Source organism: Loxodonta africana, chromosome 5 (assembly GCF_030014295.1).
Source record: "Loxodonta africana isolate mLoxAfr1 chromosome 5, mLoxAfr1.hap2, whole genome shotgun sequence".
Lineage (NCBI taxonomy): Eukaryota > Metazoa > Chordata > Mammalia > Proboscidea > Elephantidae > Loxodonta > Loxodonta africana.
This window is the reverse complement of record NC_087346.1, coordinates 104,452,223-104,523,921: the sequence shown is the minus strand read 5'-3', so window position 1 is coordinate 104,523,921 and position 71,699 is coordinate 104,452,223. Positions and strand designations below refer to the sequence as shown.

The 71,699-nt window shown below is 43.1% G+C and overlaps 1 protein-coding gene across 2 annotated transcripts; it reads left to right on the top strand.

Moving 5' to 3' along the window:
• Positions 1-12,681: 12,681 nt before the first annotated feature.
• PDGFRA (platelet derived growth factor receptor alpha) lies at positions 12,682-58,959 on the top strand. 2 transcript variants are annotated; one of them, XM_023555053.2, is made up of 22 exons: positions 12,682-12,737; positions 14,591-14,908; positions 20,380-20,640; positions 21,910-22,040; positions 24,414-24,585; positions 24,678-24,867; positions 27,369-27,484; positions 28,420-28,546; positions 31,155-31,348; positions 32,314-32,408; positions 32,629-32,761; positions 35,088-35,192; positions 35,761-35,871; positions 36,137-36,290; positions 38,671-38,837; positions 41,425-41,540; positions 41,937-42,059; positions 43,427-43,538; positions 44,478-44,577; positions 44,693-44,798; positions 46,672-46,913; positions 52,413-58,959. In XM_023555053.2, exons 1-22 carry the CDS (start codon positions 12,689-12,691, stop codon positions 52,558-52,560), a joined length of 3,270 nt encoding a protein of 1,089 aa, XP_023410821.2. In that variant the 5' UTR covers positions 12,682-12,688; the 3' UTR covers positions 52,561-58,959. The 2 variants fall into 2 exon arrangements, with proteins under 2 accessions (XP_023410821.2, XP_023410822.2); XM_023555054.2 differs by lacking the exons at positions 41,425-41,540; positions 41,937-42,059; positions 43,427-43,538; ... (2 more) ...; positions 46,672-46,913; positions 52,413-58,959 and adding an exon at positions 40,316-41,411.
• Positions 58,960-71,699: the final 12,740 nt, after the last annotated feature.

Below are 71,699 nucleotides of genomic sequence, written 5' to 3'. Positions count from 1 at the left end.
GCCCCAGGCGCCCTCCTTCCTAGCCCGACACCCCAAAAGTCTGGTCCTGTTAAACTCAGCACCCTCCCTGCCCACTGCCTTGTGCCCACCCTCCGGGTTAGGGAAGAGGTGACAGCTGTCCAAATTGCCATTCTCAACCGGGCTGCTTCAGCAACTCTGAGGGTGTGCGTGTTGATGGGGGAAGAGGGGTATAAAGATCACCCCTACTCTCCCAACAAAAGAATTCAAAATTAGAGAAAGCAGGGAGGTGAAAGCTCTCCCCTCCCCCGCGCTCGCTCGGAAGCCCCGCTCAGCCTAAGCCTGGTTCCTGGAGCGTCAGCGCCCCCTTTCCCTCGCGAGCAGGATGGTTCTCTCCCGTCTCAGTCTCTTGCCTAGCGCCTTAGGCGCAGGATTTGGGGCTCCGCTCTCAACCCTAGGGCTTTCGTAGGGTCTGACCTACTAAGGTAAGGGGGCACCGGTGGGGTCAAAACGCACCCACCCCCAGGACGCAGAGAAGGCAGGCTTGTTGTAGACGATCCCCAAATGTCCAAGCGTGTGCCTTTTTGTATTCGAGAAAGAAGACTGGGTCACCTCGCCCAGATAACCCCGAAAACAAAGGCATGACAAGATAAGTGGCTCCATGGGAGTAAAGGTCTTTCTGCCAGAGAGCTATCCAAATTCACACAGACCCTCGATTCTTTCTAACCCCTTTCAGACCCAGTCTTTTAACAAACCATCATCGTCATATGGGACTATAGAGTTTGCCTAATCCCATTAAAGGATTAGCAAGGACACCGCACTTTTCCCAAAAGATACCAGGTTCAAAACGACGCAACCGCTTGGAGACTCCATCTCTAGTTGCACCAGGAGTTTCTCCAGAAGGGACATTTCTAGATTCCAGATTTATATTCTTTCTGGCCATTAACTGCATTTTTATGTGTTCTTTTTCAAGAGAATACAAAACAGTAGAGCAGCGGAGGTTAACATCCCCCAATTCGGGAGGCAAACTCATTCTGGAAATGATGGTCAGTTTGTATTTTCACGAAACCTCTCTCCCTGCAGAGCATCAACACCTCCCCTATCCACCACCCCCACCCCATCTGGTCGGCTTCTCCCCGCCCCCCAGTTGTTGTTGAAGTCTGGGGGGTTGGGGCTGGACCCCCTGACTGTGTAAGAGCAAAAGCGAAGGCGCAGTGTGGAGGCTGGGACAGTCAGAGCGCCTAGAGTTCGAGGGAAACTTTTATTTTGAAGAGGCCAAGGAGGGGGGGGGCTTCATTTTCTGACAGCTATTTACTTAGAGCAAATGATTAGTTTTAGAAGGATAGACTATAACATTGAATCAATTACAAAACGCGGTTTTTGAGCCTATTACAGTTGGAGCTAGAGGGAGAGAAAACAGGAGGGAACTGCAGGAGAGGACTGGAGACCGTGGACACACTTTTTACTCCATGTGTAGGATTTTCATTGCGGATTGACATAGGAGGAGAAGGTAAGAGAGAAGAAAAATGATTTTTATTTCTAAGGGAAGCCCTTGATCAGACTGTGGGCTGGAAGAAGTGAAGTAACTTCTCTCGAACTTTGTGCGTTGAGAGGAAAAAAAAGGAGTTGAATTCCAGTTATGTGTCTAGAGAATAATTTATTCTGAATAAACCTTACTTGGGGAGAAGATAACCATAGAGTTAGAAAGTCTGGGGATTAAAAAAACACATTTTCCAGACCTATTTTTAAAAGCAGTGTTTTTCCAACAACCCTACGGCCTCTCAAAGAAATTGTTTAGGCTTACATTTTTGAGGTTTCTTTTGGGGGGTAGGGGTGGTTTTCGTGGATACTAGGACGAGCACCAAATCACCCTGGGGGTGAGGGCAGAGGTGTTTTGCCCTCTTCTTGGCAATGGGTCCTGGAGGGCGACAGATTTTTTAAATGAATATTTTCATTCCTCCCCCGCGGTTTGGCGGGACAGCACTGGAACCCGCGCTGTGGAGCGCGGCTGGGAAACGAAGGGAGCGAAGAGGCCGAGCGAGACGCCGGGAAGGGGCTTCGGGGGCCGGAGAGGCGTGAAGGGCTCAGCTGGAGGAGGGCGGACCTGGGATGCCGGCCGGGTGCACATGGCGCCGGCCGAGCGCGCGTAATTACTGGACGGCGCTGCGCCCAGAGACAGTCGGGTCCAGTCTCAGCACAGCTGCGGCGGCTGCAAGACGAGCAGAGGGGGCGCGGGCTTGGGCGAGGGTTTGGGGCGCTTCCCAGCCATTTGCCGGGTCAAAGAGGTGAGAGGGAGAGAGGGCGCCAGCCCCGCAGTGCGCTTGGGTTGCGGGGGCGGCAGCGGCGGCGGCGCGGACTTGCGGTCTGGAGTAATGACAAACACATTTGGCCTCGAGTGAAGAAGTCGTCGTCGCCTCGCATTCCAGCAACTGGGATTTGAGGAATTTAGAGCTGCGCTCCTAGAGGCTCTTGTTGTGCGCGGTGGTCTCCCGCCCCCACCCGTCCCTGCACGCTCCCCTCCTCCTTTGGAACCGATTCTGCAAAGCCTTGGGCTTTGCTGCTGGCCAGTCCCGGCCTCAGGAACGAGAGGGAGGTCGCCAAAAAGTGCTGGATTTCTTGTGGGGAAGGAAGTTAGGGACGTCTCGAAACGGAAAAACTTGTTTCCAGGTAAGACAGAAAGGTGGGAGGCGACCATTTCCTCTCCTTCCCTCGGGGCACCGGAGTCCTGGAGCGCCCCCCCCCCCAGCCCTCTGTGCTCCTCTCCGCGCCGGTTGCGTGGCACTCGCCGCCTGCGCGCGCCCTGCGCTGCTTCATACTCTTCAAGTGCCCTTCTTTCTTAGTCCCCTCTTTGCGCTTGCGTCCCCGCCTGCTTCGGAGCCTCGCGCCCCTCCTTCCTCCGCCGTCTATCCCCTTGGAAGTTCACTTTTACGTGTGAGATTAACTTCTCCTGCAGCGCCAGGGGAGCGGGCGGCGTCCACTTGGCTCCGAAACAACTGGGCTCAGCGGCTCTGTGCGGAAAGTGTCTTGGCCACCTCGGAGCGAAATAGGAAGCGTGACCCGACTCTCTTCCGGCTGCCCGAGGCAGTCAGGAGCCCGAGAGGCCCAGCTAGGTGTGCAGAAGCTGCCGGTTGGCGTGGTTCTGAGTCTTGGCTGGGAAGAAAGTGCTGTGTTCGTCCATTGTCCATCTCTCCCGCAGCCAGAACGCGCGTCCCACACTTCGCGCCCCCAACCCCGGCAACACTTAAGGATTGGCAGAAAGAGTGCCTGGGAGAACTTGGCACTTACTTCTTCTCCAAGGGTGGGAGGCAAACGGGGCTAGGGAGAGACCGTGGATGGCCTCTATCAAGTCCAGGTCGCTCCGCGCCGGGCCCAGTCCCTTGGAAAAGTCCTGGGCTGGGCGGGATGGGAAATAGCTTTTTTGGCTTCGTGGCCGAATTGCTCAACGTTTTGGACCGACTCGCTTCACTGCGGTCGCTCCCTACCAGAACTAGGCAGCTTTTTGGAGTAGTGGAGGCATCTAGGGCAAATGGAGCACAACAGTCCTCAGCCGCACAGCGCGCGGACCAACACCCTTGCCTAGCGAGACCCGGGTCCGTCGGAGGGGAAGAAGGGGCACCCCGGCGCGCACACCTCACCCGCTGCTGCGTGGGGTCTTGTCTTTACACCCTTTCCCACTTAACTGACTTGTACCCTGGTGCTGTTGCATTGAGTCCCCTCCCCCTTCCTCTCCCCTCGGCCTCCATTCCACAATCCTTTCGGTGAGGAGCCCTTCCTGGCTTCTTCGACAGGCGAGAAATGGTGGAATTGGGGGTAGGGGGGAGCAGACTAGCCTCACTTTGACTCCCTGTTCAGTCGCTGCTTGGAGGCTTTGCACAGTCCTGTTCTTGGCTTGACCTAAGTGCAGCTAGATTTTAGGCTGGGGGGGGGGCGGGGAGGTGAGGGGGCGGGGAGGAAGATGGCAATCGGTCGCGGAGAATGCGCCTGCCGCTGACCCCCAGTGCCTCGGTCTCTTCGCCAGCTCTTAAGCTGATAGGGACCCGGTGCAGAACCGGGGCTCCTGGCTCACGGCCCGGGGACGCTTTCCTCCCAAGGCGCGGGCTGAGGAGGGGTGCAGGGGGAGGGACATAGGGCCGGGCTTTCCAGCTGCAAACGCGTCTGGCGCCGAGGCGGGCGGTTTTGCGCCTCCTGGGGACGGGACGTGGGCGGCGCGCCGCGCCCGGACGCGTCCTGGGGACGTGGTGACCAGAGCCTTCCTGCAGACCCTAGCGGGCGGGACTCCCTCCGGCCTCCTGGGAGCTGCGACCTGGTTACATATCACTGGTGGGAAACGATTCTGGGGGAAAAGCTAAAAACCTGCTCCGGGACCGAAAGGTGCGGCTCTTAGCGTCCCTAGCAGGGTCCGCGCGTGGCACCAGCCGTCGGGAAGGGGGTCTTGTTGGCTTGCCCTAAACATGAGGCACAAGGTCGCGAGACAACTGCTTCTCCGAATGCGGTCTAGTCCGGCTGTACGGGTGCTTGTCTTTTGCTGCAGTGGCTCGGCGGCGTTTCCTTTTGTTTTACAGTGAACTCCGAACCAACAATCGGCTGGAAAAGTAGATTGTAGGAGGGAGAGAGGCTGAAGGGAATCTAGGGCTTGAAGCGCTTCCTTCCCACTTTCCCACCGGAGACTCCCCTCACCCCCAGCGAAGGAGGAGAGAGAGACGCGGGCGGGCGCAGGACAGCGCGGCAAAGACAAGCGTCGGGCAAAGTGGCACCAGGGAAGGAGGCCGGGCTCTTAAAAGCCGAGGGGGGCGCAGTCTCCGATGGCCTCTGGCTTACCCGTGCGCCGCAGTTGCGGCCGTGCGTCTTTTGGGCCCATAGGAGGCGCTGGCGCGCGTTTGTAACCCTAAACCGCACCCGCGCCACCACCCCCCACCCCCAGCCCGGCCCCTCTCCTTCCACCCCGCCCAGCCCACTCTAAGGTCTCAGACGAAAACAATGCAAGAGCATCGAGCCTCTTGCCTGGGGTTGGACCGTCGCTGAAGTGTTGAGGCCAGGAAAGCAGCGGGCAGGGGCGCTGGGCCACGGAACAGGGAGCGGGCGTCGTTACCAACACTGGGCGCCGTAGGAGTGGAGGCGGCGGGAGGGGGAGCGACCCACGCCGTGTTGGTGTGAGTGTGGCGGGGCCCGAGACCGGGCGGTGTTGGGGCCGGGCGGTGCCGGGCGGAACCTCCCGGGCCAAAGTTTGCGAGCAATGGTCCCTGCTGCGCTGTCGGGGACCGGGAGCCTGAGCGGCGAGACAGCGAGCGGGGTGAGATTCGCGGGGCTGCTGCGCCCTCTAGCGGGCTCCTAGACGGCGGTCAGCTTTCAGCCCACCGCGGGCGGTCCTCGCCACCGCCTCTGGGTAGGAGCGCAGCGCTGGGACTAAAGGAGACCCAGAACGAATAACCTGGGTCACCTTTACCCCTTCTTCAGGCGTAAAATAGAGGCATTTCAGTCACCGTGTGGCCCCAGGAGGCATTGGGTAGGCGAGAGGGGGCTGAGGTCCCGGGGTTAGGGGATGAGGGTGGGGGTGTCATTAAAATTAAATGTGAAAGAAGAGCAGCAAGGTGGAGGGTAAAAGGATCTCGAACGGTCTTGGGGGGAAAAGTGTCGACTTTTGTTTTCAAGCCCTTCACTAATTCCCCTGCCGCGCAGGCAGCCGGTTGCTGTTTGTTTGTTTTACAACCCCGCGTTATTGTGCAACGGCAATAGTCGTTTCCAATGAGCCTGCGGTTCCTGGGCTACGCGATCGTGGCGTCCCCCGCCGGGCGGGTTTATGAGGGTTGACGATGGCGTGCGAACAGATTGGGCAGCGCGGTCCAGGTGGACTCCTGGCCGCACCCGCCTGTCTACCTACCCCAACTGTGTGTAATCTCCGATGTGGCGAGGTAAAACCCTGCACAACCGCACCTCCTCTCCAGTGGCTTTTCCTGCTGCATCTTTTAAGCCTCGGGATGGCAGCTGTTACTGCGTTGTTCTCCTGGCTGCCTTGGTGGACCCCCTTGGAGCGATGATGACCATGCCTCACTGAGAATGCGGCTTCCTCTCCCAATTCTGAAGCCCCAAAGATATTTAGACATTTTCGGTAGCGTTTTCCTATTCCTACTCCGAAGGCTTTGAACCGAGGTCACAAAACCTAAAAACATAAGCTAAGAAAGGAAGAGATTGGAAGTTAAGATTTGGGACGTTTTAGCACGAAGCGCGTTACAGCGAACCCCAGGTGCACGTCCTTGGACCAACACTTCCATCTTCTGGTCACATTCAGGAACTGCAACGACTTCCTGTGGGAGTCTGCTCCGCATGGGTTCTAAGCACGTAGTAGTGGCCTTGGGAGGATGCATTTTTTTCCCCTCAGATTGTCCCAAGTTTTTTTTCTTATGAAGCTGCAAAAATCATTGGACGGGACAACATGTGTTTTGTGGAATTTCGTGTAGCTTTCGCTCTACTTGTTAATCCTTTGCGTTTAGATAACGCACAAAGTGCTTTCTTACGACTTCTGATTCCCAGAGCTGACCTCTGCAGAAAGAATGCAGGTATTTGCATTTCTGTTTATGAACTAGGAGACTCAGTGTGTTTGTGTGTGTCGGGGGTGGGGTGGGGTGGGGGGCTTGGTCACTTTGAGACCAAAGCTGCTACTCTTAAGGTTGTCCCATGGGGAGTCACACAAGTTAGGTGGCGGTCAAAAGAAGTCTCACTTGTATCTCTTGTCGTTAAATATCTAGTGCAGAGAGGGGAGAAAGGTTTATAAGCTTAGATTGTCCCATAAAATGCTCCCCAGTAAAAATGCCCCACCCACTGGAATGTCTGATGGAGTTTAGGGAGATCAAAACAACAGAACAGGCCCTGGCTGGGTGCAGAGATCCTGGTAGACACACCTTCTAGGGAAAATAGGACGATGTGGCCTCTACAGAGGTCACACTTGGATCGCCTGGGCTGAAGGTTTGCGATTGAGTAGAACATTCTCTCTGTAGCAGAAAAAAGACAAGCTATGTAATTTTCACAGTTAGAATTAACTCAGGAGAGCTGAAATTAAGAACCTCGGAAATCTGAATCTTGAAGTCACCAGTGGCTTTTGGGGCTCTGAGATTCTGGTGGCCTTTAATCATGCCAGGGTGGGGTGAAATTCAATACTCAGCAGCTCTGCAGAGAGATGCAAGTGCAGTTGGTGATGGGAAGCTAGCTTTCTAACTTCCTGAAAATGCTGTGCCCTTAGTGCTTCTGGAAAGAGGGCCCTGGCTTTGCTTGCACTGGGTTTACTCTCGAGGAGCGTATGTTGTCTTTGGTTAAAGAGTCACACTCAGTGGCTCTTCACTTGTGTTTGCAGAGGGCAAGATGGCAACAAGTTAAAGAGAAAGAAGACTAGTGACTGCAAACATTTGTTTCACTGTGTGATGTCGTTAGCTGCACAGGAGTCGACTCCTGACTCCTGGTGACCCCATGCATAAGGGAAGGAATGCTGCCTGGTCTTGTGTCATCCCTGTGATTGGTTGCAGATCAGGCCATTGTGAGCCATAGGATTTTCACTGGCTACTTTTTGGAAGTAGATTGCCAGGCCTTTCTTCCTAGTCCACCTTAGTCAGGAAGCTCTACGGAAATCTGTTCAGCATCATAGCAACACACAAGCCTTACTGACAGACACGTGGTGGCTGCACTTGAAGTGCATTGGCTGGGAGTCAAACCGGGGTCTTCTGCATGAAAGCTGGGAATTCTACCACTGAACCAGCATTGCCCCCAGGCTGGCGGTAGCAAGGGTATAGGAGTGGACTGCTGTCTTGGGTCAGGAATCAGGGTTCAGAGCCACCTTAGGCAGGAGATGCAGGGCAAGTAGCTTGGCCCCTGGGGCCTCACCTTCCCAGTAAAGGGAAGTTGAAGTATCACCTCTGACATCCCTCTCGTCTAAAACATTTTAGGATTCTGTGAAAGCAATTCAATATTAAAATCAGTAACTGCAGTTTACAAAGCACTTTCAATTAAACTATATAATTTATTCCTTACGATAACCCAGCAAGGCAAGCAAACAAAAACCAAACCTGTCGCCGTTGAGTTGATTTTGGTTCACGGTGACCCCATGTGTTATACAGAGTTGAACTGCTCCATAGGGCTTTCTTGGCTGTTATCTTTACAGAAGCAGATTGCCAGGCATTTCTTCTTTGGCTTTGCTGGGTGGGTTTGAACTGCCAACCTTAGGTTAGTAGTCGAGAGCAAACTGTTTGCAACTCCCAGGAACCTTAAGACGAGCAAGCAAGTCAGGTATTATTAGTCCAGATTTATAGAAGAAGAAACCGAGGGTCAGGGAGATGGACTGTTTAAGTGTCAGACCTGGTGTTAGAACCTAGTCCAATGTGATTTTCATAATATCTGCCAAGAGAAGGATTGAGGAAAAGAGAATGGGGTGACAGCCATGAGTCCCCTGCCCGAGGGTGAACATGACAAGCGCCCTCTCTTCCCCATTTGTTTCTCTGATTTGTGGCAAATGCTTCTAGAATAGTGATTATAGAAGATCAGGAATGCAGTCCAACATAGAGTTGGCTTGAGAGAAATAACGATTTAAAAAAAAATTTTTTTTTGGAAAAAATATATGTAACAGAGCACTTGCCATTTCCACAATTTTTTTTTTTTTTTTTTACAAGTATAACACAGCTTTATTACCTTCATCATGTTGTGCAACCATTACTGGAAAAAGATTTTTCCGAAATCCATTGATCCTACCTGCGAAGTGGTTTGTCCGTGCCGGCTGTCACAGTGTTTCGGCCCTCTGAGTCTGTAGCCCCAATCGCTTATATTTGCGCATCTGACTTTTGGGTGAGCTCCAGGATAGGGTGGCTGATGAAGGATGAGAGTTTATTCCCAGGGTAGGAAAGCTCTAGAACTAGCAAGGTTGACTTTACCGCGGGGCCAGTAGGAGAGAGAGAGGCTGCCATCTCTCCCGTTGTTTTCTCATTACCTCCCCGTGGGGCAAACGCTCTGCACTTCTTCTCGAGGAAGTTGTCTGAGTTACAGATGAGTCATGACATGAAGCTTCACAAAAACGCTTGGCTTTACAGCCAGGGAACCCCTGTTATCAGGGCAGGGAGTTGGAAATCTTCAGCAAACACATGTTGGTTCTCAGCATTCGCATCATTATCGCTTGCACGGAGGCCCTGTTTTCATTGCCCACTTTGTATGTCGGTAAATAATCCTCACTGGCATCAGGTCCACCATATCTGGACGCACAGAAGGAAATCTGGTGGGGCCTGGGCAAGGCAGAACACTCCACAGAGCCTGTGCTGTAAAAGCAGTGAGCCCCTCTTTTAAGCTGGGGAATGCTTTAAAGATGCATCGTTGGCAAGTCCTGCTAACGTAACACAGGATATAAATGTGATAAAACCCAAGGCATTGGGCTGGCTCTGGAGCGCTCTTTTGAGGTTGGCTAAGTGGATTATCAGTGGGAGGCTGATATTTATGTGCACAAACACACGGCCCTTACTGCTAATTACAGTAAATCAGGCTGGCCCGCCAGCTCTGGGATGGAAACCCTGCATCCCCTGGGCACAGGCCAGGACCCTCAGAAGCTACCAGCCAGCCAGCACTGTGCAAATTACATTTGGGTTCACAGCACTGTGGTAAGCCTGAGAGGGGAAGCAGGCTCCCATTTGCATTAGGAAATAGCTGGGGGTGGGGGAGTGACAAGGTTGAAACATTGACCTTCTCTTGAGTGAAACCATATGGTGGAGTGGAAAGAGTGTGTCTGTTGTATCACACAGACCTTGTGTTAGAATCCTGCTCTGCCATCAGCTGTGTGACTTTGGGTAATTTGCTAAACCTCTCTGAGCCTCAACTGCCACTTGTTAAAATCCAATAATGTTTACGTACAGGGCATGCATGTGTTATACTTTGGTCAGTAAGTATTGGTTTCTCATTCTCTCTCCGAGACAAGAGAATATCACTTCTTTGTCCAAAATAAGCCCCCTGTTACCAGCATTCCACCTCTCTTTCTTCCCCCTCCATTTTCCCAAAGGAATTCAATGAGGCAGAAGTCTGACTCTTGCCAACAGTCCACCTTAAAACAAAAATCCATAACGAAGCACCACCAAAAACTACATTTAGGCTTTTATCTACTGGAGTGTCAACGACAACAACAACAACAACAGACATTGGGGAAAAAACAAAAACAAAAAAAACTAAGACTAAACACAGGTGTACATTGAATCTCTCTCTCTTTTTTTTTTTTTAGACTGTTTACTCAGAAATAGCGTATACCCAAAACCCAACCCATTGCTGTTGAGTCAATTCCGACTTATAGCGACCTTATGGGACATTGTAGAACTGCCCCATAGAGTTTCAAGGAGCGCCTGGCAGATTTGAACTGCCAACCTCTGACCTCTTGGTTAGCAGCCGTAGCACTTAACCACTATGCCACCAGGGTTTCTATAGTGTATACACAGTGTCTTAATTTCTTAGCGCTGCTATAACAGAAATACCACAAGTAGGTGGCTTTAACAAACAGACATTTATTTTCTCACAGTTTAGGAAGTAAACCTGAACCCAGCGCTGTCGAGTCTATTTCAACTCATAGCGACCCTATAGGACACAGTAGAACTGCCCCATAGAGTTTCCAAGGAGCGCCTGGCAGATTTGAACTGCCGACCCTTTGGTTAGCAGCCGTAGCGCTTAACCACTACGCCACCAAGGGTTTCCTCCTTAGGAGGCTGGAGGTCTGACTTCAGGGTGCCAGCTGCAGGAGAAGGCTCTGGGGGAAGGTCTTTGTCTCTTTCAGCTTCTCTGTTCCTTGGTTCGGTGGAGATCTCCTGTGGTGTGGCATCTATCTTCTCTGAATCTGTGCTTTTTCATATTTCAAAAGGCTTAAGACACGCCCTACACTAATTGTGTTTCGGTAGCATAACAAAGAACCCATTCCCAAATGGGTTTACAGCCACAGGTATAAACCAAAACCAAATCCATTGCCATTGAGTGGATCCTGACTCACAGTGACCTTACAGGTATAGGGGTTAGGATTTACAGCACATACTTTTGTGGGGGCACGATTCAATCTATAACACACAGTCCTAGTTTCCAAAGCCAGCGATGCAACATCTTAAGTCCCATCAACTCACTCCACTGCGTGAACTGAGGCTTTCTGAGGGCCCCGGGCCTACCAGGCCAAGGCTGAGATGGTGATTATGTGTTATCCTAAAGCTCGCACCCCTCCCGAGGCTCCTCAGCGTGACCTCTTCAATCCAAAAGGGTGCCCCAACATCTGCAAACCCGTTTACTGTTCCTTTTCATTGACCACTTTATCAAGGATGTCATGTGGGAAGTGGAAAGGGAGATGAATACAGGTGGGTGGGAGGTGTACCTGTACACGGAAAGAGAAAGAAAAGGGACCTTTTCAAGGGCTTACCGGAACAGACCCTGTAGTGGTCTTATTCCATGGGCAACATGGGCCCCTCTTGAATTTCTTCTTCTCCTTTAGTTTCTTTTCCCACTCCTTTCCTTCCTGCCTGCCCACTTCTTTGTCTGGTTGTGTTTGACTCAATTTCAATCTCTCTTGCCACTTCTTCATCCCTCAGACTTTGTTGTGGGAAATCAGAGCCTCGAGAACTTGGTTCCTTCAGGTGTTACTACCTCAGCAAGAAAATGTATCCTCAGTTTCCATAGAAGCTGCATTTGATCCTATCGTCTACTTCATCCCCCTTCTCCCCACCACAGGAATTTTGTAACACTTTTCTGTCCCATTTCCTCTCTTTCGCTTTCTTTATTGTTCTCCCTTTTATGCCTGTGCCTTGAGTTTTCCACGTCTCATTCAGCTTGGTTGTAAATTAGCACGTCCTGCGATAAACGGGGCAGTGTCACAAAAACCCCCAAAACAAACCTGTTGTTGTGGAGTCAATTCTGACTCATAGTGACCCCATGTGACAGAGTAGAGCTGCACCAGATGGTTTTGTGGGCTGCGATTTTTTTTTTTTTTAATGGCAGCAGATTGCCAGGCCGTTCTTCCATGGTGCCGTTGGGTGGGTTAGTAGTCCGCCACAAACTGCACCACCTGTATCACAGAGGCATCCTCTAAGTGACATTGGTTAGTGGGAAAAACTCCAGATCTGAATGGCCCTTAAACATTAAGCAGCTTTTTCAGTGGTTGTAGAGGATGACCTCTTTATGGAGTGAAACGCAATGCAAGTAACAACCCTTTTTGAGTGAAAACAGCTTTAGCTTGAAAGTTGAGGAAATACATAAGTTTATCTCTTCGTGTTTCTCATTCATAATTTAAATGGCCTAAAAAGAACAGTTCTCCTGTATTCTTAGACACATTCCAAGACGATAAACATGGATTTTCAGAATTTCAAAGCAATCACAAAGGGCTTTCAGCTTCAAATGATTCCTGCCATGATCTTGGCGCTCCATCATGTGATCTGATTCTTTCTTATTAGGCATCTCACTGTTTTTGTTTTTTTTAATTGTGGTAAATATGTAGGTAACAAAACTTTGGACATTTCGACAGTCTTCGCAGGTACAGTTTAGTGACATTGTGTTCATTATGTTTGTCGACCATCGCCCTTATCTGTTCCCAAACATCTTAATGTTTTAACCACGTATCTTAAACTGGGAAATTTCTTGGCTAAGATGATACTGTTCACATTTCCCATAGAGCAAAGCACAAAGAGAGTTAAGCTCACTGGTCGTTTTATTGGCTAACACTGATTCTGTTTGATTTTTTCAGTTTTCCAGAACCATGGGGAATCCCCAACGGGCACTCCTCGTCTTAGGCTGTCTCCTCACAGGTATGAATCCCAGTCCTCTCTTGAGTTCATTGTCAGGGAGTGGGAAGCCCTTGCTGTCTAAGTTCTGAGCTCTGTGTGTATTGTTACCTCTACTCTGTATAGCCAAAAAAACAAAAAAACCCAGTGCCGTCGAGTCGATTCCGACTCATAGCGACCCTATAGGACAGAGTAGAACTGCCCCATAGAGTTCCCAAGGAGCGCCTGGCGGATTCGAACTGCTGACCTTTTGGTTAGCAGCCATAGCACTTAACCACTATTCCACCAGGGTTTCCCTGCTCTGTATAGACAGTCCAAAAGAGAGAAGAGAAACAGAGAATTATAGATAGTGATCTAGAGTGACCCCAGCCTTTCAGTTCCTTTTGCAGTATTGCACCAATTCCATTTTCCAAAAAATGCCCTGCTGTGGCAGTTTAATATGTGTACATTCCTGACACGGGAATGCTGTTAGTAGTTATAGTCCAAATTCTCCCACAACTCTGTTCCTTTTCTGGGATGTGGGTTTCCAGTAGAGGTGGATCAGATGAATTCAAGAATGTTCCAAGAAAAAAAAAATAGAAAGTTCTAGCCCAGGAAATCATACCTGTCTTAAGAATCTTCCTTTAGAGTCTAATTGATAGATGAATGATTGAGTCAGGGGAAATCTCATTAACTCTTCCCTGCCAGCAGGGTGACATTGGAGTTCAATATTTATTGGAATTTCTTAGTTTTCATCCAGATATTTATGCATTACAGAGGTTTGGCATGAAAGCAGTGTTTTTCTAGCCTGAGGAGTTAGCTTACGTCTGTTAACTTCTTTAGGTCTTATCTGTATGGATATGGTGGATTTGAACGTGATCAACAATTTAGTAATTCTAAACTCCACTAACTACATACCCCATCTACAGGGTGCTGGGTGACCCAGGTGCACTTATGGCTCCTATCTTAACAAACGGCAGGAATGATAGTGGTCAGATGCTGAAGCTGGGTGTGATTCCCAAGTCAGGCTCCAGGGGAGACTAGAGACCATTAACCAATAATTACCCGTTGCCATTGAGTCAATTCCGACTCATAGTGACCCTATAGGACGGAGTAGAACTGCCCCATAGAGTTTCCAAGGAGTGCCTGGTAGATTTGAACTGCTGACCTTTTGGTTAGCAGCCGTAGCACTTAACCGCTATGCCACCAGGGTTTCTAACCAAAATTTAAGTAAGCCATAAGAGCTCTTTTATTGATTTGATAAGCAGGAGAAGCTAGATGGAAATTTTCCGTTCTAAGATGAACTTAGAGTTTTTACCCTAAGTTTCATTTCTTTAAAAAAAAAAATCTTATTTTTTGAATTAAAATCCACACGATCCTGCCTTGGTTTCTGGAACTCATTAAAGCCAGCAGGCCTGCCAGAGTGTTGGAAGAAATGGAAGAGGTGTCATTCTTGAGCACAAATCTGCCTTGTGCTTTGTTCAGCCGGTCTGCCTGGCCCAGTTCTCATCCCATTTCTCACTGAGCGAGACCTCTGCAGGAACATGGACAGTAAAGCAGCCCTACGTGCGCTAGCATGTGGCATCTTGGAATAGTTTCTGGTTGCACGTAAGAGTCTATAATATGGAATTGGACTCAGACATCCTCTATCCATTTGAGTGTCTGGGGGAGTGACTTGGGGAGTATGAGGGGGGCTATCGAGGCCTTTGGAGGATTTGCCCCTCTCAGCAGATGCCATGGCTGTTACAATGGGGAACCTTTCATGGGCATCCAGGCTAATGGGTTTTTGCCTAGAAATGGCCATCATTCAGATAAGCTGGCTCTGTTGCTCCCCTCAGTTCTCTGGTGAGACCATCCCTTTTGGCCACGTCCTATTCCGAGCATGTTTCCTTTTACAGGGCCGGGGCTAATACTCTGCCAGCTTTCACTACCCTCCATCCTTCCAAATGAAAATGAAAAGGTTGTGCAGCTGAATTCCTCCTTTTCTCTGAGATGCTTTGGGGAGAGTGAAGTGAACTGGCAGTACCCCATGTCTGAAGATGAGAACCACAGTGTGGAAATCCGAAACGAGGAAAACAACAGTGGCCTTTTTGTGACAGTGCTGGAAGTGACCGGTGCCTCGGCGGCCCACACAGGACTGTACACTTGCTACTACAACCACACTCTGACAGAAGAAAATGAGGTCAAAGGCAGGCGTATTTATATCTACGTGCCGGGTGAGTGGATGGGGCCCCAGGACCAGCGGTGCTTGTCGATGCCTGTTTCTCATGTTAGCTGTACTAAAAAACCAAAAACGCGTTGCCATTGAGTCGATGTCAACTCGTGGTGATGCTATAGGACAAAGTAAAACTGTCCCATAGGGTTTCCAAGGACCAGCTGGTGGATTCGAACTGCTGATCTTTTGGTTAGCAGTGTAGCACTTATCCACTAGGCCACCAGGGTTTCCTAAATATAAAAATACATGTTTGTTGCAGAAGATTTGAAAAACACAGGTGAGCACACAAAATTAAACAAAGATCATTTGTAGTCTCATTATCAAGAAATGTTCATTGTTAACATTTCAGAGCTGTATTAAGTTTTTTTGGGGAGGGGGACTGGAGCTTATCCCATTTGGGGGACCCCTTTTTTTCTTTTTTTTTTAGTTAATTTTTATTGTGCTTTAAGTGAAAGTTTACAAGTCAGTCTCTCATACAAAAATCTATATATACCTTGCTATACACAGAGCTGTATTAAGTTTTGAAACTCGTTTTTATTATGTCATGTCCCTTGGCATGGGTGTGGTGAGAAAAATCTGAAAGATACTCATTTCTATTCAGTTCGGTCAAGTTCAACAAGTATTAACTGTGTATTTACTGTGTGTCAAGCACTGTGCTAAGTAAAGGTGGGCTCTGTCCTGGAATTGCTTATGTTTCATTATAGTTGTTTTCTATAATCATTATAACTATATTTCAGATTCCATACAAATGTGTATTTATTCTCGATGAATTGGAAGGGTTTTTTTTTTTCTTCTTTTTAATTAAAATTTAGAGGAAAATCCCATACTAATGATGCTATCCTGTGTCCCCTGAGAAGCAGGGAGTAAGATAGGATTAAACATAACCAGTTAACCTGTTGCTATTGAGTTGATATCTACTTATAGTGACCCCAAGTGTCTCAGAGTAGGTCTGTGCTCCACAGGGTTTCCAATGGCTGATTTTTTGGAAGTAGAACACCAGGCCTTTTTTCCGAGGTACCTCTGGATGGAATTAAACCTCCAACCTTTAGGTTAGCAGCCAAGTGTTTGCCGTACCCAGGGACCCCATGCAAGGGGTTTATTAGGGGAAAGGCCTATAAGAGAGAATGAGGAGGAACTCACTGCAGGTCTGATCCTGAGTGAAGCAGAGAGGGAAGGAAGGCGGGGTGGAAGCCTCCACTGTGTTGTCTAAGGGAGGCTGGACAAATCCGGAGCCTGGAGCCAGTTGGCTGTTAGAGGCCCCTTGTGTCTTCTAGATAGGGTCTGCCTTAGAACTCTGCTCCACTGAGTCATTGACATGAAGTAGCCCTGGGGGGGGGTGTGGCCTCAGTGTAGAGCTTGTGATGGATTTCAGCGATGGTACCCTTGGACAATCACACCCCTGTAGTTGGAGGAAGGAGCCCTTGTGGCACTGGTTAAGAGCTCAGCTTCAAACCAAAAGGCTGGCAGTTTGAATCCACCAGCTGCTCTGTGAAAACCCTATGGGGCAGTTCTACTCTGTCCTATAGGGTCACAATGAGTTGGAATCAACTCAACGGCAATGGGTTTGGTTTTTTGGTTTTTTTTTTTTGGAAGACTGTGTGGTCCATTCTCACAGCATCCACACTAGTGGACTAGGTTTAGACAGGGGCTTGATGTGTGTTTGGTCCATCTCCTCAACATTCACTGTGTGCCCTTTTGTGATAATGTCAATTATCTATCTATCTGTCCGTCCATCCGTCCTTCACTCACCCACCCACTCACCCATCCATCCACCCACCCACCTGTCCGTCCATCCGTCCATCCATCTGTCCACCCATCCACCCATCTACCCATCCACCCATCCACCCATCCACCCACCTATCTATATCAGCTTTTACCAAGAACAACTGTTAAAAGAAGGACCAAGATGCTATTCAAACATTGCATGGATAGTACATGATGGGATAGGGAGACTTGCATTTTAAAGGGAGGCCCAGCTGATATGGTATGGGTACTAAACTATATTTTAACCTGAAATTAACTTGTGGATTAGTTTGCTGAAATCTTTGTTAAAAGTGTTCAAGAATTTGGAACTCTAAAAACAAAATTCAAGCAATGGCAATTTCAGTATGTAGATGGGTGAATGGAAGGGGAATATAGCCAGAGTCCTTGATTTCAAAAACAAGCACACAACAAAGGCCATACTGTTTATAGCTGTTACCATCCTTGTTTTGGCAGGAGTCAAGTTTCCTGTTATGGAAATATGACTTTTGAGTAAATGGTTCCTGTGAGGTATATTGTCCTACCTTTCTGATTTTTTTTTTTTTTTAAATGGACTCCTTGATCTGCTCCCGAAAAATCTGCCAGTGAAAACCCTGTGGATCACAGTGGTCCAATCCCGTTGTGCACAGGGTTGCCGCGCGTCGGGGGCTGACTCAACAGCAGCCAAGGACAGCAACAACAGCATAAGTATGGACATCCTCAAGGATCCGGACCGTCTTTCCTTCTTTCATGAGACTGCTACACAGATGTATCTTCCTTCCTAACAGTACAAAGTTTTGTTTCGCAAAAGGTGTTTAAAATGTCACCCCAGCTTCATTCACACCTCAATGCTACACTTACGTTCCTTCGGCCAAAGCCTCTAAATGAAAAGAACAGTGGGAATATAAGCTAATTAAAGCTACATGAGTCCTGTTGTTTTAATCTGCTTAAGATTGTATGAAAATTCTTCTGTCTCTCCCCTCTGCCCAGCACAAACACCACCCAAGTAGCCTACATTGTTGTAGACAGAAATCTTTTTACTTGTAATTATTGAGAGTAAGGGACGCTTTCTGGAATTGATGCTTGAGGCTCTCAGTATTTCTGACCACAGTAGTTAAGTAGCTAGTTTTCTTTTGGAAAGAGAATTCTCAGGCTATGGAACTATGTATCTTATTTATTACTTGAGAAATTATTGTTTAAAAGATATATTTACATACTGTTGTTGTTGTGGGTTGCCATTGACTTGACTCCGACTCACGGCCAACTTGGGTATGACAGAAGGAAACATCGCCTGGTCCTGTGCCATCCTGATGATCTTTGATATGTTTTAGTCCATTTTTGTGGCTATCGTGTCAATCCATCTCATTGATTACTTTACTACTTTCAATAATATTAATCATAGGCAATATGAATTTTCAAAAGTATTTGTAATTTTTTCATGGTTTCTAATAATTTTTTTTTATTATTGTACTTTAGATGAAGGTTTACAGAACAGACTAGCTTCTCATTAAACAATTAGTACACATATTGTTTTGTGACATTGGTTAACAACCCCATGACATGACAACACTCTCTCTTCTCAACCCTGGGTTCCCTATTACCAGCTTTCCTGTCCTCTCCTGCCCTCTAGTCCTTGCCCCTGAGCTGGTGTGCCCCTTTTGTCTCATTTTGTTTTATGGGCCTGTCTAATCTTTGGCTGAAAGATGAATCTCAGGAGTGACATCATTACTGAGCTAAAAGGGTGTCTGGGAGCCATACTCTCGGGGGTTCTGCAGCCTCTGTCTCCAGCCTCCAGTAAGTCTGGTCTTTTTTTGTGAGTTAGAATTTTGTTCTACATTTTTCTCCAGCTCTGTCTGGGACCTTCTATTGTGATCCCTGTCAGAGCAGTCAGTGGTGGTAGCCGGGCACCATTTAGTTGTGCTGGACTCAGTCTGGTGGAGGCTGTGGTAGTTGTGGTCCATAAGCCTTTTGTGTCTTGTGTCTTTGGTTTTCTTCATTCTCCCTTGCCCCCGATGGGGTGAGGCCAGTGGAGTATCTTAGATGGCTGCTCATAAGCTTTTAAGACCCCACACGCTACTTGCGAAAGTAGAATGTAGAATGTTTTCTTTATAAACTATGTTATGCCAGTTGAGCTAGATGTTCCTGGAGACCATGGTTCCCATAGCCCTCAGCCCAGCGATTCAGTTGCTCAGGGAGTTTAGATGTGTCTATGGAGCTACCATGACCTTGCCTTGGTCACGTTGTGCTGGCTTCCCCAGTATTGCGTACTGTCTTACCCTTCACCAAAGTTACCAGCTATCTATTGTCTATTTAGTGTTTTTCCACCCCCACCCCTCCCCTCCCTCGTAACCATCAAAGATTGTTTCTTTTTGAGTGTAAACCTTTTCATGAGTTTTTATAATAGTGGTCTCATACAATGTTTGTTCCTTTTGTGATTGACTTATTTCACTCAGCATAATACCCTCCAGAATCATCCCCATGTAGTGAGAAGCTTTGAAGATTCATCGTTGTTCTTTATCATTGCGTGGTATTTCATTGCTTGTATGTACCATAGTTTGTTTATTCATTCATCTGTTGATGGGCATCTAGGTTTTTTCCATCTTTTTGCTATTGTGAACAATGCTGCAATGAACATGGGTGTGTATATGTCTATTTGTGTGATGGCTCTTTTTTCTCTAGGGTATATTCCTAGGAGTGGGATTGCTAGATCATATGGTATTTCTATTTCTAGCTTTCTAAGGAAGTGCCATATTGTTTTGCAAAATGGTTGTACTATTTCGGATTCCTGGTAGTGCCAGGGTGAGATGGTATTTCATTGTGGTTTTAATTTGCATTTCTCTAATGGCTAGTGATAGTATTTCATAATTTTTTAGTTATGAGTTTTTTCTCTTGTTTCTTGTTCTCTTGAACAGAGTTGAACTCTATTATTTTATTGTACATTTTTGTTTTTAGTTGTTTAGATTCTGATTTGAATTCTTAACTAGTATTTCTATTTATCGTCAGTTTTTTTCTTTTTTTAAATAAGGTACAGGCAATCTGGTATTATTTATACTTTAAATTTTCGGAAATAGATTTTTTGGAAGTAGATCTCTCGGCCTTTTTTCTGAAATACCTCTGTTGTTGTGTACACCTCTGGGTGGATTGAAACCGAGCAGCTGAGCGTGTTAACCATTTGCACCACCTAGGTCCTCTATAACTACATGCCAAATTGTGTATACAAAAAAAAAAGAAAAAAACCCCAAACCTATTGCTGTCGAGTAAATTCCAACTCCTAGCAACCCAATAGGACAGAGTAGAACTGCCCCATAGGGTTTCCAAGAAGCAGCTGGGGGATTTAAACTGCTGACCTTTCGGTTAGCAGCCAGGCTCTTAACACTGCACCACCAGGGCTTCAAACTGTGTATACCAACTCAGAAGTAATAACTTTGAGGTTTTAAAAATTTTGTCTGGAACAAACTGGTTTGCAAATTATTTTTCTGGGTTTTCTTAAACACACACACACGAAACTCTTATATATCCTATTTAAAACAAAAACAAAAAACCCAGAACTCCCTCCTTTAAATCATCTTCTAGCTGTTCTGGTGACTAAAGTCAGTGAGGAAACTTCTGGATATGTGGGTAAAGGTAAGTTGCCACCTAAAAAGATTAATGCCAATGAGATGAATTTTTCTGGATATATGTATAAAGGTAAAATTAATGTCTTATAAGATTTTTTTTTCTTTTTAACCGCAGACCCAGACGTAGTCTTCATACCTCTGGGAATGATGGATTATTTGGTCATCACGGAGGAGGATGATTCTGCCATCATACCCTGCCGAACGACTGACCCTGAGACCCCAGTCACCTTACTCAGTGGCGATAGGGTGGTTCATGCCTCCTATGACAGCAAACAGGGCTTTAACGGAACTTTCCCTGTGGGGTCCTACATCTGTGAGGCCACCATCAAAGGGAAGACGTTCCAGACCATCCCTTTTAACGTGTATACTTTAAAAGGTACCTGTCCCCTCTCCCTCCTTTCAATAAGAACAACAGGCAAAAAAAAAAAAAAAAAAAAGTGACATTTTTAAAACCATAGTCACTGGTGAAGGAGATTTTGAATTCCAGTTTGGGGGTTTAGGACCCACACAATGGTTGGCTGACTTTGGGGGCTATAGTAATATTGCACTTAAAATTACTAAAGGCAAAGAAGCTTTCTTACCTCTGTAAGATTTCATGTTTCATCGGTTGACTTCAAAACACTGTAAGGAATTCTTTTCTTGTATAAGCCTCTTACTCACATTCCTGACCACAGAGGCCCTAAAAACAAATATGTCCATGGGGGTTGGATGCCTGGATTAATTTTAGTAACTTAAGAAAAGCGGTTTTGATTTTGAGAAAGGCTTGGAGGTGAAGACCTCATCCCTTTGATGTGAGTGGTTAGTGTGAATGGTAAAGCAAACCACGGGTTCAGGCCAACAGATACTCAGCGAGCACTTACTGTGGACAGGTAGGTCTGCAGTAGGAAGAGTATGCCACGGCAATAGTATTAAGGGCTTATTTTGTGCCAGGCTCTGTGTTAGGTTCTGGGAAAGTGCTGAGAATAACTGGAAAGTAGAATGGAAGAGAGGAGGAGAATAAATGATGGGGCAGGAACAATGTGCCTAAAAGAGTACCAGTCAGAAAAGGTTGATTGGTTGAATACATGAAGAAATACATCAATAAAAGTGATTGGAAAATAGTAAAAGCATAATGAACACCAAATGCTATGGTGTTTTGTGTAGTTGGAATTGATTATTGTTGCTATTATTTTTTCGTATTTCTTTGCTGTACAGGCACATGTTTTAGTTGCTGTTGAGTCGAGTCCAACTCATGGTCACCCGATGTGTGTCAGAGTAGAACTGTGCTCTGTAGGGTTTTCAGTGACTAATTTTTCTGAAGTAGATCTCCAAGCCTTTTTTCCAGGCCTTGTTGATGCCTCTGGGTGGACTCAAACTGAGCAGCTGAGCATGCTAACCGTTTTTACTACGCAGGTCTCTGTAATATAACTACATGCCAAATTGTGTGTAACAACTCAGAATTAAGGACTTGGAGATTTTAAAAATTTTGTCTTGAACAAACTGGTTTGCAAATTATTTTTCAGGGTTTTCTTACATGCACACACACAAAAAAAACTACTATACAGATCCTATTAAATATGACAACAACAAAAAACTCAAAACCTTATGTGATTCTAACTATGCTATGGATATTTAGGTCCTTGTGTTTGTTCTTATCTTTTTATAGCAACATCAGAACTTGACCTAGAAATGGAAGCTCTTAAAACTGTGTATAAATCAGGGGAGAAGATTGAGGTCACTTGTGTAGTCTTTAACAATGAAGTGGTTGACCTTCAGTGGACTTACCCTGGAGAAGTGGTAGGTACCTTCAAAGCTCATGGGGGTATGCATCGAATACAATGAGGCTCAAAAGACTGTATTCCAGTTACATCTGTCACTGATGGGTCACATCACTGAACTTTTCTAGACCTCAGTTTCCCATCTCTATGTTGTTGTTAGGTGCCATTGAGTTGGTTCCAATTCATAGCGTCCCTATGTACAATAGAACGAAACACTGCCTGGTCCTGTGCCATCCTCAGAATCGTTGCTATGCTTGAGCCCATTGTTGCGGCCACTGTGTCAATCCATCTCGTTGAGGGTCTTCCTCTCTTTCACTGACTCTCTACTGTAATACCCATCTCTATAATGATCGTAATTGACTAGATGACTGTTTTAGTTTCTTAGTGTTACAGTAACAAATACCACAGGTAGAAGGCATTAAAGAACAGAAATCAATTTTCTCACGGTTCAAGAGGCTAGAAGTGCGAATTCAGAGTGTGATTCTAGAGAAAGATCCTTTCTTGACTATTTCAGTTTCTAGTAGCTGGCAACCCCTGGAGTTCCTGGGCTTGTAAATTCATCTGTCTCCATTGTCATCAGATAGAGTCTGTCTTCCCCCATTTGTGCTCATTTGTCTCTGTGCTTATCCTGCTCTTTATATCATTCAGAAGTGATTAGGACATACTCCACACTGATATGGCCTCATTAACAAAGAAAACCCTATTGCCAAACAGGATTGCATCCACAGATATAGAGGTTAAGATTCCAACATGTATTTCTGGGGAGAACACAATTCAATCCGTAACAATGACCTTTAAGGCTCTTTGATCAGTGGAAGATTCTGAGATGACAGTAGCTAGATCAGAACCTTCAGAGTTCATACTGATTGCTGATTGAGCCTTCTTTCCAGAAGTCAAAAAGAAAGAGGAGGGTTCTGTGGCTACAAGATAACAACCAAAAAGTTAGAAAAGCTAAAAAACCAATGCATTTAAAAATTTTCTAATTGCTGAGACATTGATTCTCATTTTTCTTAGCTCCCATGCCGTTTGGGTTTTGAGATGTTTATTCTGTTGATTTCTCCCCTCTCCCTTTTCTGCTTCCTTGGCATCAAGAACATTGTGCCTTCCTGTTCTGCCTCCTACCTGCCTGCTTTGTCTTTTTGTGACTCACCTTCGGTCAGCAATCATTGCTTTAGTCATTCAGTGAAGATTTAGTGATGTTTGCCAAATCCATGGCACTGTGCTAGAAACCAGTGCCTGCACAGAAGAATGGAGAGGGGGAGAGGGGGAGGAAGTAAGGAAGGAAACCACCAGGCTCAGTCTGAGCCACTGGAGATTATGCACAGCGTCTCCTTTATTCTAATATATTGTGGTAGGCGTATAGGAGAACCATGTGTAGGAAGGCCCAAGGCAGAAATGATGAACAGTGTTTAATACAGTGGCCTCACGGAGAACATAAGCCAGATACAAATTTTTTTCCCTTTACTCCTGAGTTGTAACTTTCTGCTTCTTGCCTTTTTTTTTTTTTGAAGTTAATAGTTCTCTGCTATTATCCATTTCTCTTTCTCCTTTTATCCGTTCGTCTCCTTCATTCTTCTGCTGCTGCTCTTTCTTCCTTTCTTTCTGAGGCATCTGATTGGAAGTTGGGCATTTTCACTTATTGCCTGGTAAAGTTCGTGCATTGAAGGGATAGTCACAGTTCAATATGTGTACATTTTCTCTAAAATTTGAAGCCTTTTTTTTGGTGTTCGTATTTGATTGTCTTTAATCCTTAAAACATAAACAATTTTTTTTCCATGTATTGGTGATAGACAATTTTTCCAAACCAAAGTGCATGCTACTTGGCCCAAAAGTGTATAATCAAAATATTGTTTTTTTTTAAACAACTTTTTTTTCTGATTATAAAAGTAATTCAGGTTTATTGTTGAAATTTTGTAACATGTAGAGAAACAGAGGACAAGCTTCTCAGAGCATCACTGTTAATATTTTGGGGTGATAAATTCTTTAAGTATTTTTTAAACAGATGTATTTTATACATAGATCCAAAACCAAGCCAAACCAGTTACCATCAAGTTAATCCCTACTCGTGGTGACCCCATGGGTGTCAGAATAGAACTGTGTTCTGTAAGGTTTCAAAGGATGTGATCTTTCGGAAGTAGATTGCCAGGGCTTTCTTCCAGGGGTACCTCTGGGTGGACTTGAAGTGTCAGCCTTTTGGTTGAGTGCTTAACCGTTTGCTCCATCCAGGGATTCTCTACGTATATATACATTTAATAACTAATAGGTATTGTTACATGCTTTATTCCTCAGCAGTGTAGGGCAGGCACCTTCCTATGTCATTACATATTCTTCTAAAACAACTTTCTCAGCAGCTAGCTTTTTAAACAGTTGGTTTTCCTCTCTTCTGCTGTAGAAAGGCAAAGGTGTCACAATGCTCGAGGAAATCAAGGTTCCAACCATCAAGCTGGTGTACACTTTGACAATCCCCAAGGCCACAGTGAAAGACAGTGGAGATTACGAATGTGCTGCCCGCCAGGCCACCAAGGAGGTCAAAGAAATGAAGAAAGTCACCATTTCTGTTCATGGTACAGCCTGCTCTCTAAACTATCAGTCATCCATGCTGCTCGGGATGTGCTATCTGGTAATTATTATTTAATGGAAACTTTTCTCAATACAGAGAAAGGATTCATTGAAATCAAACCCAACTTCAGCCAGTTGGAAGCTGTCAACCTGCATGAAGTCAAACATTTTGTGGTGGACATAAAGGCCTACCCTCCTCCTAGGATATCCTGGCTGAAGGACAACCTGACGCTGATTGAAAACCTGACCGAGATCACTACTGATGTAGACAGGATTCAGGAGATAAGGTAAAGACAGACCTTTCCCAAGTGTGTCTTTCCTCTTTATTGTGTGGCTCTAGATAGACAAAGATGTGTGTTTGTCTTACAGCCCAGACCAAAAGTTAATCCAGAAAGCTTAACAATCTGAGTTAAGAAATGCTACAAGTTTCTTTAATTAAAACATTGCAATTTGGTAATAGTATGTTAGATAGTATTTTATGAAAAAATGAAAAGAGAGAAGAGCTGAAAAGCTCTGCTCTCCAGTGAAACACAGTTTACTGGATCCAGCTAGAAATGGAAGAAAGTAAAATTGGAAACACCTGGACTGAATATATCTTCCTTGATGTCTCTATTAAGAGTAGACATGTGTGGTGATTCCAGCTGCAAAGGCAATTATCATGCAAACTTACATGAAATCATGGATTTAATTTGAAACTTATTTGCCCCAATGGAGTCCTGTATAGGAAATAAGAAGTAGAGCCTGGTTAAGTTTGTTTAGGCGAGAGACCTGCAATGGTTATGTTAGATCCCACCCCTCTGTTCCAATAGACTGTTCTCCATGTCTTAACTGGTGGTGGAGTTTTGAATAAATCACCACTCAGCCTCAGTTTCCTCATCTGTAAGGTAGGGTTAATAATATCTTATGTTCTGAAGGCAATGAATTGAATTGGATGCTGTCTTGAGGTCTTTTGCAGTTTTAAGCTATGGTTGGAATCTAAGAGTCCAGCTCTAGCCCTTGTCAGAAATTGTCTTAAAGAGACAAAAGTCAGGAAAGGGGAGAACAGAATCTTTCTTATCAGCTCACTTAAGCTCAGGATGTACTTTCTTTTTTCTGGACGAAATTCAATGAGTAATTACGGAGCTAGCTGTGAGAAAATGGATTTTATGACCTGTGTAGAACAGTGATTGAAAATGAAGTGGAATGCTGAATCTGGAAGGCTGTCTGATGGCCTAAAATGAAGGTGAACAAAGAAGTAGGCAGTGCTGAGCTTTCCAGTAGACTGTGATGGGAGAAGAGTAGGGTATTTCCAGCACAGCTAGCACATCAGACCCTTGTGTTAGCACTATCTGCAAGCCATAATCAACAGTAGTGAAAAGACAAGCTCACCAATTAAGTGGTTCTGGAAAGCTGCCTGTTGAAGGGATACAAGAATTCCTCCAGCCTGTATTTTTTTAGTTCCTATTATGTTCTGGGAGACACAAGGATGAACAAGATGGATGGGGTCTCTGGCTTCATGGAACTTAAAGCCAGTGTACCCATTGGCCTTCTTGATCAAACGAGTGCAGAAAATGAATGACAGAAGATCATTTGGTAATCAGAAGGCAGGTGTGCCTAAGGGGAACCTGAGGAAATCCATTCCTGAAGCATGATCAATATGATGCAGCGGAGGGAAAACCAGCCCAGTGTGTTCATATCACAGATCCCAGGGCTTCAGCATCTTGGGCTAGAAGACTGTACATTTTCAGATGCTTTTGAGCCTCCTAAATGCTTTCACACATACAGTGTCATTTAAATAACCCTCAAAATGACCTGTGCTGTCTGTACGATTATTTCATTTTATACATAAGGAAACTGAGGCACAGAGAATTTCAGTAATGCCCAAGGTCTTCTCAGTCCATAACCAGTGTTCTTCTTTCTCCTTTCCAGTTGTTTTTCCACACTGTGATATTTTATTAAGAAGGGCAAAAAATTGGGCAAATGCTAAATATTTACGCTTACACGCTCTTGTGTGTATGGGCAAACACAGAGGTCCAAATGTCATTTATAATGAGTGTAAGAAATCTTTTGGGAAATTTCCCTTTAATAATGTATGGAAATATATTTTTCTTATTCACTTTTTGAGTAGATGATGAAATCCCATGCTTTAAAAACAAACATAAAGTACATTGTAATAAGTGTCACTCCACTCCCGCCCCTACCTGCCCAGCTCCCCCTCCTCCCCACCCACCACAGGGAATGCATTCATTAGTTTCATTAAGTTCTTGTGAAACCTTCCAGAGTTCCTTTAAGCAAATACAAGCAAGTGGAAATGTTATATCCCTGAGATCTCTCCGTATCAATACGTAGAGAGGGTTCTCATTTCTTTCGTCTGGTGGTGTTCCATTGTTTGGCTTAACCACCTACATGGTAGATATTTAGGGGAACCAAGTATTTCTTTGGAAGGTAAATGTTAAGTTGTTGTGTTTTTTTTTTTTTTTTTTTTAAAGCTGATTAAAAAAAAAAAAATAGAATGGGTTTATTCTCATCTAGAAGTCAGGCCTTACCAGAGCTGAGTGCTCCTGGAGCCATGTAAGCCGTTCCTCATCTTATCATGCCTGGTTTTCTGTTGTAAGAATTAAGTGTCTATAGCTTGGACCTTCAACATGTGGAAAATATGTTGAGAATGCCAGAAAGGAGATGATACAGACAAAAAAAAGGTGTTTTGACTTTATACAAAAATAATTTTTAAATTGAAGACTGTGTTGGCTTAATAATTGGGATTTGCTTAGCTAATACTTGTTGAGGCAAGAAGTCCTTTTCTTTTAAGGTATCGAAGTAAATTAAAGCTGATCCGTGCTAAGGAAGAAGACAGTGGCCATTATACTATTGTAGTTCAAAATGAAGATGATGTGAAGAGCTATACTTTTGAACTATTAACTCAAGGTATGTAAAGGCAATGTAAAGACAATGGTAGCTCAGTGAATCCGGCACTTTTCTATTTTTTTTCTATTTTCTATTAGGTTGAAGAGGGAAAAGCTACACTTCAGTAGGGAAGCAGGGATGTCAGGGATAGCTTTGCTGGACTTATGTATTCAGATAATTCTGGGAGGTTCCGGACTGCTCTAGAGCAATCTGGCAATTCCTCTGCTCTAACGTCTTCTTCAGCACCCATTTCTTAATATGGCACCTCCAGTTTTGGGAAGAGTGAAGGGATGCTTTTTGATCCGGGAAACCTTGGATTGCCCTGGACAGTCTGACATTTTTGCTCAGCTTCCCTTGTAGATATTGTACAGTGGCTCCTACCATAATGGAGTGCCCAAGCCTCTTTACATTCAGGTTCAGCATCTGTTCGCGGAGTGCCTGCCATTTGCCAGGTGCTGTCTCAGATGGGCTCACTTGATCCTCAGAATGTTTGTGATTTGACATTAGCATATCCCTAATTTCTCTGACAGCAGATTAAAAAAAAAAAATTTTTAACTTAATAACATTCCACAGATACACTTTGGTAAATGCTGTTTTGTGTTACACTTTAGCTGAATCTATTACTTGAATCCCACACTACAACGTAATTTTAAGAGCTTCCTTGCTTTTAAGCCAAATAACCACAGGGTCTTTTCACTTCCCTCACTCCAGATTTAAAACACCACAGGGCACAAATCCCAAAACACTGAAACTGTGAAAAGCTTTTAACCAAGTGGGTCTGTCCAAACTGGAGCACTATTCCACACACAACTGGCTTTCTCACTCCCTGGGGTGGTTATTGGATTTGTAGGTTCGAATGCCACGTGGATGAGGTCTGAACTCAGACTTCCAGTTTGCAGTCCCCAGGGTTCTGGGGCATGAACCATTCAATGCTGACTTCCTTCAACCTCTTGCAGTTCCCTCCTCTATTCTGGACTTGGTTGATGACCACCATGGCTCTACTGGGGTGCAGACTGTGAAGTGCATGGCAGCAGGAACCCCTCTTCCTGACATTGAGTGGATGATTTGCAAGGATATTAAAAAGTATGGAAACCAGGTGTTCTTTTTTTTCTTTTGTGGTCAGAATGTTTCTCCTTTGATAAAACTGACCTCAAATGCATTGTATTTCTTTTGTTGCCTCTTTTTCCCCCATAACAGCTTTGTTGAGATATAATTTACGTGCTGTAAAACTCAACCTTTTACGTGTATAATTCAATGGTTTTTAGTATATTCACAGAGTTGTGCAACCATCACCACAACCAATTTTAGAACACTTTCTTCACTCCAAAAAGAAACCTCATACCCTTTAGTTATCATACCCCCAATCCCTCATCCCCCCATAGCCCAGGACAACCATTTCTATCTCTGTATGGCCTTTTATGACCATTTCATATACATGGAATCATTTTGGAGCCCTGATTGCACAGTGGTTAAGCATTCGGCTGCTAACCAAAAGGTCGACAGTTTGAATCCACCAGCCACTCCTTGGAAATCCTATGGGACAGTTCTACTCTGTCCTGTATGGTCACTATGAGTCAGAATCGACTCGACGGCAGTGGGTTTGGCTTTTGGGTTTGGAATCATCTCATATGTGGTCATTTGTGACTGGCTTCTTTCATGTGTATTATTTTTTGTTTTATAGTCCTATCTAATCTTTTTTTTTAATCTCTGCCTAAAGACTGGGCTTCAGGAATGGTTTCAGTTCTGGATTAACAGAGTGTCCAGAGACCACAGTTTTGGGGGTTCCTCCAGTGTCTGTCAGATTGTTAAGTCTGATCTTTTTATGTGAATTTAAATTCTGTTCTACGTTTTTCTCCTGCTCTCTCCAGGACTAGCTGTTGTGTTCCCTGTCAGGGCGGTCATTAGTTATAGCTGGGCACCATCTAGTTCTTCTGGTCTCAGGCTGGTGGAATCTCTGATTCATTTGGTCCTTTAGCCCTTTGGGCTAGAATTTTCCTTGTGTCTTTGGTTTCCTTCATTCTCCTTTGCTCTCAGTGGGATGGGACCAATAGATGTATTTTAGATGGCTGCTCACAAGCTTTTAAGACTCCAAATGCTACTAACCAAAGTGGGATGTAGAACTTTTTTTTATAAACTATCTTATGCCAATTGATCTAGAAGTCCCCTGAAACTATGGTCCTCAGGCCCCAGTCCCAGCTACTCTGTCCCTCAAAGTGTTTGGATGTTTAGGAAACTGCATTGCTTTTGCTTTGGTCCAGTTTTTCTAACTTCCCCTGTATTGAGTGTTGTCTTTCCTTTTACGGAAGTAGACCGTTGTCAACTTATTTGGCCTAAGGCTCATGTTACTCACAAGCTACAAGATGGGGTTCTGAACAGCTTCAGAGAGTGTGTATGCATGTTCATGAGTAGTATAGGGAGAAGGTCTATTTCTTTCATCAGATTCTCAAAGGATCTCTAATCTGAAAAAGTGATGAATTTTAAGAACCACTGTTCTAGGAGAATTTTTACTACTCCGGCCCGCATTTTTACCTCACATTTCTCGTGTGGTGAACTTTTCTACTCATATTTATACTTGTGACTAGACTAGCTTGTGAACATAAATGAAAAAAGCACCCATGTGGCTACTCACTACCTCCTTCGTCCACCTGCTGTTAGGTGGAAGTTAACTCCCTTCCTCCCCCGTCCCTCAACCTTCTCAAATGGGCACATGAGCCAAGTGTTCAGGCATCCACCCATGGCAACTTGTGTTCAAAGCCTTGATTTGTTCTTCTGAAGGCTGAGCTTCCTAGTCATAGCCTGTCTTAGAATTTGAGGGGACAGGACTTGGATATAGAATGGAGCTGGAATCTAGGTCTCATAACTCAGCCAGGGGCTTGCTCTAGCCCAAGTAATGCCTCAGGTGCCCTTCACAGTGTGGGTGGTGAGGGGGAGCATCCTGGTGAGAAGGGAGGGTGCCAGGCCTTTCTGAAGGGGTGGGAAAATGGGGGGAGGGAGTTAAATATTCTCAAAGTTGAAATGTTCAGTTTGGTTGGTTCAAGGTTTTGGATTTGTAGTGATATTTTATGGAACTTGTTTATGTCTGCCTCTCCTTCATGAACAGTTAACTTTCAATTATCTGAATGTATTTTATTCTCTCTGGTTGTGTGCCCAGAAAAAGCACAAAAGTTTTTTTTTTTTTCTTTTTTCTAGGTTTCTCTTTTTTTAAAAATGTGGTAAAACATATATAACCATTTTTTAAGTGATGTTAATTACATTCATAACATGCAACCATCCAATCTGAAACCAAACCCACTGCCGTTGTGTCACTTCCGACTCATGGCAACCCTTGTAAGGTTCCCAAGGCTGTAAACCATCACAGAAGCAGACTGCCACATCTTTTTCCCACAGAGCAGATGGTGGCTTTGAACCACTGACCTTATGGTTGGCATCTGAGTGCTTTTTTCACTGCTCCACCAGGACACCACTATTTCCAAAACTTTTCCATCAACCCAAACAGAATCTCAGTATTCATTAAGCAGTAACTCCCACAAGGTTTACCGTTAATCTGCACACAAAATAAGCAAGTCAGCCTGCAGTACCTCCAAATGTAGACAACGTGAGAACTGCTTGGTGTTTTAGGTTATTCTCATGGCTGCTCTCCCCCACACTACTCCCAGGAACTGCTCTATATTTATGTCCTTTTCTTCTCCAGATGCAATAATGAAACTTCATGGACGATTTTGGCCAACAATGTCTCAAACATCATCACTGAAATCCACTCCCGAGACCGGAGTACCGTGGAGGGCCAAGTTACTTTCACCAAAGTAGAGGAGACCATTGCAGTTCGATGCCTGGCTAAGAATCTTCTTGGGGTGGAGAACCGAGAGCTGAAGCTCGTGGCTCCCAGTGAGTTGCTTAACAGTCAGAGCCGCTCTGTCTAAGTGATCATCTGAGCCCTGAATCCCTCGGGTGAAACGTTGAACCCCAGTGGGGGCCAGACAGGCGTGGAAGTCCCCAAGCAGAAAGTCAGCTGTGGATGTTCCTCCAGGGCCTTCTCCGGACATTTTGTGGGAGCTCTTTTGTCAAGATGCAGATCCCAAACTGCGTCTTGCAGAGGCCCTTGGGCATCTCACTTGTTCGATTGTATAGCTACCCGATTTCTGTAGTCTAAGCATCAGTGTGTGGGGAAGGAAGATCTCCTGTCTTGTTTATCCTGACAACAGTTGAGACAAGTTGAGTTCTTCAAAAGGAAAAAACTCAGGAAAGCCAAAAGCAACATAAACAAAATTCATCCTCTCAAAATAATAAAGCTTATCAAGTAGAGGTTTCTGAAATTATTAAAACCAGTAGCCATTGAGTTGACTCCAACTCAGGGTGGCCTCATGTGTGTCAAGGGTGGAACTATGCTCCGTAGGGTTTCAATGGCTGATTTTTCCTTAGTAGATTGCCAGGCCTTTTTGCTGAGGTACCTCTGGGTGGACTGGAACCCCCAAGCTTTTGGTTAGCTGTTGAGCACATTAACCGTTTGCACCACCCAGGGACTTCTCTGAGGTCATAACAGCTGCAAAACTCATTATCAGTCTTGACTGCTCTAATTCGTGTTCTCCAAAAGGTTAATTTTGGAGCATGTTGAGAGAAAGTATTGAGATCCCCTAATTTTTGTCATTTTCTAAAGGAAGGGTGAGAGTAGACGTTTCATGCAGATAGTTGTTTGAGAGATGGTGTTGCCTGTCCCTATAAGGAACCAGGCCCCCGTCACAGTTCCTCACTGACAGTGAGCGATCCCTGGCCCAGGCCCAGTCACACCGCCTTCCTTCCTGCCCACATGTTCATGAGAAAATTCTCCACCAAGTCTCTCTCTTGTCCTTTAGCTCTGCGTTCTGAACTCACTGTGGCGGCTGCAGTCTTGGTGCTATTGGTGATTGTGATCATCTCACTTATTGTCCTGGTCGTCATTTGGAAACAGGTAGATATTTTCTCAAAGAACTCAAAATCTTTGAAGTCCATGAGAACAAGGAGAACAGCAGTTAGGTTAGTGCTTGGCACAGAGAAGGTGCTCAGTAATATATGTTGAATGAATGTTGTTGAGTCCTACTGTGTCCACACACTTCACTGTTGCCATTAATTAAGCTTTGGTGCATTCAAACTTTGGTAACTCACCAGTTACCTGTCTTGGTCATTTATAGAAACCGAGGTATGAAATTCGTTGGAGGGTCATTGAATCAATCAGCCCTGATGGACATGAATATATTTATGTGGACCCCATGCAGCTGCCTTATGACTCCAGATGGGAGTTTCCAAGAGATGGACTAGTGCTTGGTAAGCTTCTCTTGGGTTGATCTTGCAAGATTCCCCTTCCACTCTTTTTTTAAAAATAATATTTTATTTTATTGTGTTTTTGATGAAGTTGACAGAGCAGTTTAGGTTCCCATTCAACAATTTATACACAAAGTGACATTGGTTACATTCTTCAAAATAGTGAACATTCTCATTATTTCTCTTTTGGTTGTTCTGTTTCCATTAATCTAGCTTCCCTACCCCCTTATATTCTCATCTTTGTTTTAAAGTAATTGTTGACCATTTGGTCTCATAGAGGATTTTTTAAAGGAGCACAGTACTCATGGGTGATATTCTTTATTTTGTGAGCCAGTCTATTTTTTAGCTAAAAGGTGACCTCGGGGGCTAGTTTCAGTTCAAGGTTTAAAGGGTATCTCAGGGCAGTAGTCTCAGGGAGTCCTCCAGTCTCAACTGGTACAGTGAGTCTGTATTTTTTTTTTAGGATTTTGAGGTTCTGTTCCACATTTTCTCCCATTTTATCAGGATCCATCTATTGTGGCCCTGATCAGAATGACCAAGACTTCCTTTTGATTTGTACATACCTTTATTATTTATAGGCTTATGGAGGAATAAGGGATCTGAGCTTGTGCTTAGAAAGAGCTAGACAATAGAAATTGGCTTTCAGAAATATTTTCCAGTATTAAAAATGAGCTAATTGGCAGAAAGAATACATTAGGTAAAAAAAAAAAAAGGAGAGAATCTGAATAAAGCATGTACTTTAGTTAATAAAAAAATGAGTTAGTTGGATCGCTGCAATGATTTTTTTTAATCCTTCTCCATAGCAAATTATAGTTAAAGAAAATTGTACAAAGGGAGAAGAGAATATGAGGAGGCCTGGCAGAGATACCTAACAAAATGGTTTTGCTTTGGAAATGACACAAATTGAAATGAGATGAATTTCCGTGACTAAAAAGGAACAGATGATAAATGAATGAAGACACCCATAAAAGATATTTTGATCCAATACATTCTGAGGGTGGATTAGATACTTTTAAATATATATATATACACATTTAGAATGTAGAATATAAAAATATAGAATGATTTTAAAGTAAAAGATGTAAATACTACCAAGCCAATTTATCACAAACTTCTCAAATATTTCAGTCCTAGGTTGAGACCAAATGCGGGACACTTTAGTCCAAGGGAATTTTTTTTTTAAATTGCATTTTGAATGAATGAAAACAGGACAAAGACAAATGAAAGTTAGAGCTAGAGGTTGTTTCCCCATGAATATTCTAATGGTATGTACTTTGAAGAATGCCTAATGCAGTTTTTAATTATCCACCTGCCTCATTTTTTTTTTTTTCATTCCAAAGTAGAGCGGAGTTTAGTTCTCCATAGTTACTTCACCGAGACCAAACAAAGCACTGTAGCTGCTCTCAGTTTCAAATACTTTTACCAGGGGATTAAGTTTTCTCTTTATTATTTTTTCCCTCTGTTTTACAAAGAGGAACAAGAAAGCTTAGGGGAATTAAGATGTAAAAACAGATGGTGGAAAAGGTCAAAATCCCTAATATCCCAAGAGGCATTTACACACCTGTGTATCATGAAGTTGCAAGTGAAGCAACACTTTTCCAGGTACAGTTTCCAGCAATGCAGACATGCAATAGGAGGCAATGTCATACCATCGGTGTCCTTTATGAGCTGAGCCCTTCCCTGGCTTGTCTCTACACAGTGATCCTGATCACCCCAGGAAACATCCCCCAGACTGGGAGCTCTTTAATGGTAGAGTCAACAGCTTTGATTTCGTTTTGTATCTCCCAATATGAAGCAAAATCCAGTGCTCCCAGGGCACCTTCCTGACAAACAGGCAGCAAGAAGACCAGTTTTTACCTAATCACTTCTTGGCATCAGCAATGTTTTCAGTACTGAAGTATTTCCAGTAGTTAAGGATTTATTGATGCAGTAGATGTCTCCATTTGCATGTGGCAAACAGAAGGGCAGAGAACCAGGGGGCTTGGGCGAGAGCCACAGAGAGCAAGTGCAAACAAGCCAGGGTCTGCCCCAGCCAGGAGCTGGTAGACAGAGAGCTCACACCAGGGAGGGCCCTGCCCCCCTTTCTCCCGTCTGTGTTTGCCTTTCCCTTGCAAATGTTATTTGACAAAAGCAATTACACTAATTTCCTTCCCTGTGGGCTCAGTTCTGTTTTTGACATGATGACTTGGAGGAATAATTATGCTTACTCAATACAGGAAACACACCCACCTCAGCCCAGCTGTGCACGCAGGAGTGCTGGCCGAGGCAAATGAAGCTGAGGTGATGATGGGAGACAGTGGTGTGTATTAATGGTTCTGCTTGTCCACAGGTCGTATCCTGGGATCTGGTGCCTTTGGGAAAGTGGTTGAAGGAACGGCCTATGGATTAAGCCGTTCTCAGCCTGTGATGAAAGTAGCAGTGAAGATGCTAAAACGTAAGTCCCTCTTCCTGGGGTTTTTTTGAACACGGAGATGTTATGTGAGTTACACACAGCTCGTAAATGCCAAGTTTAAGACTGGATTCCGCTTCTTTTGACTCTAGATTTTATGCGTATTTAGACTATTTTGTCAATTAGTTTTATTTAAATTGTTCTTGTTGCCTGCATGTTGGAAAGTCAAGGTTATTATTTTTTCTTAAACCAGTTGCTGTCACGTTGACTCCAACTCATGACGACCCCATGTGTGTCAGAGTAGATCTGTGCTCCAAACAGTTTTCAATGGCTAACTTTTCAGAAGTAGATCACCGGATTTTTCTTCTGAGGCACCTCTGGGTGGACTTGAACTTTCAACCTTTTGGTTAGCAGCTGAGTGCATTAACCACACCACCCAGGGACTCTCAAAGACTAGGGAATTAGTTATTAACATTCAGAATGAGCCACTGCTTCTTTTTTATACTCTGGGTAAATAAAGCAGTTTTCAACAGAATTAGCTGTTACTGGCTTTTCCGGAGAAGAGGAAGTAGGTGGCTCAGTTGACCTGATACATGATGTACTTCTTCAACAGCCACAGCCAGATCCAGTGAAAAACAAGCTCTCATGTCTGAACTGAAGATTATGACTCACCTGGGGCCACATTTAAACATTGTAAACTTGTTGGGGGCCTGTACCAAATCAGGTAAGCCTACTGACCTTGGGGTAGGGATTTTCACGGAACACCCTTGGTTGTGAAAGCCGTTGAACTAGGTTTTTTAACTCCTCACTCTCCTCCCCGAAACGTGCCGGTGAATATATGCGTGTTGACTGGAGTTGACTGGATTCAGCTGAATTGATGGAAGCTCATTTCTTTGAGCAATATATCTTGCAAGTCCAAACATAGCAACTCATGGCTTTTCTGTTCTTCATTTTCATACCCATCTCCAAACTGGTTTTGGTCTCCACAGGACCCATTTACATCATCACTGAGTACTGCTTCTATGGGGATTTGGTCAATTATTTGCATAAGAATAGAGACAGCTTTCTGAGTCACCACCCAGAGAAGCCAAAGAAAGAGTTGGACATCTTTGGATTGAACCCCGCTGATGAAAGCACACGGAGGTGAGTGCACAGAGAGACGCTGCTGTGTATCATTGTCTTACGAGCCCCTCATTGGGGAGAAACTGTGTCTTGGTGGACTCAATACCTGTGGATTCAGAGCCAGGATGTAGCAAGACTTACAGTCAAGTCACCCTGCCCAGTCATCCTGTGACATGGTGCAGACAGATACACGATGTCTGTGGGTGTATCATGTGGAGAGGCCTCGCTGATTGGTTTGAATGAGAGTGAGAGTTGGAATAGTCCTGGGAGCCATTCTGCCATTTATATGTGATCCACCTGTGTTGTTGTTGTCGTTAATTGCTATCTAGCCAGTGCCAACTCATGGCGACCTTATGTATAATAGAAACATTGCCCAGTCCTGCGCCATCTTCATGATAGTTGATATGTTTGAGTCCATAAAAACCCCAAAACCAAGGCCATTGCCGTCTAGTTGATTTTGCCTCATAGCGACCCTGTAGGACAGAGTAGAGCTGTCCCATAGCGTTTTCAAAGAGCGGCTTGTGGATTCAAACTGTCGACCTTTTGGTTAGCAGCTGAACTCTTAACCACTGTACCACCCGGGCAAAGTTGTGGCTCTTGTATCAAACGATCGCACTGAGAGTTTCCCTCATTTTTGCTGACTCTCTACTTCATCAAATACGATGTCCTTTTCTACCAGTTGGTCTCTCCTGGTGACGTGTACAAAGTACATGAGCTAAAGTCTCTCCGCCTTGCTTCCAAGGAGCATTGTGGTTGTATTTCTTCTAAGGTTGACGCATTCGTTCTCCAGGCACCGCAATATTCTTTGCCAGCACCACAATTCAAATGCATCAGTTCTTCTTCTGTCTTCGTATTTCATTGTCCGGCTTTTGCATGCATATGAGGCTGCTGAAAAGACCATAGTGTGGGTCAGGTGCACCTCAGTTATCAAAGTGACATCTTTGCTTTTTTAAAACTTTAAGAGGCCTTGGAGCTGATTTGCCAGATGCAATACATTGTTTGATTTCTTGACTGCTGCTTCCATGGTAGTCCACTTAGGACCTAGATAATGCAGCTCTGGCCAGTGATGTCTGAGTTTTTGTAATGCATGAGTAACTGTCTGGATACCCTTTGGTTTGAGATACTGGCCCTTGCTGAATCTGGGCTTATAAGTCAAGCCGATGGTAGGAATCCTCACTGCAGAGAGCAACAAATGGCTATAAAGATCACTGTAGATTTTAAATTCTGTAAAGATCAGAAAGTACAATGAGTTCATTTCTTATAAAATTACTTGATGGATACCAAATGGTGCTCAGTATTATTGAGCAGTAGTAATTTGTTGCCCAGGCCACATGGCCCAGGTTCATGGCCTATGAATTGAAAATAAGAGAAAGAACAAAGGCAATGTGATGAATTTTTCAAACTTTAAATGTAATAGGCTTGTAAAATTTTAGAAGTCTATGTGAGTGTAATGAGCCCTGGTAGTGCAGTGGTTAAGTGCCCTGCTGATAATCAAAAGGTCAGTAGTTTGAAGCCACTAGCTACTTCATGGGAGAAAGAGTGGCAGTCTGCTTCAGGAGAGACTATAGCCTTGGAAACCCTATTGGGCAGTTCTGCTCTGCCCTACAGGGTTTCTGTGAGTTGGAATTGACTTGATGGCTATAGGTTTTATGAGAGCATAGCCCCATAGTCGTGGGTGTAGCTATTCAGAATGTCTAGGTTCCTGCAGACAAGGTGTTGGGACTGGCACTGAGAACAAATAAATGAATATATAAGTAAATAAGTCAGTAATAACATTTGTTCAGCCCTTTATTTGTGCCAAGCATCATTTCAAACATTCCCCTAGTCTTCCCCATCTTTGTAAAGTTGATTCATTCTATGTCTTAGGGAAAGTGCTTCCTGATCCCCCTTCTTCTCCCCAGATCGAGTCGTTTTCCTTATATGCTATTATAACCTTCCCTCCTTCAGAGCACACCTGAGTTTGAGATCATCTATGTCGTTGTGTGATTATTTATTCATACTCATCTCCCCACAGAAAGGGCACAGATTGATTTTGCTTCTGTTTATCCCTGTAACCCCAGTGCCTACCACATACTACCTGCCACATGATAGGCACCTAACCATCACCTGAGGTCCCTGGGTGGCTCGAACCATTTGTGCTCAACTATTAACCTAAAGTTTGGCAGTTTGAGCCCATCCAGTGACACTGCAGGAGAAATCCCTGGCATTCTGCTTCCACAAAGATTACCGCCAAGAAAACCGGGTGCCACAGTTCTACTCTGTAACATGTGGGGTCGCCATGAGTTGGAATTGACTCCATGGTAGCAGGCTTGGTTTTTGTTTTTAAATTATCATTTATTGAATGGTCAGTGATTATTCCAGAGCGGAACCCTGGCTAAGGTTTCTTTTTCTGTTTTTACAGTTACGTTATTTTATCTTTTGAAAACAATGGTGACTACATGGACATGAAACAAGCCGATACCACACAGTATGTCCCCATGCTGGAAAGGAAAGAGGTCTCTAAGTATTCAGACATCCAGAGATCTTTGTATGATCGCCCAGCCTCGTATAAGAAGAAATCTATGTTAGGTAAAGGCGTCTATACTCGCTTATTGGGTGTTGTGACATTTAAGTGGCTTAATGTGATATTTAAAATGCTCAGAGGAAGGTAGGGATGGATGGTAAGCAGGTCCTTCAGGCCACACGGTCGCTAATGCAGGTCTGTGCACCACTACTGGTCTGTGACATGTTCTCCCAGGTTTGTGATACGTTCCCCTAGGCTTGTGGCCTGTAAATCGAAAATAAGAGAATAAAGGCACACTTAATATAATGAAGTTTTCTAGCTTTAAATGTAACCAGTTTAAAGAATTGTTCTTTCTGATGTAATGACCTTCTTTTTTGGTGTTAGCATGCCCTTTAAAAAAAAAGATATATACTTCATTTTATTTTTGGTGAAAATATGTGCAACAAAACCTGCTCCCATTCTGCTCCCAGTTTCTGGACATAATGATCAGTGATGTTGATTACGTTCTTCACATTGTGTCAAATTCTTGTTATTTCTGTTCCACTCCCATTAACCTAAACTCCCTGCACCCCACCCCCACAACCTTCTCATCTGTGCTTTAAAATAGCTGTTGATTATTTAGTCTTGTATAGATAATTTTTTTTTAAAAGAACGTAATACTCAAGGTTGACAATCTTTACTTTTTGAACTAACCTGTAACTTAGTTTAAAGGTGAATTCAGGGAATAGTTTCAAAAATGTTCTTTTTAAAAAAAAAGAAAATGAAAACGTGGTGATTATTGTCTTTTGTCAACACCCTTACTTGGAGAAGTTAGAAGTTAGGAATCTTATGTTGGTTCCTAATTTTTTTTTTTTTTTTATAAGTCTATGACATCTATGAGTTCAATACATATTGAATATTTGCTAAAAAGCTTTCCTCACGTCCAGCTTGTGATAGATACTGATGAGTAGACAATCTGAGGTTATATTTTCTGACGAGGATTGGGGGGTGTTCCAATTGAATGTTGTTTGAAGGAGGATCATCTGTTTTCAAAGCAGACGAACATATGGCAGGGTTGAATTAATTTCTAAACTCCGGGGAGCTGATACCCATACCAAATGGACCACCCCATATCAGCTCGGCAGGTGCGGTGGAGGGGCGCCTCTGGGGTTCTATCTAATTACAGGGTTGGAGTGGGGAGAGGAAGCTGACTAATGGATGGTCTGACATTGACCTGTCCTGCGAGCTTACCTTATTGGCTCTGGTCAATGCAAAAATTGTTGAGTTGCCATAGAAATTGTTTTGAAAATCACTGACATGTTCTGAATGTTTTCAGGTTCTTAAGTGAAAGGCAGGATCCATCAAAAAAAAAAGAATGTGCTTGTTTTGCAAAGCTCAGTACACAATAATATTTTCCATTTCTGTGGTTCCAAGTTCCATTCACTTCCCATTGCCAAATGGGTGAGTGTCCAAGGGCTTTTTAAAGATTAGCCAACGAGAGTTATCGGAACCAGCGCTTCCTCTCCCTCCCATATTGTTAAAAATAGTTTACATTGCTTCCCAGGCTGTGCTGGTGGACTTGGCTCCAGATGGCAGGGGAGCCTGAGTCATGCTCAAGCCTGGGCCCTGCTGGCAGACAGACCGCTGATTTCTGGCCTTCCTGTGGCTGGCTGGAAAAATGTGAATGGCTGGAGCCACTCTTCACTTGCCTGAAGACTTTCAGAAAGAGCTGAGGACTGCTGGCCTAGATTGCCTCCTTCCTCGAAAACTCTGGGACCCTTCCAGATAGGATAACTGGAGAATGTGGACAAGTTACAAACAAAGTGAACTAAATGCAAAGCCATTGGCACTGATCTTTAAGAGTTCTAGCTTTTGTGATTAGTATTTCATTTTTTTTTTCCACAGAATAAGCCAAGTATTAGGAAAGATGGCTTTAAAAAGCAATTTCTGGGAGCTCTTTTTTTCAGAAGGGCATAATGTATGTTCAACATGGAAGATGCGTGACTGTGAGTGTGTGTTTGTGTAAAGATGACTCAGGTGATTTGCTAAATAAGGTTGAAAAAGGAAACCCAGCAGGCAAAAAACAAAACAAAAAACCATCCGAAAGATTGGTTGAGATCGGCCGTTATGGATAAGATGATATTCCTGTGTAAACCAAAATCAAACCAGCTGCCTTCAAGTTGATTCCAACTCATGGTGACCCCATGTGTGCAGAGTACAACTGTGCTCCCTGGGGTGCAAGGTTGTGACCTTTTGGAAGCTGCTCGCTAGGCCTTTCCTCTGAGGCACCTCTGGATGGTTCTAACTGCCAATCTTTCAGTTAGTAGTAGAGTCCTTAACTGTTTGTACCACCCAGGGACTCCAAATATGTGTGTGTGTGTGTATACACCCTCCCCACGTCCACACACACGGATTTTTTTTTTTTTATTTGTTTTCTGGACTGGGTATATTTTTCTGTAGATATTACTTCCTTTTAAAGAAGGAGCCTTTGCATAGTTTCGCTACCCACCCTGTGAGATGGAGAAACCCTATATGAGAAGATCATTTCAGATGTGTTCTTTGGACAATTCTCTGGCCAGGATTGGGCAGACAACAGCCCAGCCAGAAGGAGTGTCACTGATGGTGTCATCTCCTGCTCTGCCCACACCAACACACTTAATTACTTTTCTGCAGACTCAGAAGTCAAAAACCTCCTCTCGGATGATAACTCAGAAGGCCTTACTTTGTTGGATTTGTTGAGCTTCACCTATCAAGTTGCCCGAGGAATGGAGTTTTTGGCTTCAAAAAATGTAAGTATTAAACAACAAAAATAATCAAGGAACAGAAACCTCTGTAGACATTGGCCACAGATTCCAGGGTGAGCAAGTGTGGAAGGAGACGTTAGGAGATAGATCTGGGAGAGGCCAGTCTTGATGGCTGCTTCTCATTTCTCTTCCACTCTTCTTTGCCTAAGCAGGAGTCCGACATCACCAGTGTCTTCCCTTTCTCCAGTGCTCCCTCTCTTTGGGGAGTGGTTGGGATGAGAGCCTCAATGTGGGGAGGTTTGCTTCGTTTGCTGGGACACCGTGCCTGAGGTGTTGTGCCGGCAGCTCCCAGCACCACCATGAAGTGGCCAGTCTTATGGGGGTGATGCTGTCTAGCTGCAGATGGATTGTGCTGAAGTCGTTTCTTCCCCTTGCCTGCAGTGTGTCCACCGGGACCTGGCTGCTCGCAATGTCCTCCTGGCTCAGGGGAAAATTGTGAAGATCTGTGACTTTGGCCTGGCCAGAGATATCATGCATGATTCTAACTACGTGTCAAAAGGCAGCGTAAGTGCTCTCTCCCCTCGTTTTGCATGCTCGCCCTCCCTGGTTTGACTCTCTGAAATCAGGTGTAACTTCTAACCATTGGGTACCCGTATTCTCAATATGGAATCCGGGAGAGTCATGAGTGGGCTTGGGGGCTCCATGGGGAAAGCACAGGCTCTGCCAGTGTGAGTACCAACTCTGCCATTTACTAGCATTGGGATTTGGGGCAAGTCACTTGACCATTCTGTGCCTAAGCTTTCCTATCTGTAGGATGAAAGTGGTAATAGTACCTTCTCCTGGGTTACTGTATCGATTAAATCGGTTAATTCCTGTAACTTGCTTAGGACAGTGCCTGGCACATATAAGCACCCAGTAAATGTTGGGTGTTAATATATAAATTGTGTACATGCATGTACATGCATGTGCTTCTAGGGAGAGCATCTCTAGCTTTTATCAGATTTTCAAAAGGCATCCATAACACCCACAATATTAAGGCCATTTGAGTATTATCCTAGGGGTACAATTTCCTTAAAGATAAGCATTCTGTCCTATACTTGGACCTTCTCCCTGCCCTTTCCATCTCCAAGCAGATGTAAGTAACTTGGCGTACATCTGCCACCTGCGTGTATAGTTCCAAATCACCCAGCTGCACTGGTTGTGAGAGGCCACAGGGCTGCTGGGAGGGACACCGGCCTGAGTCCAGGCTCCGCGTGGTTCGTGTTCTCACATAGCCGTGGGCTCTTCCTATACAACTTTAGGCCCCTTGAACAAATCAGTGGACTTCGGCGGAGCCAGTTTTCTCCTCTGTTCAAATAAGGATATGAATCTCCGCTATCTCCCCAGGCCGTCCTAGAGAGAGTAAGGATGCTAACGTGGCTACTTTATGTATCTGCCTCAGTCTAGTGTTTACTCTAAAAGTTGGGTCAGCCTTGCAGTAGAGGTTGGAAAAATTTACCCTAACGCATGATTCTTTGCAGTGGTGGGAAATTACTGTATTTCTTAAGGTCCAAAAGCTCACAGATCACTGAATGTGTTTTTAATTTTGTTCCTTGGAACGCCTGAAAACAGGGCACAGTTGCATTCAGGACTCATGTTTTGGGGGACAAAAATCCAGGATTAAATTTTTTTGCATGTTATTTTTTGGGGAGGACATAAGAGGCAACATTGGTCATTCACCACTCATCAAATATTTAGTGAGCACCCACTAGGTGCCAGGCACTCTTCTGCGTGCTAGAGGACAGCAGTGTAGAAAACGCACAACAGAGTCACTAACGTGGCGAGATTATTAGTACAGGTTATTATTAGTCCAGAGTGACCATCTTTCCATTTCTGCTGGTGTAGATCATCAGTGTGTAGACGGGATTCAGTTTCCCCCTTCTTCCCTGCAGACCTTCCTCCCCGTGAAGTGGATGGCTCCTGAGAGCATCTTTGACAACCTCTACACCACCCTGAGCGACGTCTGGTCTTATGGCATCCTGCTTTGGGAGATCTTCTCTCTTGGTACGGGCCTGACTTCTGTGCTTATTTTGGGTTATTATGGAGGAACAGCGGAGTCCCTGGGTGGTGCTAACGGTTAACACACTTGGCTACTAACTGAAAGATTGGAGGTTCGAGTCCAACCAGAGGCACCTCAGAAGAAAGGCGTGGCAATTTGCCTTTGAAAAAAATTAGCCATTGAAAACCCTATGGAGCATGGTTCTACTTGACACACATGGGGGTGCCATGAGTTTGAACTGACTCGACAACAATTGGTTTTATGTAGATTGGAGCTGTTGGCAGTGGTTAAGTGTTTGGCTGGTAACAAAAGGTTGGCAGTTCAAATCCACCAGCTGCTCCTTGGAAACCATATGGGGCAGTTCTGTTCTGTCCTACAGGGTTGCTGTGAGCCAAAATTGACTTGACTGCAATGGGTTTGGTTTTAGATTCAGTAGTTAGAAGGGTCCTTGGGTGGCACAAATGGTTTGCGCCTGACTACTAACCTAAAGGGTGGAGATTCAAACCCCCCACAGTGGTACCATAGAAGAAAGAAAGACTACCTGCTTCCATGAGAATTACAGCTAAGAAAACGCTATGGAGCACTCCTACTGTGTAACACATGGGGTCGCCATGAGTCAGAATCGATCATCTTCACAATAACAGGTTTTGTTTATTTGTTTTGATAGTCAGAAACATTGAAAGACCTTTGGCACTTTTTCTGAGCCTGTAGGATTTTTGCCTGGGGTGTCTGGCCATGACCATCCTCGAAGTCCTAGCTCAATTCAAGATTTGAGCGACGCTGGCAAGTGAAGGAGGTGGTAACACATAATTTCCATGAAAGAATCAGTGCTTTAAGGCTTTAGAATCCCCAGCGTTTTCTAAAGGTGCTATCACCCCAAGGGTTTCTATAGTGTATCTCACCCGTGTTTGTTAATACTGCTTATTTTATTCTTTGACTTTTAGGTGGCACACCCTACCCTGGCATGATGGTGGATTCGACTTTTTACAATAAGATAAAGAGTGGGTACCGAATGGCCAAACCCGACCATGCCACCAGTGAAGTGTGAGCTCCCTCCCTATCCTCTTGGCCTTGCCATTCATGCCTGGTGTGGGTCTCTATGGGGAGGGGCCCCCTGACACTCCTCCCTGTGCCCACTCTGGGTTCTGTGCCCCTCCAGCTACGAGATCATGGTGAAGTGCTGGAACAGTGAGCCAGAGAAGAGACCCTCCTTCTACCACCTGAGTGAAATTGTGGAGAATCTGCTGCCTGGACAATATAAGAAGGTTTGTCTGGGTTTACTGAGATGGAGGGAAAGGAATGGGCAAAGGAAGAAGAAAATAGCTAGCAGTTATGCCAAGGAGCAGAGTCCCTGGGTGGTGCAAATGGCTACGTACTGGGCTGCTAACTGAAAGATTTACTGTTCAAACCCACCCAGAGGTACCTTGGAAGAAAGGCCTGGCAATCTGCTTCTGAAAGGTCACAACCATGAAAACCCTATGAAGCAGTTCTGCTCTGCACACATGGGGTCACCATGAGTCGGAATTGACTCTGCAGCAACTGTTTTTTTTTTTTTTTTTTATGCCAAGGAGCAGTGGTGTTCCACACTGTTTTAAGGGAACTGTTTCAAAGGAGGAAAAGATGGAGTGTTCCATGGGCCCTGGATCTCAATGATTAATCAAAATTCTCCCCTTTCATCCTCTTTTTTAAGTGTGCAACACCTGTAAGCACTTTACTCTGCAGATGTTTGAGTATCTGAAGCTCCTGTGCAGTTAGAAGTCTGGGACATCCACGGCCATTAAATCGCTAATTTGGATGCACCTAAATCCCTGCGAAATTGGCTTTTACCAGCTGATTCAAAAGAACAGCCTCAGCTGTTATCTGTGGCTCCAGCTGGTTTTCGGTTGCATAGGAAGCATTGTTCAGATGAACAAATGTGTACATAAATGGATGAAACAACTTTGTGCTGGGGTACCGAGAAGGAAACCCCGGCTTACTTGTATACTAAATTCAATGTCCTGGACTCATATTGGTAACTAGGTGGACTTTTCCTACGGAGCCCTGGTGGCTCAGTGGTTTGCTGCTAAATTGAAAGTTTGAACCTATGGGAGAAAAGACCTGGTGATCTGCTCCCGTAAAGATTACAGCCTAGGAAACCCTATGGAGCAGTTCTACTCTGTCCTATAGGGTCACAATGTATTGGAATTGACTCAACAGCACACAGCAACAGACTTTTCATACCTGTTGCCTGTCTTCCTTCTTTTCAAGGAGGGGTACAGCATTAGGAGGTTGCATGCTGGGCTGGAAATGAAATACTTTTGTCTATTGGTTATTTCACTGCCCATAACAGCTCCCATAAGTGAGGCAGTCTAGAAGGCAAAAGAAAATTAACCCTAGGTCAGAGATGCTCTGATTGGTAAAGATGTGTTGATGGGAAGAGATTGTAACTATTCTTGAAAGTGGGGTCTTTTTACAGCAAAGATCCCTACTGTTTTAAAACTCATTTACTTAGCAGACATTTTTTGCTCTGGGCTTGCTCTGAGTTGGGTGCTTGTTGTTAGGTGCCATCGACTCATAGGGAACCCATGTGACAGAGTAGAGCTGGCCATAGGGTTTTTTAGGCTGTAGTCTTTACTGAAGTAGATCGCCAGGTCTTTCTCCCATAGAGATGCCGAATGGGTTGAACCAACACCCTTTTGGTCAGCAGCTAAGTTCTTAACCATTGCTTTACCAGGGCTTCTTCAATGGTTCCTAAGTTTTGAGTAAGATTGTCCCAACGTTTGGAGGTTAGGAAGACCGCCCAGTGGAAGTCCTCATCACCTCTTATTGAGGCTCCTCTGAGCCCTAGAGGGACAATGTATAGGGGCCAGTGGAGTCCAGGATGGTCCCAGGGAAGAGTTGGAGCATGTTTGCAGCTACTGACTTGCAGGAGGGTATCTTAAGCTTTATCGTCAGGAGATCTCTGTCTTTGGTTGCCTTTTCTCTGCTGTCCTGCATCTCTGGGGATGGTTGATGTATTCGCTCCTTAAATTGTTTAAATCTTAAAGCTATGGGGTAGTTGGAAAACACATATAACTAAATAATAGTAAGTTTTCAGCATCTGTATTCATTTTGCAGTCTGGTCAATAACGCTTGCATATGTTGAATGAATGCTTATAGAGTTATGAGAAAATTCACCTGGACTTCCTGAAGAGTGACCATCCTGCTGTGGCACGCATGCGTGTGGACTCTGACAACGCGTACATTGGCGTCACCTATAAAAACGAGGAAGATAAGCTGAAGGACTGGGAGGGTGGCCTTGATGAGCAGAGACTGAGCGCGGACAGTGGCTACATCATCCCTCTGCCTGACATCGACCCTGTTCCTGAGGATGAAGACCTGGGCAAGAGGAACAGACACAGGTAGATGTGGGCAGCAGCTTCAGCTTCCAGCGATGTTTCTCATCCTCCTCTCCCCCAGCACTCCTGAAAGAGAGGACCCGCTGATACCATGCTCTGCCTGGTAGTGAATCTGTACTGGGGAGGGTGTTGTAGAACCCTGAAGGGGTCCGTTTAATCTGAAAATATTTCCAGATGATTCTAACATGTCCTTCCTGGGGCTGGGGATGAGTGTAGGGCAGGAAGGGGCTGGTTGATAGGTGGAATACAAACTAGGAGCCAGGGCTAAAGCTCAGTCATAGGGAAGGACTTGTGAATCGAAACCGAAGCTCAGTAGCTCCATAGGTTCTATGTTCTCCAGGCCAGAAGGGCAGTGGAGAAGACTTCTGATTGACCAGGCTTGGCTCTCCCTTAGTGGCGCAAATGGTTAAGTGCTCAGCTACTAAAGTAAGATTGGAGATTCGTGTCCACCCAGAGGTGCCTTTTTACTGCCAAGAGGTCCATAGTCATTGAAAACCCTATGGGCGCAGTTCTACTGAAATGCTTGGGGTTGCCATGAGCGAGAATTGATTCAACGAGAACGTTTTTTTTTTTTTTTGGTTCTCGGCTCAAGAACTGATATGGAGAATTGGGAAGAGAAGCTGAGGGTTCAGGCTGGGCCCGACAAGCGGGAAGGAGCTGAAAAGGTTGAACAGAGCCCCTGCTTGGGGTGCGTGTGTGTGCATGTGTGTGTGAGACGTATTCCTCTGGCTGGCCCACCAATATTTACTGTTAATATGCTGTGTGTATAGCACAGAGCTACAGCTGCACGAAGAGGAGAATAAACCATGGTTCTGCCTTTCCCCAGTGATAATCTGTTTGGATTGAAAAGTTACACATAAAAATTTAGATAGCAATACAAGGCAGGATAATAATAAGACCATGAGAGTTATGAATTCACAGAAGGGAGGAGAGATAGGGAATTGTGCCAGGCTGGAGACTTTAGGGGAGATTATTTTTCCAAACATTTTTTTATGAAAAATTTTAAATGTACAGAAAAATTAAGAGAATAATATAAAGAACACCTGTATAGCCACCCACCACCTAGATTTAATAGTTGGTTAACATTTTGCCACAATTGCTTTATCTGGCTTTGTGTATGTAATATGTGTTGTATATATCACGTACATACATTCCCTACTTTTTTTTTCCCCCAACTATTTTAAAACTAAGTAGGAAATATCAAGACACTACACCTCCTAAGAATAAGACACTCTCCTGCATAACCACAATATCATTATAATACCTAAGAAAATTAACAGCTAGTGTTATCTAAGCCCTATTCAAATTTAGATAAGGGTTTGAATGATAATCGTAATAGCTACCTTTTATTGTTACCACTCATCTGTCAGTTTGTTGTACTGTGGTGGCTCGCGTGTTTCTGTGATGCTGGAAGCTATACCATTAGTATTTCAAACACCAGCAGGGTCACCCATGGTGGACAGGTTTCAGTGGAGCTTCCAGACCAAGACAGACTAGGAAGAAGGACCTGACAATCTATTTGTAAAAAATTGGCCAGTGAAAACCTTATGAATAGCAGCAGAACATTGTCTGATACTGTGCTGGAAGATGAGCCCCCCCGCAGGTTGGAAGGCACTCAAAATATAATTGGAGAAGAGCTGCCTCCTCAAAGCTAAGTTGACCTTAATGACGTGGTTGGAGTCAAACTTTCGGAACCTTCATTTGCTGATGTGGCACGACTCAAAATGAGAAGAAACAGCTGCAAAATCCATTAATAGCCATAAAGTAGAATGTATGAAGTATGAATCTAGGAAAATTGGAAGTTGTTAAAAAGAAATGGAATGCTTGAAGATCAATATCCTAGGCATTAGTGAGCTGAAATGGGCTGGTATTGGCCGTTTTGATTCGGACAATCATATGATCATACTATGTGGAATGACGAACTGAAGAGGAACAAATGTCGCATTCTTTGTCAAAAAGAACATTTTAAGATCTATTCTGAAGTACAGCACTGTCAGTGATGAGATAATATACATATGCCTATGAGGGAGACCAGTTAATATGACTGTTATTCAAATTTATGCACCAACCACTAATGCCAAAGATGAAGAAATTGAAGTTTTTTTTTTACAAACTTCTGCAGTCTGAACTTGATCAAACATGCAAACAAGATGCATTGATAACTACTGGTGATTGGAATGCAAAAGTTGGAAGCAAAACAGAAAGATTGGTAGTTAGAAAATATGGTCTTGGTGATAGAAACGACGCCAGAGATCTCATGATAGAATTTTGTAAGGCTAATGATCTATTCATTGGAAATACCTTTTTCAACAACATAAATGGCGACTATACACATGGACCTCTCCAGATGGAATACACAGGAATCATATCAACTACATCTGTGGAAGGAGACAATGAAGGAGCTCAATATCATTAGTTCACACAAGGCCAACTGCAGAATATGGAACTTGCTCATATTCAAGTTCAAGTTGAAGCTGGAGAAAGTTAAAACAAGTCCATGAGAGCCAAAGTACGACCTTTAGTATATACTACCTAAATTGAAAGACCATCTCAAGAGTAGATTTGACACATTGAACACCAGTGACTGAAGAACAAACAAGTTGTGGAAGGATGTCATACTTGTAGAAAGTAAGAGGTCATTAAAAAAAAAGGAAAGAAAAGCCCAAAATGGATGTCAGAAGAGACTCTAAAACTTGCTCCTGCATGTAGAGTAGCTAAAACAAATGGAAGAAATGATGAAGTAAAAGAGCTGAAGAGAAGATTTCAAAAGCTCCGGAAGACAGAGTAAAGTATTGTAATGACACATGGAAAGACCAAGTTAGAAAACCAGAAGGGCAGAACATGCTTGACATTTCTCAAGCTGAAAGAACTGAAAAAAAAAAAAAACATTTCAAGCCTCGTGTTGCAATATTGAAGGATCCTAGGGACAAAATATTGAAAGCATCAAAAGAAGATGGAAGGAATACACACTCACTGTACCAAAAAGAATTGGTCGACATTCAACCATTATAGGAGGTAGCATGTGATCAAGAACCGATGGTACTGAAGGAAGAAGTCCAAGCTGCGCTGGAGGCATTGTTGGAAAACAAGGCTCCAGGAATTGACGGAATACCAATTGACAAACAAATGCAGCTCTGGAAGCGTTCACTCGTCTGTGCCAAGAAATTTGCAAGACAGCTACCTGGCCAAGTGACTGGAAGAGATCTGTATTTGCGCCTGTTCCAGAGAAAGGTGACCCAACAGAATGTGGAATTATCAAACAATATCATTAATGTCACACCCAAGTAAAATTTTGCTGATTATTCAAAAACAGTGGCAGCAGTACATTGACTGGAAGTTGCCAGAAATTTAAGCCAGATTCAGAAGAGAATGTGGAACGAGAAATATCATTGCTGATGTCAGATGGATCACGGCTGAAAGCAGAGAATACCAGAAATATGTTTAGCTGTGTTTTATTGACTGTGCAAAGGCATTTGTCTGTGTGGATCATAATAAATTATGAATAACATTGCGAATAATGGGAATTGTAGAACACTTAATTGTGCTCATGCAGAACCTGTACATAGACCAAGAGGCAGTTATTCAAACAGAAGAAGGGGATACTTCCTGGTTTAAAGTCAGGAGAGGTGTGAGTCAGGGTTATATCCTTTCACCATACTTATTCAGTCTATATGCTGAGCAAATAATCCTAGAAGTTAGACTATATGAAGAAGAATGAGACATCAGGATTGGAGGAAGACTCATAAACAATCTGTTATGCAGATGACACAACCTTGCTTGCTGAGAATATAGAACTTGAAGCACTTACTGATGAAGATTGAAGACCATAGCCTTAAGTATGGATTACACATCCACATGAAGAAAACAAAAATTCTCACAACTGGACCAATAAGCAACATTATGGTAAATGGAGAAAATATTGAAGTTGTCAGGGATTTCATTTTACTTGGATCCAAAGTCAACACCCACGAAAGCAGCAGTCAAGAAATCAAATGAGGTATTGCACTGAGCAAATCTGCTGCAAAAGATCTCTTTAAAGTGTTAAAAAGCAAAGATGTCACTTTGAGGACTAAAGTGCGTCTGACTAGACTAAAGGGGCACACCAGCCCTGGGGTAGGGACTAGAAGGTAGGAAGGAACAGGAAATCTGGGAGTAGGGAACCCAGAGTTGAGAAGGGGGAGTGTTGATGTGTCGTGGGGTTGTTGACCAATGTCATACAACAATTGTGTACTGTTTGATGAGAAGCTAGTTTGTTCTATAAACCTTCATCTAAAGTTTAATAATAATAAAAAAAAAAGAATAAAATAAATAATGTACACCTGACTGAAGCCATGATATTTTCAGTCACCTCGTATGCATCTGAAAGCTGGAAAATGTATAAGGAAGACCGAGGAAGAATTGATGCCTTTGAATTACGGCATTGGTGAAGAATATTGAATATCCCATGGAATGCCAGAAGAAGGAACAAATCTGTCTTGGAAGAAGTACAGCTGGAATGGTCCTTGGAAGCGAGGATGGCGAGACTTTGTCTCACATACTTTGGGCATGTTATCAGGAGAGATCAGTCCCTGAAGCAGGACGTCATGCTTGGTAAAGTAGAGGGTCAGTGAAAAAGAGGAAGATCCTCAACAAGATGGATTGACAGTGGCTGCAACAACGGGCTCAAGCATAACAATGATTGTGAGGATGGTGCAGGACTGGCAGTGTTTTGTTTTGTTGTACATAGGTCTCTAAGAGTTGGAAGTGACTTGGTGGCATCTAACAATAGCAGTAGTCCCGTGCATTAGATACTATTGTCATTCCATTTTACAGGCAAGGAAATAGGCTCAGGGTAGTTTTATAACTTGTGTAACCTCACTCAGCTAGTAAGTGGTGGAACCATTCCAGACCTAGGTCATTTGACTCTAGAATTCCCCCTCTTAACCACTACTGTAGTGAGTGAGAATCCTTCACCTGGACCTTCAAGACTCAGAAAGTATTGGGTATAGAGAGACATGGGAGGAGGTATACAGGGGAGTGGGGTGAAATCCTAAGAAAACAGCATGGATGCTCAGGAGTTTTCAGAGAGAGCAAGTGGCTAGCCTAGCTGCAATTTGCAGATAATTTAATCCCTTTGCTTTTCTTTCCTCAAGCCTTTTGAATACGGATTGCTTATTTTCTCTTTCACTAGGAGTGAGTAGTAAAAGTAGAAATTGTTGCAGTGTGTTAGCAACTTCGATTAAAAACTTGGCAGAGGAGAAGGAGAGCTGAAGGGCCAAAGCAAGTTTACAGATTACCTGTGGACCTTGATTTTCCATGTGACCAGCTAACAGTGTGGTGGGTGATGAACAGCTCTCTGACTTAATGGCAGAATCTTGCCAAGCTGGGCAGCCCTGAATTTGCACGCTAAAGGATCTTGAGGGAAGACCTCGCCATCGGTGGAACATCCTGGAAATATAACCACAGCCCAGTTGGTCTGTACATAGACCTTAATTAACCTTTCCCATTTGCTCTCTCCTCCAGCTCACAGACCTCTGAAGAGAGTGCTATTGAGACAGGTTCCAGCAGTTCTACCTTTATCAAGAGAGAGGATGAGACCATTGAGGACATCGACATGATGGACGACATTGGCATAGACTCCTCAGACCTGGTGGAGGACAGCTTCCTGTAACTGGTGGATTCAGGAGTCCTCTTCCACACCAGGTGCTGCCTTTGGATAGCTTAAGAAAACCACTTTATTGCAATGCAAAGGTTGAGAGGAGGACTTGGATGATGTGTAAAGAGAAGTTCCCAGCCAGGGGCCTCAGGGAGCCTTCTAAATATGAATGAATGGGATATATTGAAACGAACTTTTCCAGAGTTGCCTCATGCAACACTTCAGTAGCATCTCAGCGGTGTGTGCAGTTCGGAGGTAGACGGACAAGGGGATAAATCGGCCACGGAAGACAATCTTTTTGTTTCAAGGGCATTGGTGAGATTCCAACCTGCACAATTTTTACTGCGACAAAACTCCAGCATTGTAATTATGTAAATAACTCTAACCAAGGATGTGTTTAGATTTGTATTAACTATCTTCTCTGGACTTCTGAAGAGACCACTCAGTCGATTCATGTACTTCTGTCTTGAAACCTGGTGTCAGCTGCTGTTGAACTCTCCTGTGAAGTACATGCAAAACCACTTTTGAACCTAAAAGGTACTGGTACTATAGCATTTTACTTTTTTTTTTTTAGTGTTAAAGAGATAAAGAATAATAATTAACCAACCTTCTTTAATAGATTTGGGTCATTTAGAAACCCAATAATTCATTTTCATATTGTAATCTAGGTTTATGATAATTCCACTGTTATCAGTAATGTTAAATGTGTAACATGTAACACGTTTTCCCTACCAAGAAGCACAATGAAGAAAAAGAAATCCTTACTAAGTAGGTGACAAGTTTGACAGTTTTTGGCATTTATATTAAGTAACATATGTTTCTCTATAAGATATGGTAATAGCATTAGTGGATGAAATTTAGCTGAACATAGAGAACAAAGTAAAAGTAGTGTCTTCCAGGAAGTCAAAGTTTTTACTTGTGTACTGATAGGTTCCCTAACCAACTGTACTAAAAACAATTAACTACCCTCTGAAGTAATGGAATTAAAACAAAACCCGAACTGTTCTCAATAAGAAGGCATAAGCCTATGCCTAAGACTTTTCATTTTATTGCCCAATGGAAAACACCATCGTCAGCAAAAAGACCGGATTTGCAGAGGTTTGTAAAATGCCTGGTAATAACTTCGGTGGATCCCAACATATATATATATATATATATATTTTGATTCTGCAAACCCTAAAAGAATCAGAAGAATGCTGTGAACATCAGCCTCATTTCTGCATTTCTTACCTCAAAGAGAAATAGTTTGAAACTCTGAGACCATAAAGGCATTGTTTAGTGAAGGCTATGCGTGCATTAGCCTGGATCTGTGGTCTCTAAATGTGACTGGCAGCCAGAATCACATGATTTTGGGTCTGCATTCCAGAGATTCAGATTTATTAGGTCTAGAGGGAGCAGGAACCTGTATTTTTATCAACAGCCTGGCTGTTCCGATCAGCCAGGTTTGGGTAACACCAGCTTAGGTTACAGGAAGTTGCCATGGGAAGAAAACAATTTGAAATGGAACTGGGCTAAAAGTCAACCATGCAGGAAACCTACTATTTAAGTCCTTGGCTTTAGGTCAGTCATATTTAATGCCATAGAGCTAGCAATTGCTACCCTTTTTTAGTTTTCCAGCCTTAGCTGAGGCTGAGAAAGCTAAATCTTGGTTTGGCAGCTCTTCCAAAAGTAAAGACATTGCTTTCCACTGCAGTGGGGGTGCTGAGTTTGGGTTTTTGTAATTTCCTGAAAAAAAGCGTGTTCGAAAATGTTGCAATTCAGTGCTCCAAGTCTCTGTATAACCAGGTCAGTATTTTGGTGAAAAAAATTAAAAAATTTCACTGATTTTTTTGAAGTTAGATGGAAGGATGAATTGTTAAATCGACCCAAACTCTTGAACTAGTTGGTGTGGGTTCATTGGCATTCTTTGCGATCCTGCTTGATTGCTGACACCCTATGAATGAAACATGGGCTGTGATTACCGCAATCACTGTACGTGCTACGGCAGCTGATGCTTTGGAGGATGTGGAAGCAATAACAAGGTACTTGACTACCTACTGGTGTAATCGTACTGCAAGCCCCAACTTTCTTATCCATCTTTTTTCACAGTAAGTGTGAAGACTGAGCCCAACTAGCCGATTAAAAATAGAAAACCTGACTAGACTGTGTAGAGCCAATTAGACTTGAAATACATTTGTGTTTCTAGAACCACAGCTCAAGCATTCTGTTTATCACTCACTGTCACTTGTATAGCCTTCTCTTGTTGGTGCTTTGCATTTTGATGTTACTTTGAGCCTTGCATGACATCCTGAGGCTGGAGGAAAATTCTCAGACCAGCGGTGTCAAGCTCTAACAAATGCTCCCGCCCGAGTTCGTGACCACATGTTTTTACAGTGTTTTCAGTGTATCACAGATTTGTTTCCTTTTTGACCTCCTGATAAGTCCCCAGAAGAAAATTTGCTAATCTTTCTGCTTTCTATTTTTATGATGACAATCAAAGCTGGCCTGAGAAACACAATTTTTTGAGTTTTTCAATGATCAATGATGTCCTTAAAATGTGGTCTGCCAATCTGTACAAAATGGTCCTATTTTTGTGAAGAGGGACATTAGATAAAATGATGTTATACATCAATATGTATATATGTATTTCTATATAGACTTGGAGAATACTGCCAAAACATTTATGACAAGCTGTATCACTGCCTTTGTTTATATTTTTTTTTAACTGTGATATTCCCCACAGGCACATTAACTGTTGCACTTTTGAATGTCCAAAAATTATATTTTAGAAATAATAAAGAGAAAAATACTTAAGTATTCCCAAAACAATGGTGTGGTGAATGTGTGAGAAGAACTAACTTGATTGGGAGGGTCCACGGGTACAAGATGTATTACAAATGCCCCGTTCATGTTTTCATTTTAAAACGTGTAAATGAAGATTTTTTTATATTTCAATAAATGAGATATATATATATATATATAACTTAGAGTTGTGCTAAAGTTCTAGCATTTTTGTTTTTCATTTAATGAGGTAAATTATAGCAAATCTGTTCAACTTGCTTTCTTAACATTTCAGTAGAACACCACTATCTAGTGCTGCTATAACAGAAATACCACAAGTGATGGCTTTAACAAAAAGAAATTTATTTCCTCACAGTAAAGTAGGCTAAAAGTCCAAATTGAGGGTGTCAGCTCCAGGGGAAGGCATTCTCTCTGTTGGCTTTGGCGGAAAGGTCCTTCTCATCAACCTTCCCCTGAACTGGGAGATTTTCCATGCAGGAACCCCGGGTTCAAAGGATGGGCTGTGCTCCCAGCACTGCTTTCTTGGTGGTGTGAGCTCCCCCTATCTCTCTGCTCACTTCTTTCTTTTATATCCCAAAAGAAAGTGGCTCAAGACACAACCCTATTCAGTAGATTGAGTCCTGCCTCATCAACACAACTGCTGCCCATCCCCCCTCGTTAACATCACAGAGTCAGGATTTACAACACATAGGAAAATCACATCAGATGACAAAATGGTGGACAATCACACAGTACTGAGAATCATGACCCAGCCAAATTGATACATGCATTTTTGGGGGACACAATTCAATCCATGACAACCATCTTAGGCTTTTTTTATTGTGGTAAAATATATATAATAAAATGCTTGCCATTTCAACCATTTTTACGTGTACAATTTAGTAACATTAATTACATTCACCATCATTACTATCCATTTCCAAATTTTCCCTCACCCTTTACACAAACTTGGTGCCCCTTAAGTAATAGCTCCTCTTTTCCCTTTCCCACTCACCATCTTAGGGTTTTGATTAAACTAATAGAACATTTAAGATTTAAGACATTGTCTGAGCTAGTCAGTCCTCTGGCACAGCTTTTGACTTAAAGATGACCAGCACTTGACTCATCTTGGATTCCGTTTCTTTTCTTTGTCTTTATTGTGTGGTGTTTTTCACCCCCGCATAGGGAATACATGACTGCTTTTACTCCGTACAACATTCAAACAATATAGAAGTATATAAAGTAAAATGTCTTACCATGCCTTCTTCCCTGTCCTTGTCCTGTTTCCCAGAGGCAAAGCTGTGTCATTTGGTGTGCATTCATTCCTTCACCCTTTTAGTCCCCTTTATACATGCCTGTTGAGTCAATTCTAACTCATGGTAGCCTCATGTGTTTCAGAGCAGAACTGTGCTCCATATGGTTTTTGTGGCTGTGACCTTTCAGAAACAGGTCACTAGGCCTTTCTCCTGAAGCATCTCTGGGTGGGTTCAAACCGCCAACCTTTCATTTAGCAGCCAAGTGTGTTAACTGTTTGTACTACCCAGGGACTCTTATACACATCTGTTACAAAACAAACAAACGAAAAAATCAAGCCAGTTGCCATCAAGTCAATTCTGAGTCATAGAGACCCCCTGTGTTATAGAGTAGAAGTGCTGCACAGGCTTTTCTTGACTAATCTTTACAGAAGCAGATCACCAGGCCTTTCTTCTGTGGCAACTCTAGTGGGTTCAAACTACCAACCTTTAAGTTACTAGTCTAGTGCAAACCGCTTGTGTCACCCAGGAGTCCTATATACATGTGTGTTGACATGGCATGCCGTCGAGTCAGTTCCGACTCAGTGACCCTACAGGACGAAGTAGAACTGCCCAATGGAGTTTCCAAGGCTGTAATCTTTATGCAAGGAGACTGCCACGTCTTTCTGCAGAACCGCTGATGGTTTCAAACCACTGACCTTTTGGTTACCAGTCAATCATTTTAACCACTGTGCCACCATATGCATGTATGTACAAGTTTAAAAATAGCAATGTGTATATATGCATATACACGTATATACACGTTGCTATTCTTGCTTCTCATTTTACCAAAGTGAGATTGTAGTTTATGCAATGCTTTGCAACGTCCTTTTTTCTTTTAACACTATGTTTTAGAGAGCTCTGCTAGAAGTATAGATAAAAAAAAATAGATAGAGCCCTCTTATTTTTTTGCCAGCTGCATAGTATCCCATTATGTAAACGTATCAAAATTTCTGTGATCACTTTCCTGTAAATGGATCTACGGTTTGTTCCCAATTATTTGCTATTAAAATGACTTCATGAACATCCTTGTACATACATTCTTAAGCATGCATAGCAGTGTTTTGTTAGCATAGATGCCTAGAAATAAAATTGCTAGGTAGGCCAAAGGATGTGAGAAATAAATTGGTATTGATTCCAAGTCTTCAGATATGATTGTCACAATAAATTCTTGAATGTCTGCATGTGAATTATCTGCTTTGCGATTAACCGCAGTTTTCTAAGGTCTCTTCGTCCCCACACTGGTCAGAAATTGAGTCTTTAAAACATGGCTGGGAGGAGATAAAATGTGGTATGTGAGGGATTTTTGTTTTGCTTTAGAATGCTGAATTAAATGACTTCAGAAAAAAATGATACAATTCATGTTATTTTCAACTTGTGCATAATGGAAATTGATTATGTCGTTAATAGAATACAGCACCCTATTCCAACATAACTCCTTCTTTCACAAATCCAAATATTTGGCAATTCAAATAATGCCAAAGCATACATCGTTGGCATCCTTCCAGGAAGAGCCTGGCTGTAGGGTTGGATAATGGTCCTGCCTTCTGTCCGAGCCCCACAAAGAAGACAGATTATCGGGAACTGTAATCCTGCTGATTCAATAATAGCTGCCTGTTCTAGCCTCAGTGCATAGGGTTCCAAAACCTGCCTCGAGAGAACTTTTTCATTTGTGTTTTTAAATGTATAATTTTAAATTAATTATGTATAATTCTCTTAATACAATGCCAACAACTCTGTCTACTTTCTTGTCTTCTCATGATAATAAAATGACTTTTACTACTTGAGGGTGTTTAAACTTTGTTAAAGATCTTTTTCACACGTACCTCTGTTTATTCTTACAAATAGCACTTTCAGGCAGGGGAGACATTTTATTGATGAGGAAACCAAGGCACCAAAAGACTTAAGTGACTTTTCCAAGATCGTACAAATGGGCAATAGTAACACTGGGATTGAAATTCCACATACACTAATTCAGCTGGTTTACACCACAAGCCACTGGAAATGGAATAGGTACTGGGAAATGTCGGTGTTCAGAAGTAGGCTGCTTTGCTTCTTGAGCTATTTTCACAAGATGAGTGATGGACTAGGCAGCCTGTAGAACTATTGCATGCGTTTGTAATCAGAGCAATTTCTTTTCAGGCTATAATACAACAGTTCTAATAATGGGTATTATGATTTTAATAGCGATGCACTTCATAAAATGCAGCTCAGGCAAACGGCTTAGAATATCTGCAACCATCATAAACTACGCAGTTTTCCCTGCCATAACAGGGTGATAGAAATGCTTCATTATCCCCAATTCCAAATACATAGAAGGATGAAATCCAACCACACCGTTAAAGCAAAATTAATATACTGTGTTTCTAACAGATACAATTTTTTTCACCCCATGATAGGAATATGTGTGACAGTACGTAATGTGGTCTTAATTACCAGACTATAACATTCTGTTCCACCTGGTTACATAAATAGCACCTGGGTCCCAAAGAAAAATGAATGCATTCTCCACAATATATTCATACATGGTAATGTTTGCATCACCCACATTTTAGTTTACCTATAAAGCGGTGGAGACATCAAGGACACATGGTTTTACATGGCAGGGGGAGCATATTTGCTCCCTGTTGCTAGTTTATAGGCTAATTGGAATTTTAAAAAGATTTGCCACATTATCCTGGCAGATGGTATTTTGCTTTATCATTATTCATGGGTATTAATGACTTCCCTCTGGAACATGTGTATCCTGTCTTCTATTTGGAATTTCATCACGTTTCCTGCTGACTGCTCCGAACAGAATTGGTTCTGGTATTCTGTACGGTGCTTGAACTGCAGACCGGGTGGCTGGTCAAAGTTTCAGACTTGATTTGGAATGAAGTAACTCCTTGAAATACAGAAAGCCTTTTTTTTCCTCTCGAGTATTCCAGTGCACTTCTCATTTTCTTCAGCTTGCTACCCCACAGGCTGGCATGTAATATCTGGTGTATGTGAAGACAACTTCAGAGTGGATACCCGTTCCATTAGTCTGAGATTCTTAGACATCATTTCTCTCTCCCTAGACAGACTGAGGTTAGGTTTCCTAAATGGAAAAAATACATGTGATCACAATACAATGATCCAACCACCTAAAGTGATTTTTTTCTTTCTTTTTTCTTTTTTTTGTTATACTTTAGATGAAAGTTTACAGAACTAACTTCTCATTAAACAGTTAGTACACATATTGTTTTATGACATTGGTTAACAACTCCATGACATGTCAACACTCTCCCCTCTCGACCTTGGGTTTCCTGTTACCAGCTTTCCTGTCCCCTCCTGCCTTCTAATTCTTGCCCCTGGGCTGGTGTGCCCATTTAGTCTCGTTTTGTTCTATGGGCCTGTCTAATCTTTGGCTAAAGTGTGAACCATAAAAATGACTTCACTACTGGGGCCATACTCTTGGGGTTTCTCCAGTCTCTGTCAGGTCAGTAAGTCTGGTCTTTTTTTGTGAGTTAGAATTTTGTTCTACTTTTTTCTCTAGCTCTGTCTAGGACCCTGTATTGTGATCCCTGTCAGAGCAGTCAGTGGTGGTAGCTGGGCACCATTTAGTTGTACTGGACTAAGTCTGGTGGAGGCTGTGGTAGATGTGGTCTATTAGTCCTTTGGACTAACCTTTCCTGTGTGTCTTTAGTTTTCTTCATTCTCCCTTGTTCCTGAAGGGGTGAGACCAGTGGAGTATCTTAGATGGCCGCTCACAGGCTTTTAAGATCCTGAAAGTGATTTTTTAAATTAGTTCCTTCAACAAACGTTAGAGAACAGCCTTCTCTTTGTTTACTTTTTCTCTGAAATGCTTCAGCCTAAATGAGGCAGCTGGCAGAGTTAATTCCAGATAGCTAATTATCTGAGGGGAACGTTACGTCACAGAGCAGAGCAGTGCAGAGCAGAACATTGTGGTAGTGGGAGGCCACAATTTCTTACGTGGGAGTAACAAAAGCCAAGAGATAGGCTATGGAGTATGGCTTACTGAAGCCTTCTGAAAATACTAAAATTTTTCAGAAAGGGCGGTTGAACCTCTTGAGAATGGGGAGCTAGCGCTGGGGTAGTCAGACCTGGTGGCCTTGTTTCTTGTAGATCATCCTTGCTTTGACTCCACTTTCATGACATCCCATCCCTCCATCCCCCATCCCTCCATCCCCCATACCTCCCTCCCTCCACCCCTCCACCCACCCACCCATCCACCCATCCATCCATCCACCCACCCACCCATCCATCCACTAAAACTTTCATCCCCCCATTCTTCAATGTTATTGAGCTAGACACAACTGTAGGCTCTGAGGTTCAGCAATTAATGCAACAGACAAGATCCTTACATTCATGGAAAATAGACATAAAGTCTCCCTTTAGAGGAGAGGGCAGGTTTGTTTGATGTCTATTATGATATAATAAAGATAGTGTCTCCCTCTGGGGCAAAAGTGGGTCAGGCTTTCTTGTACCCTTATAAAATATTGAGGTTTCTTAAGTCTGAGATTCTTTAGCTGTGACATAAACCTACTGTGTGTGCAACATACACCCACAGGACTTGGGGGACAAGGGGGAACTGACACAAATATAAAGCTCATGCTGTTTTATGTACTGGAGTAGTAAAGTCCTTTGTGTCAGACCCAGGAGTCCCATGTCTTATGCAAGCATCTATTAAACCGGAAGGCTAAACTGGAAAGCAAATTTTACACTAGCTTGCACATAGTGTAAAATTTCAGAATCTTCCCAGTTCTTGACACTAACAATACCAGCCAGGTAAGATCTCTCTATTCTCCTTACTTCTTCCCTGATTGATATAACCTTAACCTCTGGAGGGACCAGAGGCAACAAAGTGAGTAGGGAAGGAATAAAGAAGTGCTTGTTGGAGAAAATAGAAAAGAAATGAGCCCTATTCATTATCAAGTACAGCCAGAATGCTCATTAGAAGCAATGATGGCAACACTTGTCTCTCTTACTTTGGACATGTTATCAGGAGGACTCCCTGGAGGAGGCCATCATGTTTGGTAATGTAGAGGGTGAGCAAAAAAAGAGGAAGACCTTCAACAAGACGGGTTGACACAGTGGCTGTAACAATGGGCTCAAACATACCTACCATTGTGGGAATGGCACAGGACTGGTTAGTGTTTCATTCAGTTTATACATAGGTTTGCTATGCTTTGGAACTGACTCAATAGCACCTAACAAGAATGACAACAATCTCTTTACCACTGCAGACTTTCCCTCTTCAGTAGGTCCAAGCTGGGGAAATAGCAGTTAAAACTTCACAAGGAGTTACAGAGTTTATGGTTACTATTTTGGGTTTTTTATACTGGAAGAAGTAGAGAACATTTTATTAACTAAGGATAATAAGAAATGTGATTGTGTTGATTCTAAATTTTATCCGAAAGAGCAGGGAAGAATTAGCTTTACAGAATAGGTAGGTAGAGGCAGTTATGAGATAATGTTAAAGCTATTTTTTTATTGTTATACACGTTCAACTTAATCATTATATCTCAACTCTCCAGAAAGAAGAAAATGGCAATTTCCCACTCATAGCAAGAATGCTGTGAACGTTGTGTTGTTGCCGTTCAGCTCTTATCACATGCCATAACTCCTTTTGCTTCCAGAGTGAGCAATGACAGACCTTCAGGGATGTAGATGATGAAATAATATCATTATCACATTGTAAGGCTGTGATATTATAGTTATGATTTTGGAAACGGATCCTTCCAAATTGAAACATAAAGTAATACTTCCGCGTACTTTTCTAAGAACACATTTAGTCACCATTCGTCAACCATTACCCAAACATTATTTTAAGTCCTAGGAATAATAATATCACTAATATTCAGTGAACATTGTGGTGAATTGAATTATTGTTCAGAAGTATACTCCTCCCCTTCATTCCCTCAGGAGGAGTATACATCCTCATTTCATTGATGTTGGACTTGGCCATGTGGCTCTTTGCTAATGGGCTGTAGCAGGCATAATACAATAGATACTTGAAATTTGCTCGTGTGAAAGGGCTTATGTTCTTGCCATTTTAACAATATTGAATCTTCCCATCGATGAATATGGCATATCTCTCCATTTACGTAAGTCTTCTTTATTTTAGTTTCACAGTATTTTGTAGTTTTCAATGTATAAGCCTTGCATATATTTTGTTAAACTTATTTGTAAATATTTCATCTTTATTGATGTTGTTGTAAATGGTATCATTTTTACAATTCTATTGTTGCTAGTACATTTGACCTTATATTCAGCAACCTTGTAGATATCTCGGGATTTTTTATATAGACAATAATGTTGTCTGCAAATAAAGATAGTTTTACTTCCTCCTTTCCAATCTGGATATTTTTCCTTTCTTTTATTTGGTTTATTGCACTGGATAGGATCTCCAGTACAAAGTTCAATGGAAGTGGTGAGAAGAAATATCTTTCCTTTGTTTTCTCATCTTGAGGGGACATTCAGTCTTTCACCATTAGCTATAGATTTGTCATGGAAACCCTTTATCAGGTTAAGGAAGTTTCCTTCTATTTCTAGTTTTCAGAAAGTTTTTTTTTTTTTAATTTAGAATGGCTATTTTAAAAAAGCTTTTTTCCTGCATCCATCAAGATTATCATATAATTTTCCTTTATTAGTTTGTTAATATGGTGAGTTTGTTACAATGACTGATTTTCAAACATTGAACCAATCTTGCATTCTTGGGATAAAATTCGCTTGGTCATGATTTATATATACACCATTGCTGTCAAGTTGATTTCAACTCATAGCGACCCTATAACCAAAAACCAAACCCGTTGCCATCAAGTTGATTCTGACTCATAACAACCCTATAGGACAGAGTAGAACTGCCCCACAGAGTTTCCAAGGAGCACCTGGTGGATTCAAACTGCCAACCTTTTGGTTAGCAGCCGTAGCACTTAACCACTATGCCACCAGGGTTTCCAGCAACCCTATAGGACAGAGTAAAACTGCCCCATGCATAAAGAGAGAGAGAGGTTGAGAAAGAGTTGGATTTGATTTGATAATCATGCAGTAAAGGATTAACTGAGCAGTAAAGGAATGTCACACCCTGCACATTCCCAAGAAAGCTTTGGCCCTTGATTTGCTTCTGTGAGGTAACTTCTAAACACTTAGAATATCCTGCCCTGCCTGATAAGAGTGTCTTTGCTTACCTGAGGGCCTTGGGCCACACTAGATAGTCTATTCTAACAGTGTGGAACGTGGGCCACGATATATCAGACTAACCACTCAAGGGGCTAAGGTCAGCCATGAGGTTGGCCAGCCATGCCTATATGATCAACTCCCAAGAAAAACCCTGGATGCCAAGGCTTCGGTGAACTTACCTGGTGGGCAATAACCTGTGCATATTGCCACACATGGTTGCTGGGAGAGTTAAACACAGTCCGTATGATCCCACTGGGAGGGGACAACTGGAAGCTTGCACCTGGGGTCTCCTGGATTCTGCCCTTTATAGCTCTTCCTCTTGCTGATTTTAGTCTCTGTCCATCCATTGTAATAAATTGTAACTATGAATATAATGGCTTTTCTGAGTTCTGTGAGTCCTTCTTGTGACTTATTGAATCTGAGGGTGGTCTTAGGGACCCTTGAATATATTAATATTTTATTAAGGATTTTTGAATCTATATTCATGAGGAATATTGGCCTGTAGTTTTCTTGCCATATGTTTGCCTTGGTTTGGTATCAAAGTACTATAGGATGAGTTGAGAAGTATTCATTCCTCTTTTATTTTCTGAAAGAGTTTGTGTAGAATTGGTATTATTTCTTCCTAAAATATTTGCTATAATTCACCAGTGAATCCATTTGGGCCTGGAGATTTCTTTGTTAGAAGGTTATAAATTATGAACTCAATTTCTTTAACAGATATAGGCTATTCGAGCTATGTATTTCTTCCCGAGTAAGATTGGGTAGTTCGTGTCTTTCGAGGAATCTGTCCGTTTCATGTACATTGTGGAATAAGTTTGGCATAAATTTGTTGATAACATTCCCTTATTTTCCTTTAATATCTTTAGGATCTGTAGTATTATCCTCATTCATGATACCGATAATTTGTGGTTTTTTTTTTTCCTCTCTTTTCTTGATCATTTTTGTTACAGATTTATCAATTTTAATGATTGTTTCAAAACATCAGCCTTTCATTTCATTAGTTTTCACTATCGTTTGTCCAGTTTCTATTTAATTGATTTCTCTTCATCATGTCTTTTCTTCTACTTATTTTATATTTAATTTGTTCTTTTTGTAATTTCTTAAGGTAGAAGCTTAGGCCATTATTTGAGAATGTATTTCTTTCTAATATAAGAATTCAATGCTATAAATTTCCCTCTAGGCATTAATTTAGCTGCATCCTACAAATTTTAATAAAATGCAGTATGATATATAATTCAAAGTATTATCAGAGAACTGAGAAGAGACCCTTTAATCAGGTGGGGAGGAGGTAGTTACAATGGTCTTTGAGCTGGGATTTGAATGATTTTTTTTTTTTCAGTTGAAAAAGAAAGGCGCATTCTAAGCCAAGAGAACAATAAGCCAGGATTTATGAATTGACCTTTCTCTTATTAAGTGTGCTCATGAATATTTAATAACAGTAGTATCTTCATTATCTAGTGCTGCTATAACAGAAATACTACAAGTGGATGGCTTCTTTAACAAACAGAAACATTCTCTCACAGATTAGGAGGTTAGAAGTCTGAATTTAAGGCACTGGCTCTAGGGGAAGGCTTTTTCTCTGTTGGCTCTGGAGGAAGGTCCTTATCTTCTTTCAAAATCTGTGGGCCCCATGTTCCTTGAAGATCTCCAGGTGTCTTGGCATCAATCTTCTCCTGCATCTAGGAGGTTCTCAGCACAGGAACCCTGGGTCCAAAGGATGTGCTTTGCTCCCAGCTCTTCTTTCTTGGTGGTAGTGAGGTCCCTCCTCTCTGCTTGCTTCTCTCTGCTTTTATCTTTTATAAGGCAGTGAAGCACAGTGACTCAAGATACATTTTACCCTAATCCTACCTCATTAACACAACAAAAGTAACCTAATCCTCATTAACATGACCTAATCCTGCCTCATTAACATAACAAACAGCTTATTCCCAAATGAGACCACAACCAAAGACCTAGAGGCTAGGATTTACCACACATCACAAAATGGAAGACAACCTCACAATATTGGGAATCATGGCCTATCCAAGTTGACATATTTTGGGGGACACAATTCAATCCATAATACACAATCTACTGATAGAACATCTCTTTGAAAGGCAGGGACAGAGTCAGTCATTTCATAACCTAAAAGTGATGATGGGACTAAAAGGTTTTTTGGTTTTTGAAGTGATTTTTCTGTTTCTTAGACTGGTCCCATTTCAAATGTGAAAGGTATTGGTCTAACAGAAAATCAAAGGAAGGACTGTCATGCATGAAATTCTTGGTTATTTATCAGAATAAAGAGAAAATGAGGCTCAAATGGAAGCAACAGGGCAGTGGTTTGGTTACGACCCTTAGATATGTGTTCAAAGTCATTTAGATAAATTCATTTATTGGCGAGATATGACCTTGGAAGCTCCAGCTTTATATCTACTTTTATAGCCGCCATGCAATCCTTATTTCTGCACTTTTTTAAACCTCTGCAGAAAGTACTATATATTGGCTCACTTAACACTCCTTCTAAATATTTTTTTATTGTGTTTTTCTAATACAAATGTTGCAAAGCAAAATATTTAAGCTCCCAGTTTCCCTTGCAGCTAGAATTTGGCCATGCGATATGAATCTGGCCAATAAATGTAGGTACAATTTCTGGGTAAGACTTCCCTTACTGCTTTAAAAAGGCAGAGCTTTTGGAAGAAGATTTCGTGTTTCTCATTTTACCCTTCTCATTTCTTTCTGTCCAGAACTTGTAGACATTGCCTTGGCTTGCAGCAGCCATCTTTTGATCCTGAAGCTAAAAACTAAATACCAGAAGTGGCAGTCCAAGAGATAGAATCCTTGATGGCATTCTTCCACAGGTATATCAGCCCTGATCTACCTACCTCCACAGTCCTTTTCGCATGAGAAAAGTGCACATTTGAGTAACTCAGTGCATCCTAAGTGATAATCTCTTTAGCAACAAGCTAAAAAGCTGTATGGGAATGTCTGCCATTCCAATTTTTTTTAATTTATTTTATTTTTGGTGCAAATGTACACAGCAAAACTGTTCCCATTCAATAGTTTCTAGACATAATGATCAGTGACGTTGGTTACATTCCTCATTTTGTCAACATTCTCATTATTTCTGTTCTAGTTGTTTCATTCCCATTGACTGAACTTCCCTGCCCCAACAACCTTCTCATCTGTGCTTTAATAGCTGTTGTTCATTGGATCTTATATAGGTAATTTTTTAAAATAACATAATACTCAAGGGTGACAATCTTAACTTTTTGAGCTAAACTGTTGTAGTTTTGATTCAAGGTTTGAGGAGTAACTCAGGGCAATAGTCTTGGATACTCTTCCAGCCTGAATATGCCTAGTAAATCTGTATTCTTTAGGAATTTGAAGTTCTGTTTCACATTTTTCTCCCTTTCTGTCAGGATCTTTCTATTGTGTCCCTGATCAAAACTTTCAGTAGTGGTAGCCAGGCACTATCTAGCTCTTCTGGCCTCAAGCTGGAGACAGTCCTGTACCCTGGTTCCTTCTCCAATTCTTGGGTTTCCTTCTTTCTCTTTTGTTCCAGACAAATAGACCAATAGTTGTATCTTAGAGGGCTACCCTTAAACTTTTAAGACCCCAGACACCACTCACTGTACTGGGAGGAGAACATAAACTTTAATAACTATATTATGTAAATTGACTGGATTGTTCCATGAAACCATGACCCTAAGTCTTCAAACCTAGAGAACTAATCCCTCGAGGTGATTGATTATATCTAATTAGTATCAGCATCTGTGGCCCTTTTTTTCTTGGTTGTTGTTCTAGTTGCAAAATTATGTATAACATTTGTCAATTCATCCTTTTTTTTTCTTGCTGTTCCAGTTTTTAATATAGTTTCTTCACTGGGCTTCTAAGACATTAAATTCTCTTAGTTTTCTTGCTGCATCACTGGTTGATTTTTCTTAGTTTCTTTGTTGATCCTTTTCTTCTCATGTTCTCTGTTTCTGTTGGAGCGTCTCAGGCTCAGTCTTTGAGCCTCATTTATTCATTTAGGTTCATCTAACCTCATGGCCTCAAATAACATCTATATCCTGGTGGCAACTCCTAAATGTATATTCCCAACCCTGTCCTCTCTCCTGAGCTGCAGATTCTTGTTTCCACCCACCTATTCAACATCTCTATTTGATGTCTAATAGTTGACATCTTAACTCAAAATCTTAACTCCCTCTCCTTTCCTCAGACTTGATCCACTTTCAACCTTCCCCATCTCGTTTGATAGCAACTCTAATCTTGATTTTCTTGCCCCAGATCTTGGAGTCATCCTTGGCTCCTCTCTTTTTCTTTCTTGGACTGTACATCTAATCTGTCAAGATTTTGGTTCTATCTTAGAATATACTCAGAATCTGGCCACCTCTCACCACCTTCATTTTTACCACCCTGGTCAAAGCCAGCATCACCTTTTGCCTGAATTATTACAGCAGCCTTTTAAAAAGTCTACCTGTTTTCTCCTCCTGTCTTAGTTACCTTATGATGCTAAAACAGAAATAACACAAGTGGATGACTTTAACAAACAGAAATTTATTCTCCCACAGTCTAGGAATCTAGAAGTCCAAATACAGTGCACCAGCTCCAGGGGAAGGCTATCTCTCTGTTGGCTCTGAGGGAAGGCCCTTGTCGTCAATCCTTCCCTGGTCTGGGAGCTTCTCAGCACATGAACACTGGGTTCAAAGGACATGCTGTACTCCTGGGTTTACTTGCTTGGTGGTAATGAGGTCCTTCTCCTCTGCTCACTTCTCTCTTTCATATCTCAAAAGAAAATGAGTCAAGATACAGCCTAATCCTGTAGATTGTGTCCTGCCTCGTTAACATAACTACCTCTAATTCTGCCTCGTTAACATCATAGAGGTATAAATACATCAGATCACAAAATGGAGGACAACCACACAATCATGGCCTAGCCAAGTTGATACACATTTTGGGGCAACACAATTCAATCCATAACATTCCACTCTTTGTCCCTCCTCCAAATTTATGTCCTTGCCACATGTAAAACACATTCACCCCATTATATCATCTCAAAAGTCTTAAATCAACTTCAAGTCCAAAATATCATCTTCTGCAAAATTTCTCTTCATCTGTGAAATACGTAATACAAGTTATCTGCTTCCGGAGTACAAAGGTAGAACAAGCACAAGGTAGACATTTCCATTACAAACGGGAGAAATTGGAGGGAAAGAAAGGTTAACAGGCACCAAGAAAGTCAGCAGCACACATTACATTAGCTCACAAGGCCTGAAAATAATCCTCTGTTCTCTGAGACCATTTAGGCAGTGGTCCCGCTCTCCAGACTCTGGGTGTTGGCCTCAGTTTCTGAATCCTGGATGCAGGCCCCCGGGGTTGGGCTTCAGCTCTTCCTTTTAGGTCCACTGGGACTGCAACTCTGCTCCCTCCAATTTGGGTGACCCCATTCTCCTAATCCACCTGAGTGGCCACCCTTTCGGCCCTTCTGGCCTAGCAGGCCCCATTCTTCTGCCCTTGGGCATGGAAGCCCCACCCCCTCAGCTCTGGGCAGTGAATTTGGCCCCATCCCCCTGGCAATCAAGAATGGCGGCCTCACATTTTGGAACCATGTTGGTGAAGACCTGACTTTTTGAAATCTAGGAGCCACAGCCCCACCCTTTGAGACCGAGGCAGCTCTACTTCTTGTGCTCCTTGACTCTTCAGCTTCTGCCTGCTGGTTCCTTGGCCTCTCAGCCTCTCGGACTGAGCCCTCAGTCCCTTGGGTCCCTTGGGTTGGCCCAGCATCTGCCCTGCTGGGGCAAGTGTTCCAAAGTTCTTTAGCTCTATAAGTGATAAGTGCCTGGAGGCACTTCACTCTGCCAGTAAACCTCAGCTGGAAGGCAGTCAGTTCTCTTGCTCTGTGGGTTGGCAAGCCTAGCTCCACCGATAAGTGCCCAGAGGCACCCCAGTCTGCCAGGAAGCCTCCTGCTTGAAGCTGACTGTGGGTCACCTCCTGCACAGTCTCACACTGGTCTCCTGGTTCTATCACTGCTGTTTCTCTGCTACTGCTTCTCACCACCTGGCCATTTCCAGTATAACAGCCCTCCTCATTTCCTTTTGAGCTCTCACCAGAATTGTCTTTGATGTCCGTAACTCTACCAAAAGTTTCTTCAGGGCAATCTAAGCTTTTACTAAACTCTTAGAGCCTCTACCCATTCCTCAATTCCAAAACTGTTTCCACCCTGTAGATATCTTTAAGAGCAGCACCCCACTCTCCTGGTACCAAATTCTGTCTTAGTTATCTTGTGCTGCTATGACAGAAATACCACAAGTGAATGGCTTTAACAAACAGAAATTTATTCTCTCACAGTCTGGGAGGCTAGAAGTCCAAATTCAGGGCGCCAGCTTCAGGGGAAGGCTTTCCTTGTATCTGCTCTGGGGGAAGATCTTTGTCATCAACCCTCCCCGGTCTAGGAGCTTCTCAGCACAGGGACCCTGGATCCAAATGGTCTCCTGGCTCTACTTGCTTGGTGGTAATGAGGTCCCTCTCCTCTCTGCTTGCTTCTCTCTTATATCTCAGAAGAGATTGACTCGGGATGCAACCTAATCCTCTAGATTGTATCCTGCCTCATTAATGTAACTGCCTCTAGTCCTGCCTCATTAACATCATAGATGTTAGGATTTACAACACATAGTATAAATACATCAGATAACAAAATGGAAAACAACCACACAATACTGGGAATCATGGCTTAGTCAAGTTGACACATTTTGGGGGGACACAATTCAATCCATAACACCTTCTTACAACAGACTTTTCAATACAGCTGTTTCTTGAACATACCATAGGCATGCTCACATTATGGCCTTGGAACTGGCTGTTCCTTTTTTCTGGAATGGAATGTTCTTCCCTTATATATGCTTAAATAATTCCCTCACTTTCTTCAGTTTCATCTTTTCCATACCACCCTATTTAAAACAGCCATCAGCACCATCCTAACGCCCACCCCCTCCCAGCCCTGCCTCAGCACTTCCTATCCTTTTCCTTTTTTTTTTTTCTACAGCACTTATAACCTTCCAACTTACTGTATGTTGTGTGTTGTTTGCTATCGTGTAGATTATGACTCCTAGCAACCCTATAGGATAGAGTAGAACTGCCCCATAGGGTTTCCAAGGCTATAAATCTTTACAGAAGCAGGCTGCCACATCTTTCTCCTGCAGAGTGACTGGTGGGTTCTAACCGACGACCTTTTGGTTAGCAGCCGTGCTCTTAACAAATGTGCCACCAGGGCTCTTAACTTACTGTATAGTTTATCTAAATGTTTATAAGTTAATTGTTAACTTTCTGTTTCTTCTACTAGAATGTGAGCTCGATAATAATAGGATTTACATCTGTTTTTTTCCCTGATATATTCCCAGTGCCTAGAACAGTGCCTCATCCAGAGAACATGTTCAGTGAATATTTGTTGCAGGGTTGAATGAAATCACCCAACCACAGATGGAGGGATTACAGGGGAAGCTTCAGGGCAGCAGACTAACTGAGAAAGCAGCACTCAAGTCTGTGGTAACTCCTGAGGTCAAACTCAGTGTTGATCCACAGTCTCCTGCCCGTGTGCATCAACCCAAAATGCTTACACATGATGGCTGGGCTATTCTCTAGTGGATAAAGGACAAAAATCATGTTAATGAATTTATGGGAAGGTTTTAGCAAGACATGTCTGCAAACGGCTCCTCATATTTAAATAAAACTCCTCCTGAGTCCAGAAAGTTCAAACACCCCATAAAAAAAAAAAAAAAAAAAAAATTTTTTTTTTTTTTTTAAACACCCCATGGAATGTACTTATTTGCCATTGCAACGACCCTTTCAGGCATATGGGAAGAATTAAGTCCCTTATTTTAAGTAAAACCAGAGTTCTACTGGAAACAGAGTTCTGGTGTCCAAGCCTGTAGTGAGGCAAAAGGACGAAGAGCTAGAGGTAG

What these genes read in the sequence shown, in the direction of transcription:
- PDGFRA (XM_023555053.2), top strand. Translation starts at nt 12,689, where the DNA reads ATGGGGAATCCCCAACGGGCACTCCTCGTCTTAGGCTGTCTCCTCACA. An exon ending in GCTGAAGCTCGTGGCTCCCA is followed by an intron (nt 31,349 to 32,313) that starts GTGAGTTGCTTA and finishes CTTGTCCTTTAG; the next exon opens with CTCTGCGTTCTGAACTCACT. An exon ending in AGCAGTGAAGATGCTAAAAC is followed by an intron (nt 35,193 to 35,760) that starts GTAAGTCCCTCT and finishes CTTCTTCAACAG; the next exon opens with CCACAGCCAGATCCAGTGAA.